The following is a 61,106-nucleotide window of genomic DNA, read 5'->3' on the forward strand; positions in this document are numbered from 1 at the left end:
GACTTATATTGTTGCAGAGGGAAAGGCACTCGGAAAATCTCTCTGTTGAGCTTGTTACTTCATGTAAAGCGGTAGCTGCAATAATAAGAAAAAAATCACATCTAATTTGCTGGAAAAGTGGGAAGTGGAGAGAACATATTTTAATAGCAGTCATATTATTAACTCTTTGAGATTCAAATATATTTCAGTGATCTCTAAACACAGCTGTACAGTACAAGTGCCAGTGCTGGCACGAGTAGCATCTGAGAAAGTTCCCCATTGTGCCAAGACTGTGACATTGCGTTCTGCTGGAGATCTCTTTGGCTCCATTTCGTGCATACCTAGCAAATTTAACAGATTGTGAAAATGAATGTTTTCCATTCTCATGGCTGATTTTTGCATGCATCTGTTCACTCATCTAAACCTTAGTTACATGCTGCTATGAGAATGAAAGGCTATAATTTTTTCCTTGGAAATTGAGATTGTTTCATGCACCACAATTTCTGCTTAAAGATCCTGCACAGAAATTGTGAAACACTTGTCTTACTAATGTCTTAGAAAAAATCGTAGCTACAGGGATGTATTATTCTCTCCTTCTGCATGCATATCTGGGCTTCATGTTTTAGGTATTATGTGCATAAATCAAGAGAAAAGTTTTCCCCCTAGAATGGAAAATACCTGTTGGCAGTTATCAAAAGATAAATATTTAAACATGTCATTTGCTTATGACATTAATAAACCCACACTGATTATGTCACAAATTCTATATTGTAATTCATGGTACTTGCTTCATACACCAGGTTGCAAGTTACTGTGAGTGCTCAGAGTTTGCTAAATTGTTTTAATATTGTAGCTGTGCTATATTACAGGGTTTACATAGGCATTCATATACTGAATATTCCTTCTCTTATTTTTTGGGAAAAAAAAAAATGGCCTGGCAATTAGCTCAATACAATGAGCTTGAATAGAGTCATGAAAGAAAACTGATGTATGTGACACTCCAGAATTAACAATGTTTACACTCTCACTTTTTAAAAATTGCATTTCTGGCATGTTAGCTTTTTATGCTGTAATTTCACTGTATGTCCTTTGATATTATTTTTTTCCACGAAGGAGGGGTTTAAATGGCTTAACCACATTCTCGTAAGAGATCTAGGTGAAGACAAAGGCTGAGATTCAGATGACTCTCAGCCCACCCAGTCCCTGTGATGTTTCTAGGAAATAGAACAAGTCTCTTGGTTTTTTTAAAATTATTTGTGCTCTGCAGATTTGTATTCCCTTTGTTGCAGCAATGCACTTTTCTGAGACTTGTCCCTGTGCCACCAAAATTAACATGCATCATCTAAAAGGTAAAGACAAGGATACAAAGGCAAAAAAGTCATCAGTAGAAGCACTGTGCTCCAGAGTACTCTTAAAATACTTGCTTCTTGTGCATCCAAAGTACCCATTAAACCTTTATATCACTCTTCGGAGACTGTCATTTGTTTTTCCACAGCATGAAGTTTACTAGTTCTTCTCTTTTCTAAGGCACCCTCTTTGCTGAGTGGTTACACAAAAGGAACAGAGCTAAAAACTGAGTCACATTAGTCATGCTGCGTAAGGTCCAGTGAAGTGGATTTCCAATTATTGCTAATTTATTCAAGGATAAATTGTTGCACTGCAAGGGAGCTAGCAGTAGGGGTGGGTGCAGAGCCACACCAGCCCAGCGGGCGCCCAGTGGGGCACATCATGCAAAGGCTGTCACGGTTGCTGCATCTCCTCAGGGCTGGCTTCAAAGCGCACGCACACACGTGCAGGGCTAGCTCTGCTGTCTTGCAGAAGGAAGAAAGAAATGGTGGGTTTCATTGTCCCCTTGCAACTCTGTGCGCTGTCCGGGGATCCTGGTTGAGGTAGACCTGAGTCTTGGTGGTCGGAGGAACGTCAGGTCTGCCCGTGTGGCTGGGTCCTACCAGGGCTGGAGCCTGATGCTTCTTATGTGAGGATGGGGCACTTCCCACCCCTCTGTTTCACCTGAACTGCATTACTCTTCTGGCTTGGGGGTATTTTGTGGAGGGGAAGGAGCGCACAGTGACTCAAGGCTACTACGTAGAAATGCTGACAGAAGCCTCCAGGGCCCCGAAGCTGATGCACGTGCTTGGCTGTACCCAGCCCCAGCGACAACAGAGACCACTTGGCCGTCTGTACCTACGTACTTTGACTGGCACTTTGTAGTCCAGGGAGCTCGTAGTGCAGCCCTTCCCTCCTGCTTTGTGCCCGTACACAGTGTTGCTCCTTTAGCTTTATCAGCAGCATGAGTTTCAAACTATTGTGCATCTGGCACTGCTCATCTCTCCGTTATCTTCTCTCCAACATCCATGGCTCCAGTAAGGACACATAGAAGAATTTGTATTTTGTTTTCAAGAACCGGTCCCGTGCAAGCTGGTACATATGCTAGCCGTGTTCTGGCAAGCCAGGGAAGGAAATGTGCCCCCTCACCTCATGGAGCAACTACTCAATGCTTTTTTAATGCAACTGGAAAGATTACATGTGTGGTCTTCTTAGCTAGCATGACTACAGCACTGGAAAAACACACTTTTGCAATTGAGAGATATATAACCTTGTGGCTGAGAACAGCTGGTTTAGTTTTAGTGGCAAGCGGCATGTTTCTGACTGGGTGGTGTAGTTGACCATGGGAGCCAAGTCCATCTGGGCCCTTCCCCAAAGGCCATTCTCCCTGCTATGACTGAAGGGTATTTCCCCATTCAGCTTGCCAGCCTTTCTCTGCAAAGGAGCTGGCTACTAATTTTTACGTGGCGTCTTAGTGAAACTTTGGGGATCCTCTAAAAAGCTGAGGATCTTTTCAATGGAGTTTAGACATACTGCTTTAAAAGTCTCATTTAGGCTATCCAAACCTCTAAGTCAGAGACACTGAAGGTATTGTTCTGTGGCAATTTCCTCTGCTCAGTGATCGCTGTGGTACTTGCAGAGCCAGAAGGGCTCTATTTTTCTTCTGGGATAGGAAGAAATACAGTAAAACAAGTGGGGTTTGGTGCTTCACAGGTTGAAACTAATCCTGCTGTCTCTTGCACTACTAATTTAAAATTTGCATTCTGTTGCATTCAAAGGAAAATCAGAACACAATATGTTTCTTCAAGGAAATTAAACTTTTAAGGCCCTGCACACTAGCTAATAAATATCTCCAGTAACAATGACCAGTCTTATTTTACCAATTCCTTTTTAACTTATGATGCTTTGCAGATTTTTCCTGCACTTTTCTAATATGTGTATGCAAAACTGTTGTGGAAATACAGGTGCTGCATTTGGGCAGAAGTGTTTACACCGGTGAATATTTTGTTAAACTGAAATGCTACTGTGTTCTCTGCTTATCTAATATTTTACATAATGGAGATGTAAGTTTTCTTGCCTTCCTCTTTTTTTTCCATTATAAAGTGTAAGACCTGGGAAGCAATTAGAAATGGTGGCTTTCTTTTGGCAACTAAAAACTGTTAATAGTTGGAAAGTTATGTTTGCAGCATAGATTGCTAATAAAATTCGCCTCTTCCTGCCAAAATCAGAGAGTCCAATTTTCGACATCTCCCCGGTCTCTCTCTCTCTGCACGAGCCATTCTCACAGAACTGGCTGCACTTCTGGCTGTTTTGCTCACGCACTCTGTCAAAAAATATTTTCTGCATCTCTAATTTCATCAAGATATGCTTGACTGCGAGCATCAGCATCGCTGAGCACTAGTGTTTAATTCAAAATTCTCTGTGTCTGTTGCCGCGGCAGACGAACAACTGAAATAGTGAGGAACCAGACCACCGAGGTGCCACAGTTTGTTGGCATGTTTGTACAATTAGATGGGAAACGTCATTGTTGTGTGACTGCCTGTGCTTCAGCAGTGCTCCATTGACCGTATAGTGTCCATTTTTAATACTCACATCAGCAAAGGGTTATATGTAACAACACTGCATTTATCTGTTGAATACCTTTTCTAGAGACGTGTGCCATATTTTGAGAAATAAAAAATACCCTTTTTTCTTCCCTTATTAGTCAGAGTAGCACAATTTTAAATAGCAGTCTGCAGTGATAGTTATCTCATCTGTGCAATTTCTGAGGTATTTCATACACTGAGATACAGTCAGCAGCGTTAAGGCTTTAGGAGTCCTCAAGTCGGATGTGGGTAGGATGGCAAAGGTTGTAAAGAGCTAAGACTTGAAGAAAATAGATGGAAAAAAATTGAGGTGTCTGCCTGCCTCTTAAAAATTGATTGTTTTTAGGAACATCAATTGTTTATGAAATGAAGCTCTATCATTCACATTTGATGTGCCCTCGCTTTCACTGTTGATCGTGATCTACCTTGGACGTAATGGTGTGATTATCTCCTGCCCTGGCTATTTTATTGTCCTTATTTCATTGTCGTGCACAGATAGTTTTTCTTGAGCACTGGTACGTCAGGAGAGGTACCTGCCCAGGATATCAAGTAAGTGACATTAAGACGCTGTACTTCTAACCAGGGTTGCCTTTGGATGCGGCTGTTCTACAGAGAGGGGGCACAAGTTGGGAGCGGGAAGCTGCCCAGACCTGCGGAGCTATGGGGTACCGCTGGGCTGGTGTGGCCCGGTGTAGAAAACACGCCAGTGAACTTGATTCACATCATGTGTAAATCCAGCCACTGCTGGTCTTCCTTTGACTATATTTAGTGAAGAAATGTGGTTTAGTGGGTGATTGTTTTGAATGATGAGTTGTTGATTACAGCTGTTTTTCTTGACTACTGATGTGAAATAATTGACAGATGAAATGTGAGAGGATAATTTCATGTTTCACACCAGTGACTCCATTTTATTTGGTACCCTTCTCACATGATTGGGAAAGACTCATGTCATATGAATCCTTTGCCCAACTGAATGGTGAATCAGCAGCTTAATGATAAGGTCATACCAAGACCTGTGTGCTCTGAAACCAAATGACTGATCTAAACCACAGCAGGTACTCACAGCAGAAATGAGACCTTAGTCACCAGGAGCGGCTCACCCGTGCACTCACCAGTGCTTGTGCACCGGCACCCAGGAGAGGAGTTTGCAAAACAAAGCAAAGACACAGGAGTCCTTCGCCTTTCTCCATTAAAAACTGAAAGTTAATGTTTGTGTTGTAATCCTAAAGCTGCATGGAGGTCTAGAAAATAGAGTCTGTCCCACATTTGTCCAGTTACACTTGACACCAAGAGGATAGCAGCATTTCCTTCTGCTGCCCCCACCATGGGAGAGGGTGGGGGGCTTGGAGGCAACAGCATCCTGGCATTCAGAGTGCTAATCCTTTCCAGATTTCTAAGGTACCTGTCAGTGGGGTTTTTTGATGGACTGATGCTCTGGGAATAGAGCCTACTTTTGACTTACGGAGGGCTCCGCACGATACCCCCCTCGGGAACTCCTAACACAAGATAAACAACTGTTTTGTGCTTCTGCTTCCTGTCAATGGTACTATTCTTGTGACCATTCCCAGCCCTGATGCTCGGTCTCCCAGCCAGCAGGTGTGGGAAGCTCAGCGAGGGTGGTCTGGGCTCGGCGCGCTCTGCAAGAGTGTATCCCGTGTTTCTCAATAACAGTCTCTCCAACCGGCGGATGAGCTCCAGAGGGAGTCCCAGACAGTCCTGTGTTGTGCAGAAGAAGTTGGCAGTGACACAGGGCCTCAAAGATGGAGTTTATAAAGCCGGGAAAAAGTCCCCTCCTGTGGCGCGATGCTCTGTGCCAAGGCCATCATCCTTCCAGCCAAGGCAGGCTGGATGGGTCTCCCATAAGAGCCTGTCAGCCCCTTTCATTAGGCAGCCAGAGGGGCTGCCACTGACTGATGCATGGCACCTCCTTCCACCCCACACTCACTTCCCCATGGCTGGGGAAACAAGAGGCCGGGATTAGAAATCAAACTCGGGGTTTTCTGCATGACTCTGCAGGACATATTAGCGTCAGACCTTTTTTTTTTTTTTTCCTAAATAAATATTATCTATTTGATTTTTCCCGGCATCGGTGGTGTTGTTCTCACTCCCCCATCCCTGTGCCCCACCTCCTTCAGAGTCTTGGGTACATGGGGGAGCGGAGGCCTGGATGTGGGTTTCAGAGGTTTGTCCGTCTCATTACAGCGAATGCATCACCTGCATGACTCAGTCATTCTTCGGCTGCCTGGGGAGAGAGGCCTTCAAGAGCAGTTGCAACAATAATCATGTCTCATTATGGCACATGGCACTGCTGCTGTGAAAGTAGGCAAGCTAGCAGATCTCCTTCTTAGAAAATACCAGTCTAGCCGTGCAGAAAAACTACCTGCTATTGCTGGGTAGTCAATGCTATATTGTGGACTTCTGTAGATGGGGTGATTTAAATCACAGTAATTAAAACGAAAAAGTGATGCCAGGACAGTACAATACCATTTTCCTTCATCAAATATCTATCGTGGAAAAGAAATTACAAAAATAACTGTTAATACAAAAATAAATAAATTCTGCAGCTTGGGGGAAAATTAAATATTTGTAAAAAGCATATGTGCAAACCCCTCATATTTCTCTGCATTTGTCTGATGATTTTTTTCCCCTGCATTTGGGGAAAGATGCTCAAACTGGATGCATTCAGTGGGTCCTGCTTTAAGTCACTAGCTTGGTTTGCCTTTGTTGTGGTCTGCCATGCTCTTCCAAACCACGGCCCATTCTCTGGAGTTTCCTTCATGCCTGCATTTCTTCTGGTTAATGTCCACTCTTCAAGTACAAGGGCTGGAATAGATTTAGGTGCAGGTTTAGTAAATCCCCTCTGTAAGGACGAGCTGCAAACTGTCACTGGAGGCTTTTCCTATAAATCCATCTCTTCCTTATCTAGGGCCACTGGGAGCTGTACCCCCCTGTTATAGCCTTTGTCCTGCTATAGCCACCATCATGGGGCAGCGTGAAGCTGCTCCCCTCTGCCCACCCTGCAGCCCTGGCTTCCCCAGAAGCTTTCCCCTTTGCCTGCTCCCCAGGGCTGTGTGGGGTCCTCTGTACGGGGGGCTCCTGGAGCCAGAGTTCAGCTCACTCCCACTCCCATGCAGTGGCCAGAACAGCACCACCGTATTTTAGCGGATTCACTGCAGGAACCTCCTCCTGAACAGCAGATGTCCTTGCCAAAGAAGGGTAGTCAAAGCTTATGTTTTCTGTAAGAAAGATGTTTCCTGATTTATTAGATTTTTTTCTCCGACTCTCTGTATTAAAATATTTTTTAAAAGGAGAAAGTATCACTTCGCGCATGTGGCTGTGTAGTTCAAATATAATTAAAGGGAAACTAGTCTTTTTTTCCTCCTGCTAAAGAGTTGCATTTATACATTTTAATACGAAGATATGCTCAGTAGGGAGCAGGAGCCTGTCATTGGATCCTACTGCAGGCAACACAAACTGCAAATCTAATAGAAGGGGCTACAGCACAGAAAGGAGGAAACAAATTTTAGATGCAGAGGGAGAATACAACTATTTAGACCATATCTGTAGCTATAAAGCTAGAGATAAAAGGCTTTTTCCTTTATATTTTCATTTTATTGTTTTTTTATAGTGCAGTACAATGCAAACATTACAACCTGGCTGACTCCTGCAGAGATGCCAGGCACTAGCATCGTGTCCAAAAATTAGCTTTATACATATGCTAAATTAAAGATTGGCAGCCGCAGCAGCACAAATCCCATATTGGCAGCAGTTTGCAAATCCCACGTTGGCAGTCTTCTCCACATGAAAGAAGAGAGGAAATACAAAGGGCAGAAAGCCCAAGAGACTTTCTCTAGCGAATAGCAGCAAGTGGAACACAGAAACTATCTGCAGCAGAAAAAATCTCCAAATTACTGAAGATGATAAAAGAATAAAGCTGAATCTGTGATGAGCTCAAACAAGGGCCCATTTACACCTTTTTGAGAAAGAGCCATTAGTAAGCAAATATTATTTGGTGGGAAGGGTGGGAGTCCAGTGCTGGGTAGAGGACAGCACTACCTCCCCTGGGGGCTGGAACCAAGGGGACTGGGTTCTCCTCTGACACTTGTGTAAAGGTCCATTTAAATCTCTTAAATTAGGCTATTACTAAATATATTGGACCTAAAGTGTATAGAGTTGCTTAGGTTCTATTTTACAGATTGTATATTTTGATCTATGTGCAGAAAATAACAATTTTAATTGTATTTTTATGAAACAATCAAAATTCTCATTGCTTTTAATTCATTAATCAGAACGTCCATATTTTCATGTTACTTCTGTTTAGAACTGCATTCAAGGTGCATTTTACAACAATGAGTAGTTTCTCTTCTGTGTATGGCTGGCAGCAGTTCCTTCTAGGTCTGCCCAGTCGTGATGGATTACTTAGCTCCCACCTATGTTGTTTTGGCTGGCGTTGCTTCCTTCTTGAGAAGTTACTGCATCTGGTAATTTACCATGAACAGTAAATCCTTCTAATGCTTTGACTTGCCTGGATTTTAGAAGTCAGACGTCCTGTTTTCAGGGTAGATACCTGGACTTGAACCAAGATAGGCAGTAGCAAGTTACTGTCTGAAGGTAAAAGAAAAGGAAGAGCCTCAAGTTAAGAAAAATAAACTAATATTTAGTTATAATGCTTGGCTGTATCAAAAGGTATGCCCCACAATGGATGTGCAGAGAAATAGTATTTGAATTTTTCCAGAGCTTTTGGGTTTGTTTAGTCTTTAAGTCCCTATAAGCACTGAAGTGTTTAATGATCTTCCAAGTCATTGGTCTAGCACAAGCCATGATGTTTTTTTCCTTCCCCAGAAAGGAATTTGCAGTGAATCAAAGAGCAGTGAGTGATAAAGGTTTAATTCCTTTCCATCTCCATGCTGCCTGTCAGGTCTCACCACTCCTGTAGCCAACTCCTTCCCAAGCCAATTGGTCCCACGCCAGTGCTGCAGGATCTAATGCACTGCTGAGTCAGTGGATGTGGCTCAGTGGTGCCGGATCAGGCACCTCCGCTGAGCACAGCAAGACACATGGGACAGTGTTTTTGCCATCGTGGGACATGGGTGTGGTGCACGGCATCCCCTGCCCCATAGTATTTGGCTTGCCCACTCCCTGCAGTATGGGGCACTAGCCACCATGCCAGATAACTTGCCAGAGAAGCCCTGTGCCATTTTCAGGGTGCTGTTTGCTTTTCAGCGACTCACAAACTGCAGAAGCTTGTGGCAGGGGACAGCAAAGACCCTACAAGTGGGATCAGGGATGTGCTTGGAGTCCCCAGCCTCAAGTACCATCTCCTGTGCTGTCCAGACATGCACAGGCAGAGGCTGCAGGTGGAGCTGGGCTTACAGAGCACTCAGGTGTCTGTCCTGTGGGAGGACACAAGGACAGGAGGTCCAGCAGCAGCACAGTGAGGGCTCAGCAGCAGAGCAAGAGCTGCAGGATGAGATGGGCTACATTCCTAGCTGATGAATGCCCTTGCAAAAGGGGAACAGAAACACTGCCACCTGGAAGCTGGTGCTTGCTCAACTTTCTCTGCTACGCTACCAGACATTCAGGGCTGCAAAACAAAAGCCAGCAAAGCTCTTGGCCCTCACTTCCCGCAGGTGATGGACACATGGGTTGTCAAAGCAGTCTTTGATTGCACTGGGCTTTCCAGCCACATCAAGAGGCAGAATCTAAAGGCTGGACATGGGATTTTGAGGACGAGAAAGTGTTACTTCTGTATTGTTCATTAGCTGACCTCTGCTAATCATGTTTTGGACAAAGGCCCTTACATTTTCCACTGGGGCACCCACTGAAGTCTGGCTGTTCTCCACGCTCATGGTGGCTTTCTCTGCCAAGTCTGATTTTGCACGTTCGCTCCGTTGAGTCTTCTCTCACCACTGCAGCCCTGGTTTTGTTCCCAGGCTTTCTCTAGAGCCTGTAGAACCAGCTGTGCCCTTGAGTTGTCTGGCTTTGGCTGAAGATGCCAAGATGCTTCAAACAAGAAAAATTATCTAGTGGCACGTTCCAAACAAATCAAAAAGCAGCTCTGTTTCACACAGTGCATAGTTAGGCTATTTTCCCTCTTGATAGTGTGGAAATTAGCATCAGTCCAAAAAGCAACAGAGCATGTTTGTGAAACAATCCAATCAAGGACTATTAAACACAAAGACACTGTCTCTTGTTCCAGTGTCCCTGATCCCTGATCCAGTGTAGGTAGAAGGGGAAAGTTTCTTTCTTCATACTCCTGGAAACAGAGCTTTTTTGACAACTCCAGTGGAAGATGAATGGATCAAGATCAGCTTCCATAATACAAGGGAGTGAGGAGAGGGAGCTTAGATTGACTTTTTGGTGATCACTGTGACAATTTGAAGGCACCACACAGATAGGAGGATGTGACTTGGATCCTTGCTCTTCTAGGCTGATGAATCCGCATCTTCACTCGTGCCAAGCATACCCTTATTCTGTGATCGCATACTGTTGCCTGTAGTGCATTAAGCCATAAGAGCACAGGTTTCTCTGGGAAAGCTTGCTGTGCTGGGAGTCCCTTTTGTTATCTCAAGTTCAGGTTTGTTTTTTATAAATCCTGATGCATTAGATGAAGTTCAGAGAATGATCTGTAATTATGGATGGGCTTTGCTGTATGAAGTTTTTGTCTCTCACAAAATCAATAGTGTGATTCATGACCATTAACCCTAGGGAGGGCAAACCAGTAAGGAGAAAGGCTGTAGACTCTGGAAAGTTTAGACCCCATGCCAGGGCCAGGGCTATTTGGGAGTATGCCAGGCTGAGACAGCTATGTGTGTGTGAGAGGACAGAGCTGCGTAGTTACCTTTTTGCCCAGTACTACTCAGCATGCCCAGAAAAAATGTGAGTCAAAGGTCCTCCAAACATTGCGTTCACACTGAGGGGCATGGAAGTCAAGCCAATCTCTAGATATCTTGGGAAGCCGATGCTTCAAAGAGATTCCCTCCAGTCATCTCTTCTCCATCTATGGTGTGGTCATCAACCTGAGTTGTCCTCAGTAAAAGGATGACTGCTTTTCCAGGGAACCTCCTGTTGCCTTTGCAGTTGTGTCTGTGTCCTTGTTTGGATGCAGGCAAGTTCCTTGTAGCCCTGACCTTGAATTTCTGTCATTGCGTTTGACCATTTCATAGGCTTAGCTCAGAGCTTTCCCTTGACTATCTACTGCACCAGTGTGCTGAAGTATCCATGTGGCACATGCATGGCCGTGTCCGGAGCTCTCCTGGTTGCCCCTGCATGGCTGCTGACTTCACAACCCAAGCACATTCAGTGCCCTGACCAAGTGCTGGTGTTCCCCAGGAGCACCGCTACCGGCATGCAGTCTCCGTCGTGTTTGACTGGGGCCACCAGCTCAGCTCCAGCAGTGGTGGTTGGCAGCACTGTGCTACTGTTTGGTGTGGTTGACTTGGGCTGTGGTGTCTTGTGAGCAATTGAGGCACTTCAGGTGTTTTGCAGTGGGCAAAAAAAGGTCAAAGTTAAACCAGCTTCCTCATGAATCATCATGGCTCTGCACATAAGGGCAGGCAACCACATCCAAGGGACAACCAGGTAGCTTTGGAAGAGACCCGTGAGAAGCCCATGGTTAGCTGAGAGATGTCCAGTCATTTTTATTCATGTCCACATCCTCTGATCTGAGCTCCAGTTACCCTTCCAGAAAGTTTGAACAACCTTCACCTGCCAGAGGGACCTTATGCTGTTTCAGCGCTTTGCATCATGTGGTCAAAAATGATTTTAAAATCTTGGATTCAGTGCTTTAACCATGAGACACACTTTCCCACGGACAACAACTTTATTTTTTGTAACTTCTTCATGTTACTTATCCCAAATGCTAGTAGTACTTTTATTTAATACTTTCAGTGGAGTATTAACATGCTTAAATTATTTGCACATGCCTTGTGTCTATATCACAGTTAAGCCAAACAGCACGTATTTATCTCCTTTCAGTTCTCTTTTCTACCTTGTCCCGTCTTGCTTCCATGCAAATTTATTTCTATTTATTATGGTCTTTCTGATGACAAAGTGCCTAGAATTAAAAATAACTGAAGACTGGCAGTACTGTTGTTACCGAGCTGTACAGAGATGGAGATGACACGATACAGCTCCATTGGCTGTTTTTTCTCTACTGCAGTGACACGCAGCACATCCCTTTCTTGTTTGCTGTCCCTGGTTAGCCACACTGCTGCTTCTGCTTTGTCTTTCTCACTGAGAATCCGTGACTTTGAATTTTGTTTTTGTCCTTAGCTCTTTTGTATTTAGTTCTCACCCTCTTGTGCTGCTTTTGATTTTTTCATGTTAGGGTTGCTAGCAAATTTTTATTGGGGTAATGTTCGCATTTTCTTCAAGATGATCAGCACAGATGCAAATTAGGACAAAAAAAAATTCCAACAGAAATACCCTAGACACTTCTCTTAGCTCAATTTTATTATTTTACTGTTTATTTCAGGTTGTGATCTGCTTAACAATCTTTTCCAACAATGGATCTTTTCCCCCTTGGACATTAATTTTGAGCACTCAAGTCTCAGAGGAAAAAAGATGCTGTTGTAATGCATAATCGTTTGAATTGTCCTCCTGACTCCACTGCATTATTTTCCTTCTATTATATCACAATGGCATGAGCACAAATGTCAAAAAGCTGAAACAAGTCAGAATCGTGACCGTCTACTCCTCCCCCATGTCCTGTCAGTTTCTTCATCCCAGATTAGTGTCTGTTGGCTTGGGAAGCAAAGAGGGAGCAGATGGACCACAAAATGAGATTCTGTAACCTTCTTACCCAATAGATCTGCTTTCTGCATATATTCAGACATATTTACTTACTGTAGTGACAATTATCAGTTTTATTTCTTTTAAGAAAACCAAACAACTTCAGTTCAGTATGAAAGAGAGCAAACTAAATTGTCTTCTGGCACCGTTACCATCCATATAATTTTAAATCAATTAGGAGTTGTGTGGCTGGATTCCGATCTGTGTTATACCTGAATATGCCCATTAAATCCATAGACATGCTTAGGTATAAGGGGACAGATGCGATACATACTGTCTGTGGAATCTAGATAACTTTTTATTGCTCATAATGCAGGTCAAAAGAGCACAGTTGTTTATTTCCTGGGATATTTTGTTTGAATATACTGTTTTCATGGTCAGATGAAGCATCTTTTTGCTTGCAAATGAAGCGAGTTGGATACACAAGTAACCAAATAATAATAACTACAAAGCTTCAAAATGCATTAAATGAAGAATTCGGTTTATTCAGAAACTTGCATGTTTCCTACACCTCATTTGAGACACACCATTCAGAGCATTGGATGCATTTTAAATGAGAGGAGATAAATGTAGTTGGCTAGCACTTGTTAAGATATAGCTGTGAATGAAAGCTTCTCCCTGCTCTCAGCCAGGCAATGTGTTGGTGTAACCATACGTTCAGCTCGTCCTGAAGATCCACTGGTTGTGTGACATCCTTACAGCAGCAAAGGTCTACAGTTAGACCTTTCATATTAGCAAAACATTGTGTGTCTCATCTGGGCTAGCAGCCACCAGCCCCAAAAACACTGAGGTGAGACTGATCTTGCCTGTTGCATCTCTCTAGGAAGAAGGTGCTTCGTCTCAGCTAGCTGACAAGGCTGCCTGCGTATTCAGCCGAGGGAGCTGGGTGCCTCCAAAGAACAAATTATCTCTATGCCTTAGGCAGCTATTCTAGGAGAAGATAAATCTCCTTCCAGATATATCGGCCTCTCACTACTGACTGTAAAAAAACTCTAGAGAAAAACTTAGACACCTAACTTTTCAATTACTCAGGCTGGATGCAAAGCATCCAAATATATTGTGACGATATATTTGGCCAACTGTATTGTGACAAGCTCCTGTACTAAAACAAGTGCCTTCACTCTCATGCTGAGCAAATGGGGCTTGTCCAACAAGTATATGGCATACATATGGCCACGCACTGGAAACACTGGGTATCTTCCTTAGGAGGAGAAAGAAACATGTCAAACCCAGTGATTAGGACCTGGAGTTTTAGGAGTTTTAGGTAACGGGGAAAATAAAACCAGGAGGTAGAGACTTTGTGTACAAGAATTGCCTGGCTGCCTAATATGCGTGAGTGCATTGCCAAGAGCTGCAGGTGTTCAATCAGACTGCTTTTATTTGAGGTGCCTAACGTGAATTTTGAAACCACCACATAGGCAACCCGGCTTGAAAATTGACCTTAATTTCTTCTAATTGCATGTCTTATTCTTCATTATTTTTCTTGTTAGAGACAGAATTTTGAAAGGCGATTCACTAGTGCAGCTATTTTTGACTCATCGCTGACTTTGTCTTACTTCATGTTATTTAATGGGTTCCAGTGGCCATATGCTGCAGAGAATCCTGGAACAAAGTGAGTAAACTGGGAGGCATCGCTCGGAAGGATAAATTTCACAGTTGGAAACACACTTAGTACTAAGCCTTCTAACCAGTTTTTCCAGAAATCACAAGCTTGATTGCCATGATATCTGAACATGGCATTAGCTACCCTAATGAGGAAAATAATTGATATGCTATGGAAATTAGGCCTAATTAGATCTTGTTAAGATAAATATCTCAGTTCAGCTTAAAACTTGAAGAAATACATTTTGCAGCATTCCAGATTATAAATATGACCCTTTTTCTTCACCTCCTTCTGCATCTTGGGTTACGACTGGTAGAAGTGAATGTGATAAGCCTCCTTATCAGAATCACTGTAGTCTATACCCACTTGACATGGAGTTAAGTGGCAAAGATGTTAGATAGTTTAAATCCTACATAGCTTAAACCCCATTTATTTTTTACATCAGCTTTAAACAAAGATCCTAATTTCAGAACTGTGCAGCAAAATGTTTCCTGCCTATTAATTTTCTTCAATTAAATAAATGCGTTAATGTTTATAAATTTTCAGATTCACAGCAAATAATGGTCTTCAATGCTCTTTAACGCTGTTTTCAGTGACTTTAGAACAACATGTATTAATGTCATTTTGATGGAGGACAAATATCGAATGCAAACTACAACAAAATCAAAGTTCCTTTTAAATTTTAAAGGAAAAAGAAGAAAAAAATCCCAAAAATGTATAAGGTGGGTCATCCAGAAGGTGACTAGACTTAGTATGTAGACTAGGCAGACGACTTATACCTAGATGTATACCTTGCAAGGTGCTGCCAAGCAGTGGGCCAAACTCATCTTCGCGCTTCACTGGTGGAGTTGCCATGGGACTCAAAGCAAGATAAAACCTTATTGGCAGCTGCCTCATTTTCTTCCAGCTTGCACGAAACACAGATCCAAAATCTTTACTGTCCTGATAGGCTTGAGTTTCCAGCTTGCACACTGGCACTCCTTCTGTAGTGCAAAAGAGAGGGCTATCAATGTTCTTTAATAATTTTAGTTTGATATTTTCTCATTTTCGCAGAATAAGCTTTTTAAAGTGAACTCCTTAAAAGTCTGCATTAAGATGTTTATTTTTTCAGTGCCCCTGAGCTAATGACTTACAAGCCCTAAAACCACTGCATGTGTCCTGTAACATCACAGGCCATTTTAAAAACATAACACATTAAGGAGCCGATTTCCATTATTTGCTGCAATTCCTTTGCCGTCAGCCTGGCAGAGCTGGCAGCTTTAGCCAGCTGCTCCCTTTCCCTGCAGCCGCCAGCTTACGTTCTGGGGAGTGGGGTATACTGGGGGGTGACTCTGCAGCGTGGTGGGGACAACTCCTTCACTCATCAGTGCCTCTGGGAGCCTAAAAACATGAGGATAACGTACGGGACCAGCCTGGGCTGGGGGAATTTGTCCATGAGGAGCACTGCTCCACAGGGCCAGTTCACCAAGTGGTCCCTGCAAGGATGAGCATCTGATTGCAGAAGGCACAAAAGCTGCTTCTAAGCAAATCCACTCCCGCTGCAAAAATAAATAATAATCTCTCTATATGTCCTATTCTGGTCAAGTCTTGAGCATGGGAAAAGGGGAATGATCTGATGCTTGCAGTCGTGGTTCCTGACAGCTTTTCAATGTTTCTGTGTCTTGATAAATACATACGTCTGTCCACTGACATTTTTTCTTGCAAAATGAGTGTGGGGGAAACTGTGGCAAGCTAGTGTATAATTTCCATGGATGAAGGTGAATAATAAGTGAGACAAACAAGATGATTCTTCCTATGACCTTTAAATATTAATAAATTAAATATCCATTTGCATTACTCATTTTCTATTATTAATGTATTTCTCTTCTTTTATTCTTGGTCTGTCTGGTCATTACCACTATTCTGCATCTTATGTTTCAGAAAATACTTCCAAGCATTGTAAAGCTTCCCAAACCCGCTATGTATAGATGTACATACACAGTCACTGGATGAGATGCCATGCAGACCAGCAGCAAATGTGTGTAGATTTCTTCAGTGGGAGTCTCTTGCAATGATTTCGCTATTTAAGTCACACAGCACCAAGGCAGCAGTTGGTTTTTAAAAAAAAAAAAACAAAAAAAAAAAACCACGCTATTTACTCTTTTTGTGACAAACCTAATGATTGTAGAAATGAGAAATCAGCCTACAAACAGTCCAAATTTAAATAAAATCACCCCCACACTAGACTGTAACAGTGGCAGATGGACAGAGGAAGAAAGTGTATATAGTCATATTTTTTGCCATTATAGTATAGACCCTTTCAGATTGCAGCAAGCAACTTGCCATCTGTAAACCTGAGTCTTTCCTTTTCTGCTGAGGCACTGATTCAAGAATCATGATTTCTGAAGTATGAGATAAGTACTAAATGGTTTATCTCTCATTTTAAAGGCATACTGATCTCATCATTTTACTTCAAACACATGGGAAAGGCATCCTGAAAATTTCCCTCAGATTTCTCCTTAAGACAAAACCCAAAGCCAATGGCTCGCTCTTAGGTATGCAGTGAGGTAATGAGTTGCACACATGAATAGCTTTTTGTCAAAGAGTCTCTTATTGCTGTTGTTCTCTCGGCTTTTGTTTGATTTACTCTATGGGCAAATGATTTGCTCTATGCCTATATGGTATGTAGATCACACTGAGCACCTTCCTGACTACAGTGCACATACTCAACAGCAGCAATGGGGGTTTGGTTTTAATGTTGCCCCTCTGAAGAGACAAGTATCTGATCACTACATACATGTCATTGATTTTTAAGGGCCAGATCTTCATGTAAATGGCTGCTGTTTTAGTGGGAGTGTCAATTTAATATAGATTTGCAAGCAAAATCTGGGCACATTTTAAAAACCCCTCAATGTGTCAGCCCACTGTTGTGTTCTGCAGGTTTATCTGACCGTAAGTTTGCGAAGTGATGCTGAGGTCAGACAAACATATGCAAGTTGCAGCCCACCAGGGTGTTTGATGCTTTCATGTTATGGGCAGGGAGTTACTTAATCTAAGGGTCAGAACTCTCATACAAGTTTAACATTTTTTTTCCTCTGTGTAGCCATCAGTAACTAAAAAAATCTCCTTTAGAGATGAAAGCCTATTCTGAACTTTTCTAAGAAGAGGATGCAATTCGATTCTGGCAATTGCCTTTCAAGAGGTGCTGCAGCATGCATTGCATCACACCATTTCTAATTTTCACCAAACCAGGGTCTCTCTCTGCAAGGCAAAAAGAGGAAAGGTTTCTTTTGTTAATCATACATGCAAGATCCATGTACAAAATAAAGTATTATATACAGTAATTACAGTAATTTTTGCTAAAATATTTCTACACAATAAACCTGTGGCTTTGAAAACTCTACCAGAAGCAAAAGAAAAACAATCTCTAATGAAAAAATTGAAATCAGAAGCCACTAATAACACTAAAGGGAGCCCAGAAGCCAAATTAATGTTTCTACAAAGAAATACTTTCCTACACCAGGCAAATTCCTAGTAAGACTCTTACCTGGGTCTTTATATAGAGGATTCAGATTTCATTTTGAAGCATGCTTTTTACAAACTGTTTAGTGTTCATATGTCATTACCACTGTTGGGCCAGATTGCACCTGGCATCGATATAAACAAAGCTTTGGCAAGAATTTTTTCCTTTGGGATGGAGACATCTGATTTTCAAGCTGAAAACATGTCAGTGTTGCAAGACACTCCAAATAGCCTGTTTTACCAGTGCAGTAAATTAACCCGCCTGGTGTAGTGTTAAATGCTTTACAAACATCGACTGAAGGCGAGGGAGGGAAACAGAAAAAAAAAACAAACAAAAACATTTCAATAACTTGTTTGACTAGGAGCAATGAAAATTTAGTACAAGCAAAGCTTGAAGTGAAGGGGTGATCCTTGGGAGACGGAACAGCAGAAAAACAGATTTTCTTAATTTTGTCCCGTATTCAACCCAGAGAGCATGCCACAGCATGGGAAGACACAGAAGGAGCACAACGAGCTATATAGATGATAGAAAAGGCATTTTTATTTGAAAAACAGATTAGGATAACAGCAAACAGTGACTCTGGCTCATCATCTCCTTGTCTACAGGAGGAAGGCTTTTTGAAAACTATTGCTTGCAAGAGGTTTGCCTTTAATGCTGCAAACCACTGGTGGACAAAAACTACGTAGGCAAAACAGAGGATGAATTATTAGGCTATCCTCCTTGCTTCCCCATTGTTCAGGATGAAAAAGCTGAGCTGAACTTCTGGGCACGCAGAATTGGCTGAGTGAAAGCTCTCATCACTAGATCGTGCATTTGTGCTAAGCCTGAATGGTCTAGATGACAATGGGGTTCAACCTGCCTGTGGCTCTACAGCGATTGTGAAACATAGATGTGAAATCAGAATAGCCGGAAGGTAGGTTCCTGTGCATATGGAGTTGAACAGCAACCTGTCCTGAGAAACACAGGCAGAAGTGGTGTTCTTAAATATATATCTTTATGTAGTTGTTAGGCTGAAACCATTTTGCTACTCTTGTCTTGCTATTTAATTATCTTGATAGCCATCTATTTACAAACATGCATGCTAGTGGGCTAGAATAATTAATTAATATTCATAAGCATTCCTAAAATGTGACAAAGTTTATGTTAGGGTGGATGATAATTCCCAAGAGTATTACATTTGTGGTAAGGGTAGATTTATATTGGTAAGATTCAGCATGACTGATTGTTGCTTGGCCAGCAATAGAGGACTTAGCTTCCATGCTGGCAGAGATTATATCTGGTCAACAGGAAAGGAAAACTGGCCAAGAAACTGCCAACACAGAATCTGAAGCTGTGAAACCTGGTCAAGAAGAAATAAAGCCAAATAAGCAACAGATGAAAAACTATCTTAAAGCAAAGATCAAATCACTCAGTTGGAAACAAGAATTGTATTGGAAAAGGTGATGCCAAGAGCATGAAGGGACATGGGATTTTTTTAAAAAATAATATTAATAAATAAAATTTAGTGATGAACATCAGCAATTTTTTTTTAAATGGACCTTAACATTTTTTGAGACAATGAAAAAGAAGTAGTTTTAGTATGCTCAAAGACTTCTGACAAGTAGCAGAGAGGACTTTTAATCCTTGTGAATCATTTGGAAGAAAATGCCACAGGTCCCAGTGCAAGAGAGGCATGGGCATACTGGAGAGGGTCCGGCAAGGAGACACAAAAATTACAAAGTTTACTGGAGCACCCTCCTATGAGGAAAGGCTGTGAGAGCTGGGACTGTTCAGCTTGGAGCAGAGAAGGCTCAGGGGGATCTCATCAATGTTTGTAAGTATCTGCAGGGAAGGTGCAAAGAGGAGGGAGCCAGGCTCTGCTCAGGGCTGCCCAGTGACAGGACCAGAGGTGATGGGCACAAACTGAAACACAGGAGGTTCCCTCTGAATGTCAGGAAACATTTTTTCACTGTGAGGAAGTGAAATTTCACAATTTTGTTTGCAAATCTATATTAAATCGACACTCCCACTGCCCAGGGAGGTTGCAGAGTCTCCATCCTCAGACATATTCAAAAGCTGCCTGGACATGGTCCTGGGCAACCAACTCTAGCAGAGGGTTTGGACCTCCAGAGGCCACTTCCAACCCCAGCCATTCTGTTATTCTGCAATTCTGTCTGAATCCCACTGGGGAAGATGAATGATGAACCAGAGAAGAAAGACACTTTGGTAAAATACACTCTTTACAATGCTTTTCCGGTACTGTGGTACCCAGTACAGCACCCTCAGATGTGGGAGTAGTCCAGTGGTCTCAAGAGGGACAACAGACTTGTTCCTGCACCCATCCTGCAGAAACCTGCTGCCTCTGAAGAGGAGACTTCCTGGGAAGTTTGTTGACCATTGCATGCCAAATGAAAGAGCGGGGAGAGAAATGGGTAAGGAACTCACTGACAGATAAAGCAGAACAGCACCAAAGTTACCCTCAGAAAATAAGTGAAGTTCTCTAGATGTAGAGCAAACCCCAGACACGTGGTGTGAGGACTACCTTGGGCTGTACTGACCACAGGCCCATCCCAGGAAAAAGCAAAGACACCATAACCAGCAGAGGACCTGAACATCCTGCCACATCCAGCAGCATAACCACACACCAGCATAAGTGCCACAAACACGCTGGCAGGGACAGTGCCTCAGTGCCCAGCCGGAATGAGCAAAAGGAGCCGGCAAGCTTCCAGAGGTTGCAGGGGCAGCTGCCAAAGGGACACAATGCTCAGTGGCAGGGGGGGGGGGGGGGGGGGGGGCCCCCGCCCAGGTTGGCGGGGGGGCGCCCAGCCACTGCCAAGGAAAGGGAAGGGAACATCACCCGACTCCCACCAAGGTTAACCTGCACCTGATGCAGGTGATGGGAGTGGGGATTCTGGCTGGAGAAGAAATCTCTGAGCACTTTGGGGGGAAAACTACCTTCTGGTCTCAATAAGAAACACATTATTACTGGGGGAATCATAAAGTGTAAATAGGTTTAGCAAGTAAAGCAGAACAGTTTCCCTTAAGAGTTTGTTAGGTAAGTAGGAAATGTTTTCATGATTCTCTTTAGGCACTCCTTCAATCAGATCAAGAAGGAGATTCGTGTCAAGTCAAAGGGACAAAAAAATTGCTAAATACGTATTTAACCCAGACAGTTACCCAACAATAAAGCAAGTTGGGATATTGTGAGAAAAAATAAATGCTCTTTTAATAGGTATCAAACTTGTGAATACTGGATTCCATTTTATCACTGTTGGTTTAAAATTAATATAATAAAAACAAAGCAGCAGTACTATCTGAATGCAATGATACTGCTATAAAATCCAGATTGTCCATGTAGTTCATTCACACAAGAAAATAAACTATACTGCTAGTAGCACTTTGGATGCATGACAAAGCTTTGCATCAGCTTAATGTTTTTGCTGTTAACTAAATTCAAAGTAGTTAAATCAGTACAAAGTCAGGGTCCAGCCTGGCCCCAGCATTTATTATTCGTGTTAAGAAATGGTCCAAAGCTGAACCCATCTTATTAGTCTTTTATTGACATTGCATTTGGCACGGTCACTGTCCAACAAGTGAGAGAAAATACCTGATAAGCCAGATGTGAAGAATTTGAGCTTAAAGCCTGACAGACTGCTTGAAGTGGATGAAATCCATGTCGGATTTGGACTTGAACAGATCTAACAGTAGGTCACAGAAACATGGGTGAAGGAGCCTGCATGTTCAGGTGTGGAAAACTGTTGTGAAGGGAGCAACATAAGTGAAGGCAAAAGTTGTGTTAGTCAAGTAACTGATGCTTTAATAGGGTGTCCTGCTTACAGGTTACCTAGTCAGTTATGCTGAGGTAACATTACGGGTAAGCAGGTATGGATGTAAGAATGGGGGCTTGTAGTGATGGTTGTTTTGGGATACAGGCACTTGCTTGAATCCTACCTGCTACTCTCCTCATTAACACAAAACAAGTGAAATGATGGGTGCTTAGCTGCTTGGCTCTGGTGGAAGAAATAAAAATAGCTGAAGAAGTTCCCCTTTCCATGTTGCCCTTCCTAGCTGCTTGCTGTCATCCTGTGCAACCCCTTGCTTGCAGTGATGCAATTGTTTGTATGGTCATGCTGTAAACAGGACTGCTGAAATGGTCTGGGTTTAAAAAAAATCCTACTCTCCCACCCAGAAATAAAATAAACGTGAGTTTTTCTGATGTGATTGCTTTGGTGATCCAGTTTGCATCTTGGCTTGAGAAACAGTTGCATTGGAAATGCTTGCACAGGGAAAAAATGTGGCATTCACGGGGAATAAGCAGAAGAGGGTAGGAACTGCTTAGATCTTGTAGAAATAAACGTGTGTTGATTTATCTTATCCTTTTATTGGGGAATATGCACTAAAATTGCTTTTGACTGTACAGATATAGCAGAAGCCCCACTAAGGAGCTCCTTCTCAGTCAGCCTAGCATTAAAAACAGTTGATTTCTTCAGGAAAGAAATACTGTTGAAGGAAAGCTTAGAGAAAAAATGTTCCAGTAATTTGTTCCACTGTAATCAGGAATATCTAAATAAGGGACTTATAAAGGTTTTGAAGAACACCAATAAACAATTAAGATTTATTTTCTACTTGTCTAGAAAGATGTGCATTATATTTTACCAGTACAATACATTTATCAATGATGTACAAATACCACACTACAACCATAGGATTGACAGAGGGGAGATTTGACCTAGAAAATAACCACTTCCTCAGGTCCTGCTTTCAAACTGGAGAAAAATATCTGTTTCTTTGACACCGATCACAGGTCTAGGCAGAGAAAAATTCACATAGTCAGGTTTGGTTTAGACCATGGAAAATGAGTGAAGTCATTTCTAAAAAATCCTTACTCCTTGCCATGAATACATGAGTCATGGAGCTAATCTTATTTTATATGAGGGCTCAGTCTCTGCCTCAGCTAGTCACTGCTGATGCAGGGACATGCGGGACATGGCATTCTGGTGCTGTTTCCCCTCTCCCACTTCGGGGGTGTGGGGGTGGAAAGAAGGGGGTGCAGTTGCTTTTGTACTGCTGCCCATTCTTCAGGGACTCTGCCAAGAGTGAACAGCTAGCTGTAACGGGCTTCGTCACATCATTAGGAGCATCTGAGAAAATGTTGCCTACAGGAGGTGCTAAAACCTGCATTTGGGATGGAGTGGGATGTTTGGGTTCCTTGACTCAGCCCAGGCACCCATCCAAGTGGGAACTCTGTCAGAAGGAAGCCCTTCTGGTAGAGAAAGAAGGAGGATTTCAAGGAAAATCCAGCGTAGCGAGGTGGGTCTTTGTTAAGGTAAGCACTGGCTGAGAAATACATGTACAAAACAAGTTTGCTTTGCAGGAAGGCAAGAGTTGTGTCAATTTAGTGCAAAGCTTGTTAGATCAAAGTTTCCTGTGTTGAACATCCCTGTGGAGAGCTATCCATTCAGTGCTCCTGGCATGTACTTCTTTCAAGCTTCTAAACTTAAAAACATCTGAAATTACGTTCATGCTCTCCTAACATTATTCTCCCATGGAAGTAATTACTGCAATTACAGGCTACTTCTACAATGGTAAATGCATCTGATGCAAGGAGAGATCCCTGCTGCCCTTGCCTGGTGAGGCAGAGGGGCTTACGTCCACATTGCATAGGGGCAAACCTCTAGAGCAGACTGACTGCAGCAATGGATACATGGCACATGGGTCTGGGTCTGCCCGTGATACAGTGGGGCTTTGATGGACCTACAGTATGGTTGTTTTTCTGGGTGTTTTTTCTTCAGTTCCAGCAGCTGAAACTGTGAGCAGCATGCCATATCAACATGGGGGTTTTTAGCCTTTAGCAGAGAATATGTGCTGCATGCCCTGGGTCATGGGAAGATGGTACATGTGAGTGCTGGAAGGTACATAGGCATTGCTGGAGCAGCATCACCGGACTGAGCAGGGTGGAGGCAGCTGAACTTGGTGCAGTCCTGCCCATACTGCTCTTTGGGTGTGATGCCTGGAGAGATCCATCTCTAAAACCACACCTGTGTTTTGGTTTGGAAGAAATAGATGATTCACTCCCACACAGGAGAGTCTGGATGTAAATAAGCAGTTGTCCTGTGTGGGCAATTGGGGCCCAAGATCTTCAGGTGAAGTTGGGAGCTAAGTTGTCTGATGGTATAGATTTTCTCAGAGGATCTATAAACAGAAGTGGATACTAACGACATGATATCACAACGGCACGCAGGACTACACAAGATGACCTCTGCTTTAAAAAACTGCCTGTGAGATGAGAAGGTTTAAGAAGTTCTCTTATAGATGGCACAAGAACCCACCTGGTGGGAGGACTTCCTGGGGGTGCCTTGCTCAGCATCAGACACCTGAGTGACCAGTTAGTGTCATAAATCCCATGCTAAACCTGTTGCGTGGAAATGCATTGACAAGGTGACACAACTTAACTTAAAACATAAGTTGAAAAGGATGAGATGAGAACTTTTTTGCACAAGTATGATTTTACTGTGGACATGACCTGTAAACACTTGCTCTTAGGGAATTCTGTGTGATTTTGATCACATTATGGAATATTAATTTGCTAATTTACCAATGCAGATAAAGGACTTCATGAAAACTGACATAAGAGCTATTAATCAGTCTTTGCACAATACCAAAAACACGCACAGTTGCTCCAAGTTTTCTCTTTAAAACATCTAGTTTTATTGAGATTGCAGGTAGACTGGGAAAAGTTTCTTCCAGAAAAGAGGAAGGATGAAGGAAGCCATGGCACAGCTGACCTGATTTTCCTTAATGCCTTCTTCGCTCCTAGGGGCTTCTGAGCAGCTTGGGGCAGATGCCGGCTCCTTCAATACAAGGAGGCGTAAGCCTCTGGACGGTTGTTTTCTTTATGATAAACTTTTATTTGCCTTTAACTTCACACACTGTTTAACATTTACCTTGCTTGGTTTTAATTTTTTTTCAAGTAATTTTTTAAATAATTGCAGTAATTAAACAGCATTTGTGATCTTCAAAATGTTTGATCCATATCTCACTGAGGATCACCACACCTGAAATCAGCTGTTGAACAGGGACTGATAATTTACTGAAGCAGATGTACTTTTGACCGACAGCAATGTATTTCATTATCAGCATTAAAAAAAGATAAATTTATAAAAATAAAAAATTAATGTTTAAATCTACACATTTTCCATATTAATTTATTACATAATGCCAAGAAAATATACCTTAAGCTAGAATATTTTTAAATCAAAAATAACCGTAACATACAGTTAAGTTCATGTACCGGATGAAAGACATGTATAGCCTTTTTTTTTTAATTGATACATCAGATTGAATATTTTGTGGTCTCACTCCATCGTGCAGCAGCCCATTTGGACTGTCCAGGAAGACTAATTAACACTAATGCTTCTAAAGAATTTTCATTTGTGATGCTAATCTGTCACAAAACCAAAAGCATCCTTAGAAAGCCAGGGAAAAAAGTAAAGAGACTACATCTTGCAGCCAGCTTAAATTAGTGTTAGCTTGATTTGTCTTAATTGAAAGGTTGTTTACATCTCTTTTGTAAGTGTTTATATAAGTTGGCAGACCAAAGAATAGCTGCCTACGTACATGAACAAAATTTTATTGAAGCTGTTGTATATCGTACTGTCATTAAAAAACCTTTTGATATATTTCTGTACACATAGTCTTAAAGTATAAGCCTGTCTCTGTGTTTATGTATACACACACACACACACACCCTGTGCTGTATTGTTTTTGCTACAGAGATATTTATGCTAAGTCCTCACATTATGTGAATATTCTGTGTGCCAATTCGTTCTAGAAACCTACTGGCCTCTATTTAAATTTCTATGAAAGACATGCAAGTCAGAAAAATATCTGAAATACAACTTGTGAAAATGTGTTGCTCTTGCACTAATATACACGTCTCAGGTACCCTGGCTCAGCAGAGACATAGTGCTTACGTAGCTGAGCACCCATAAAGCTTTGTGGGGATTCTTGATCCTTAGGCTCTGGGCTGCCAGCTGTGTGGACCTCAGGTTCTTCTTCTCTGGTTCCTCACGTTCACAGCATCTCAAGCCAGGCCATTACTCGATCATTATATGTGGAAATTGTCCAACTCTGACGAGGCTGGACAGACCCCACCTAATATCTTCAGGATCCACACTGGCCACACTGGTAGAGGGAGGGAGAGGCTTGCTAAGCTTACATGGCAGCAAGCAGCTCCCAGCTATTCATAAACAGCTTAAAGAGATCTTGTCCTTTAAAAATACAGGATAAATATTGTCGATAGGTGCACTGATGCTTTCCTAGACCTTAAATAAAACCTGTAGGAAAATGGCAAAGAAATTAAGGTTCCTCAGCAGAGCATAATTAAATTGCAGCTTAGTTCACAATGCTGGCCACTGAAGTTTGCTTCATTTTAGTGTTGCTAGACCACGTACTGCATGGAAAGACAATTAGCAGAGCAGAGAGAAAAGCAGCAGATGCTAGAGATACACAGAGTTAGATGACTCATTATGTCATGAAGAATCTCTCTTTCAGAAAAGTGAAAAGGTTGGTATAAAAAAAGAAAAGGCTTCACTAGACCAAATCATTATTAAGGAAAGAATTCAACAGTTTCAGGAAGGAGTAGTGGAAAAATCAGAATCTTGTAGTGCTCTAAAATGTGTTTGCCTGAACTGCAGAGGTGAAACACTGACATACACGATGGAGGCCCTGTTCGCTCTCTTCCTCCTCACTCCTGCCTCTTCTTTCCTCTAGGATTACAGGGTGGGTTTGGTGTGTTCCCCATTGAACCAAAAGGTGTTTTAAAACTTCGTAAGTCTTTAAAAACTCCTCAACTGATTATCTGCTCAAAGGTAACTAAAATAAATTATTTAGTAACAGCTTCCTGAAGGCTTTGCAGTGTATGCATGTTTTACATCAGTTTTTCAGTCTAACAAGATTAACTAGAAATAAATATGTGCCATTTCAAAGATTTATTCTCACAAGTACCTGATGCATGCAAGGTAGAAGGCAAGTCTCATGAACTAGGCACCTCCTGTTCTCAGAAACACGCTGCTCTGTGGTTACCGTTCTCTTTGTTTCCTTAAAAACAAATGTAATTTGTCTTTTCTCTTGCCAATCCCATTTGTGAATTTGAAACTAAATGAAGTAGCATTCTGTATGACATCAGTAACAGAGACAAAGTATGTAAAAAATGTGAAGATTTCCCTCTGCAGAAACTCAATTTTGCCCCAAAAAATCACTGGGAGTGTATAATGTATGTGTGCGCTTTCACAGAATCTTATTTGAGAGATGCATTCATAGGGTATGCACTAATACGAGTGCCAAAAGGTTCAAGTCAAGTCCTGTAAACAAACGACTCAAGGGAAGTAACATTAACACATAATTGTATGTTTTTACCATGTCAGACCTGTCACAAAAAATAACTTGAATTGTAATTAATTTTCCTCTGCCAGTTGAAACATGCAAACTCATTATGGCAATGCGGATGATAGATTCTGGCCTGCCATTTTAGCACATCATATATTTACATTTCCATATGAAGAATTATTACCAAAATGCGTTAACAGGATGAGAGATATACATAAACATATCTTTAAGTATACGCACTATCTTTACATTAAGACCTGAAGGTCTTGAGAGGGGAAAAAAAAAAGGGGAGGTAAGACTAGGCTAGAAAGATAAAGCAAAATAAAGATTTTGTCCACAAAACCAGGCAGGTCTAGAAATCACAGTGCTGGAAAACTAGTTTGTGGGGTGTCGTACCAGTTTGAAAAGAAAGACAAAAATGTCATTTTTCCGTCTGCTGTTGCAGTCCCCAAAATTCTGTTAATCTTTGCTTCATTATTGCTGTATTAACACTGTATCCAGGGTGAGTGGGCAGCTGAGCTTCCAGCTCTGTGGCATCCTTCTGTTTCAAAGCGGATATTTCTATGTCTTGACATATAACTTAAAGAAAAAAAGGGGAAAAAAAAAAAAAAGAAGGAAAGAAGGAAAGGTACTGATTCAGCTCATAGGAGACTATGATAATACTGTTACCAAAGGCACCTATTTGGGTGCGCTTATACTCTGTAGTTTTATAAATAAGCCCAAGGGTCTCCTTTTTTGCCGCCACCCCCTTCCCTGAGTCTCGCGCTCTGCCTGCCTGATCCCATCCGACAGTAGAGCTGATACCGCACTAATCCCCGCAAATTTGGGACTAATGAACTAACTGCTGGGCTGCCGCCACGGAGCTTGGTCCCAAACTATACTGTACTTCACACTCGATTTATTCTCCAGATGGCGAGACTGCACAGCCCCGCCGCAAGGGACCACCTCTTCCACTGGAGTGTAAAAGTGGATGGATGTTGTTTTCTTTGCAGATTTGATAATTCAGAGCTAGGAACTCATGAGGATGGTTAGTTATTAGGTTTAATGGGTGCCAATCGAGCCGGCAACACGCGTATTACCGTCTTTTATTTCAGTGTCTGTGTGTCTGGGTGGCGGTGGATTTGTTGGTGATGCTGCATCACTGAAACCTTTATCTTCTCCAGTTGGCTTAGCTGTGCGTGGTAATGAACATCATTCCGTGTCCTCCTCAGAGTCAAACAGAAGGGATGCTAAAGTGGCCACCCTGACCAAGTTTTTTTCCAGTGGGTTTTCCAGCACAAGTTGCACATTTAATGTATTTTAATAATATCACTGTTTACCATTAAGCTCTGTGTTGTCTTTCTCTCTTGTTCAGTTTGATGAAGAATCCAGCCCATGTGGGACCCAATGGGGATACCACCATCCAAAGCTACCTCGGGGTGGAATCATTTACTTAACAATCAGGTTTATTTCTTTATCAGCTATTAATTCATGACAGAGTGTTATTCAATGTTGTAATTCTCATGGGAGAATTAAAGAACAGGGTAAATAGGGTCTTTCACTCGTCTTTAAAAATTCTAGTTGGACCATTCTTGGCAGGGACTTTACATAGTGTTTGGAAAATGGGTTTATTCTTGCGTCTACTGCTATAAAGGTGTTATTCTGTCAAGGACTGCTTTTTTCTTTACTGTTACAATGTTGAAGTAGTTTACCCAGCTTAAAATTTTGGCTTTTGCATGGATCCCACTGTAAGAATAGCATCTACAGTTCCTTGTGTCATAAGGCAGAAAGGGCTCTTCCTTTCCTCCATGTTTTTAGTACATTTAGTCAGAGCTTTTAGTACGTTTTTTTTATTTACCCATGAAATGTTTTATTGGAAGATGTGGTGGGGACCTGATATACCCCACTAACTCTGTGGGACTTTCGCTGTTGAAGGAAGGGTAGGCACACCCTCACAAGGTCTGGCTTTGGCAACCAGCTCCTCTCAGTTTGTCCCACCATTAAAAAAGTAAATTAAATCCTGATGTGGAAACTACAGTGAGTAGAAGTATTTTATCATGAAAAGGAAACATTTCCATTCCTGGAGTATCTAGGCAGACAGATCTAAAACGTAGTGATTCTAAGCAAATGCATCAATCCTCAACCCAACAGATGGCATGGGTGTGTTAACTAACATAGCAACATATTTTCTATTAAAATATGGGAAAAAACAACAACTCCCTCCCCATGTTTGTTGGTTGGTATAAATTCAGTGAAGTTGTTGGTTATTTTTGGGATACATACCAGAGGGCTGCATATTTAGTTTATGTAAATTGATAACAGCAACAGCCTGTTAATAAGTGTTTTGTATGGAAATATACCTAGAAAGACACGATCTGTCTTTTTTGGGGAAGGGAGTTTGCAGCCTGAGGAGAAAAATAGCTAATGAGACGGTCTACCACTCATTATTATAATCTGAAAAAAATCATCATGAATTAGGCTGTAAGTTTGCTAGAGATGTGCCTTCGGTTGGAATTGGATGCTGCTTTAGTGCATAATTTGGGGAGATCTTTCTTTTGCAAATTGGATCAGTGTGTGCTGAAACGGTGATAATCTGAGTTTAATTAAAAGCATAAATTGGTTTGGAGCATGTTTTTAAGCTACCCTTCTGCATCATATCCAGAAACTTTCGGCCCAGCCCTAGAAACCCATTACCTCTAGTCAGACAAGGAAAATGTAGGGGATTTGTATTACCCGGTAATGGCATCATATGGTTTGGTTTACCTAATTCGGAAGGACTATTTCAGATGGCTGTGTGCTGGAGCTGTGTTCCAGCTGGACGTGTTTGTAGTAAATTACATGCATCTTTGTGTGGCTTTCCTAATGGCCCCAGTCAGAGTCCATTCACAGCAGTTTGGACGTTTCGGGTTGTATTTTCCAGAGATTACCTCCGAACGCGCCCCTTGATCGCAGCACAGGGATGCATACATGTGAGCCTTGTTCCCGTCTGTCCGATGAACGGGCATATGCTCCCAGCCTTCAGAGAGGCACAGCGAGTAGCCCCAAGCCAAAGGCTGCTTGCTTCAGATTTCATTAACTTTCTGCTTCATTATTCCTTCCTTTTAACGAGTTAGAGCCATCAGTTGCTTTTCTCTAAACTTACCCTAATTATCGGGGGTCCCAGCCCTGTAAATCAGTACACTGCAGAGCTGTCTTAAACTGGCCTGGGAGCCCCTGTTCTGATCGGACCTGACAACTGTAAGCTACTGTTCCCTCACACTGTTTAACTCAGACCACATTGGGAAACCGCCTCTGCCCCTCTCTCTGGCAAAGATTTGCATCCGTCTGGTTTAAATCTACTGTCATGTGCTGTCTCGCTGATTGGTATTAGCCTGGATATTAACTTTGGTGATTTCTTTTTTCCCCCTTGAGTGTGCCTGTTTTCTTGAAAAGCATCTCTATTCAACGACTGCATGTTGTTAAAGCCGTTCCTGAACCTCCGTGAGTCAGGAGCTTTAAAGTTTTATTAGCCCCATAAAAACTCTTTACAAATGAAATGACTTTTGATAAGTGTGCATTTTGACAATGCAAATTTGTTAGGGGCTGTTGGCGAGTGGAAGGAATTTGGGGTTGAAACTGCCGTTGGCAGGAACAGGGAGCCCAGTGCTCTCCTTCCACCTCTCCTCTTCTTCTCTGGGCCAAGAAATGCATTTCATTTCAGAAAAGCGTACGAGTATTCTTCATGCAAATAAAATATTAACCAAATTTGTAAATTCACATTCACAAAAATAGCAAACGGCCACAGGAAGCGTGTGTCTTTGGAGATTTATTTTGTGCTGGCGAGAGAATAGCTGTTTACATGGTTTGAGAAAAATCTACAAGTTATTTTGGCGTTGTTTTCACTTGTGAGTTGTGAACTCTACTACAGGATTTAATAAACTTTGGATATATGGAGAAAAGGAAGGTTGATATAGCAAATCAGCAAAGTATATATACATCTGTGCTCACTGACATCCATGCTGCTTTAGCGCAGGCAATGTACACATGAATTACAAAAATTAATTGTTTTATACAAATTGATTAACATGCCTTTTTTGTGAGTGCAGACGATTAGTTCAACACATTGTGGTTAGTATAAAGATTAGTGTTTGTTAGACATATGCAGCAATAATGGATACAAAAGTCATGTTTTCTACAAGTGGTAGTGTAGAAATACTTAGACGTGAAAACCAAGCATTTTATTTGCTAGTTATAAAAAAACAAGGAAAGTAAAATTGCGAGGTGCTGGTGATGACTGCTTCAATAAAAGTCCAGGAATGACAGGCATTTTGGGAACACCAATATACTGGCTGTCTAGCTTTTTCCCCACTTCGTTTCAACAAGTTTTTTGCTCAGTGTGCTTTTCTGCTGCTAGAAAATAAGCTTTCTTTTTCTTTTCTTGTGCCTTTAAATGCATATATATCACAGAAAGAAGCAAGACTGACAGTTGTGAAAACCCTTGAAGAATTTGACTTTGGCCATGCCGAAAAGTGCGTTAGGATAAACTCTGTGTCCAGCGGTCTTGCAGAAGAAGATCTAGAGGTGCTTTTGCAGTCTAGGACCCTTCCTTCAAGCATGATGCTGCCAAAGGTTGAAAATGTTGAAGAAATAAGATGGGTGAGTACCAACAACACAGTAGCTTTTGACTGAAGCTATTAGGCCAAGCTCATAGTCATAGCGATGAATTACTCTTGAGCTATGAGGAAGGCTGCAAATACTATATAATGTTCTTGCTTGGCTAAGGTAATTGGGAAATGCATCCGTTTAAATGTGTGTAAGATGTGATATACAAAAATCATAAGTGGAACACCTTGCATTTATAAAGAAAAACATTTATTTCTCTTACAGTCCAATATTGATGTCAGAGTATATTATCAAAAGTAGAAGCATAATTATCTGACTCCTCTTTAACTATTCTAACAAGCAAAATGACTGTCTCTGTCCGTGAGTCTTAGTTACATGCACGGTAAGCAGGAGATGGGGAAACCATGTTAGCGACATATGAAAAAATGGGTTGGGGGGAAGGTCACTCCTTAGGGCAACTGGAGGAACAAACAGGAAGCTTTTAACTAATGTTTTTAATTAGCACAGATATTATTTCCTGAACAGTTCTCTATTTCTTCCTTTTTAATTGCTGACAGGTGTGTTTGTGTTTCACGACTGACTTTTCAGCCAATAAAAACCTGAAATGTAAATGGTTGGCATGTCAAATTACTTAAGAAAACTTTGAAATAGGCCTAATTATGCTATAATTGTTTTAATTGTCAAGAAAAGGGGGACATTTCTTTAGATATACCATTATTTCTGAAACATGCCAGTAAAGGAATAGTACTTAATTATTCACTTACATATTTTTGCAAACTGCTAGCCGAGCAACTAGCATGCGTACAAGCTGTGATGAAAGGCAGGCAGACGTATTAGGATCTATTTTATTCTCAGCATCTAACCTTGACCAAACCCTTAAGATCAGGCGTGAGCATACAATGAGCAAATACGTTGAGTAAGTGATGAGCCCCGTCCATTCCCTGACACTGCCCCTTCGGCCTCCACCACTCATGATGGAAAGTACACTGTCCGCTTCCACCAACATTTAATTAAATTAACTGGAGTATACCTCTCAGGGTTTACAGCCATGGAAGTGTTAGACGTAACTTGTCAGTGATAAATATTCATGCTTCCAAAATGGCAGAACCCTTGCTGCCACCAAGTAGGTTTTGCGGGAAGGTGGGATGTGGGGGCTCTTTGTCCCTTCATCCTGCTCCACCTTCCCTCTCACTAACTTTGATTTCCGTCATGGAAAACAAGCAAGTCTTCTTGCCGACAACTTCTGCCTCATGGTCCTCCTTTTGCTTCCCCCTCACTTTGCCCAACCTTTGCACACAAAGAGCACACTCCACTTAACGCCGCTGCCTTCTTTTCCCAGTCCTCCCAAAATTCACTGTTGTGATTTTTCAGCCTCCCAGAAGCTGTTTATTTCCCCCCACACCCCACACACCCACACCCCCCCCCTTCATTTTTATTTATGTGCAGCAGAAACCTGGAGGCTGATGCACAACTAAAAGATGGGCTTACTTGTTTTCTTTTGTGTGAGAATCTCTTGCTTTCCTTTTGTCCCTAGTGTGGGTACTTGTTTGACTGGCATGGCTTATTGGACTATAACAAGCGTAACTCTCCCTCCTTTGTGGCGGGACAATTCTCCCACAAATCCCAACCAGTGTGCATTCTTCCCGACACACTATTGGGTGTGCACTGGAATTGAAAGAATTGCTGAGGCCTTGCTACTTCATCCCCTCCCCAAGCTTTGTGGGGTTTTTTTTCCCTCCGCCTTCTTTTTTTTTTCTCCCCCTTTCTGCCTGAAATGAACACTTTACCAGGCCGGAAACATTTAATCGTCTCCTTTTGAAAAAAAAAAATTAATTGAAACTTCTCCACTCATTACCTTCTGTATTGGTGCTTATCACAATTTTTTTTAAAGGGAGAGGAAGGGAGACAATATTTAATTAAACATGCTTTTTTGTTTGTTTACCTTCAAAACAAAAGATAGCAAAAGTCCCAGCAGTGTGACTTTTTAAATATTTTAAAATAAAAGAAGAGCTCTGCTGCTCTAACTAGCACCTAAAATATAAACACGTTAGCACTTTTTACTTTTCTTTTCACTTAAAAAATAAAGATGAGATAGGAGTCTTAAGAATATTTGCTGATACCATTGTATTACCTCATTTTTTGCATTTGCCTGTATGAAGTTTACTGTTTTCTGCTGCTGTGGTACATGCCATACCATACACTTGCATGTGTGAATTGCATTGATTATTATTTTTTTTCCCCTTGCACATTTTTGGGTGGAATTCTCTTCTTCAAATAAAAGTTATGAAGAGGGCCATGGTGACGATGCAAAGCAGGGATGGGAAGGGCAGAATTCTTCATCGACGAAAGCTGTGATTTATTTTGGCCTAATTGTAAAGTTACTGCAAATTGCTGGAAAGCTTTTTTTCAAGATCTGGGTGATTAGATTTTCCTTCTTTTGGGGAGGGGCGGTTGGGGGGAAGCTAAAAAGGGGAAATAACACCTCTAATCCAGCTTCTGGTAAATAGGCTGCCAGCTTTTAAAATGAGTTTCCTTTCTATTAGTCAGAATATTATGCTAAGCCTTAAGCATTAGTTTTTTATGTTGCCATAGCAGCCTTATTCCTGCAGGGTTGTGACCTGTGATGATTACAGTACAAAGCTTATAGGGTCTTGAAACCCCCTTTGAAGATGAAAAGTCTTTGATGGTTTATATTTATGCAAATCTCTTAGATATGATTTACCCAACTGAGACTGAATGGAGAGATGATTAAAATTCCCTTTCCTTTGATATCCATTAATAGTCGAATATTCCTTAAACTTAAAATATATGCATATGTTATTTTTGTCTTTATTTACAAACATATTTTTGCCATACCTGAGATATGTTCATCTCTGCACAAATTACTCTGATCTGGACAGACATAATAGATTTACAATATAGGGCCGACGGTTTTTTCCCCTTTTTTTTTTTTTTTTTTTTTCCCTTTTGAAAGGGGAGAAATCTGTGCAAGAGCTTTTGTATGTTTCCAGATGATAGATTTTGGAATTTGGGCTACCCCACTGGCAGCTCAGAGCTAGCTGTGAACTGGTCTCATGGAAAAAATTGGCAAGCTTTGGTCTTCAAAGAATTAAACTTCCTTTTTAAGGCCTTCCTAGGTAAGCTAAAAAATTATGAAGAAAAGCCTATTGAACAAAAGGGTAACAGTGCCGTAATGAATAATACGGATGCCACTTAGAAGTCTGGGGAGCATTTCCAGGGATGGCAATGCTGGACCTGAAACAAAACCGGACCTCAGGTACAGCAGCACTTCATTGTTTTCCAGGGCCCGCGGATTTGCATTTCACTAAGCCAGGGTGAGAGGTGCTAAGCCTGGATTTTTTTTTTTTTTTTTTTTTTTGCAAACCAGCCTGGAAACTTAGAAATGTATGGGAATGCTGCAGTTTCAAATCACAGGCCTTCTTAAAAGCTGGTTTAAATTTTTTAATTATAAGTTTTTGGGGTGGGGAGGGGCGTTGTTACAGCCAGGTGAAAATTTAATGTGTTGTATATACATGTAGATTGTTCTTTTTTTTCCCTCTCTGATAGCTCATACTGTCTAGTTTTAGTTTTCAGACAAATTCTTACATCATCTAAAAGGCCGAACACTTGTAGAACCAATGAATTTTATCCCTTTTGTGGAAACTGCAGTGGGCTTGCTCAATTTTAAGGTAAGCAGGTCTTGAAGTGTTCATATTTTGCTGTCTCAGCAAACTAGGAAAAGCAGAATACTTCCCAGTCTTCCCCTAATTTCATCAACGAGGAGAGGTTAAAAAATACTAAATGTATTGTCCAATCACCTAAAACTTTTGTACATTTAACTCTCATGTCTGGATTGTAAAGGCCTTCATAAATTCAAGATATTTCAGTGCCAGAACAGTTCCAGATACTCCATGCCAAATAACAAAATCTCTCTGCAGTACTGTTTCCGTTTTTAACACACTTGGAGTGGAAACTTGCTTCTCCAAAGATTTGAGATACTCACAGTGTTGCAATACACTTGGCTGTTTAGTAGCTATCAGACTCGACTTTTGTACAACATTTAATTGGAAAAAATAATTAGTCATCATTTCACTAATGCTAAACTGGCATCTTTATAATGGTTTCTGCTGATAACATTACAACCAAATTTCATGTTACAGTTTTTGTTGTGTGTATGATGGGGTGTTTAAATGCTGAGATTAGAAGTATAATTGACTAAAAATGGCAAATATCTGAAGAGCATGCTCCTTTTTTAGGGTAATTTCAGCTCAAATCTTATTTTTAAAGTGCATTTTAATATAAATTACTCCCCAGCCTTTACTATCAAGTTCAGGTTTTTCAGAAAGGCAAGGCAGCATGGTAATGAAACAGAAGATCTTGTGCATGCACCAGGAATTCAGCGTTCCCCTCCCAAGCTCTAAGGGAAAATTTTCGGACCAGCTGAGGACACACACATCAGAAGTACCTCCAGAAGTACCGGCAGGCCTCACAGGAAGCCTGCTCGTTTGATACAACCACTTATCTTGCAACACATGCTAACATATCTGGGAACACAATACAGCAGTAACCAAGTAGACACGCTCCTGTCCAGTGTGCATATACAGAATTAAAACATATTTTAAACCAGATGAGGTTTTTCTTCACCTACAGTATTTTAGAGTGGAATTTTTAATATTGCAGTTCCTGATGTTGGCAGGAGAGTTGCCTTTTAAAGCACTCTGTTAAAGAATAATTTCTTGTCTTGCCAGCTGCCATAGAAGAACACCCATTAGTAGAGCTGTCTCTCTCCATGTACCTTACTTAGCCTTAAAAAAATACTAACATTATCCAAACATCAATATAAAATAGTAATATTTTGGAAGTGCACTTCTTTATAGAATAGCTACAGCAGCAAAATTTTGCTTGCTTTTATTTTGATACTTTTATGCAGCACTTGTTGCATTTTTAACATCCTTAACTACTTTTTAGTTATATGTAGCAGAAGACTTTGAGAATCCCATAAGGGATGCATCCTATAAGGAATCCACAACCATTTCAAACCATTCATATTATTTATTTAATAGAAGATATTCTGATCTTTATTTCTGTTTCTCATGCAGATATATTACATGTCAAACTAATCAAATTTAATACTTTTTGTTTGCTTTTAAGCAGCATTTGACAAATGTTTCGTTTCACATTGTTACCTAAATATCTGAAGTACTGATCACAGTAATACCCAGAGCATTATGTCGACCAAAAGGTAGGGAATCTGCTATGATGTCCTGTATTTACACAGTCTAGGCATATAGGTGACTAGGGAAATATAATATTTTCTCTTTTGCCGAGTCATTTTAAAGCACTGCGCATAGTTAAGCCCCTACAATGGCTTTTCTTAATAGGAGCAATTTTAGCTGAAGGATTTCGGTAGCACTGAGTTGCTATAATATTCTCTTAGTTTCGCTGCATCCCACGTTTCTGTAGAAATTAATACTCTGTTCTCATTTGAAGGCTGTCTGTGAAGAAGCACTGAGAACAGGATCCCAGGTTGGCTTTCATTTGGATGCAGTCGTCTTTGGAGGAGAGGATTTCCGTGCCAGCATAGGTTGTTACCTGTCTGTTTACTATAAATGTTAACGTATGGCATTTGCATTGGAGAAGCCTGATCTGATTCATAACCATTGTGTTTCCAACAACAATAATTAATGGCAACACCTGATTCTGCATTTTACATTTTCATTTTTCTCCTTAATTTTTTTCAATGCAGAATGTATCACTGGGGAGTTAAAACATGGTCCCTGTGTGTTACAGGGCACTGACACTTTCTTGTGCTTCTTGCCATGCAGTACCAAAAATTAATGTAAAAAAAAAAAAAAAAAAAAAAAACACAAAACCTGTTGAATCACTGAAATTATTTTAAAATATTATATCCATAAGAAACATGCACATGCTTTTAAGAACTACATTTAAAGTCCTAAAATTCCAGTGTCTGCTTCATCACGGCTTTACAGACAATTACCTGTCAGGCCTTTGACATCATGCACAAATACTCTCCTGCTATATTTTGCTTTCATAAATTTACTTTAAATATGTCCCATGTCAATACAGCCATGTATTCCTATGAAAGCACTATTAGTCTTCCTCAAAAATAAAAAGTATTTCAAAATATCTTGTATGAGAGGCCACTTAGCTTCTTGTTAATCTGATTCAGTTTAAAGATAGCAGTTCAGAGCTATCAACATTTTAATTAAAAATAAGTGTGTTCATGTAAAAATTAGCATTGCTTTACTAAAATATTCCTTACAAGTTGGAAATCTGTGTCTAAATAGTGACTCTAAGGAAAAGGAATATATTATTATTATTATTTTTTCACACCAGCCTTCATGTGAGCACATTGCTTAGCTGGTGCCCTGAGAGCACATGAAGTCTTGTGAATACTTTTCTTCTTCTCAGAAGTCATCTACCTTCATTTTTCATCCAAATACTAAAGCTTAAATATTCAGCTTAGGACATCAGTTGTGACAAGAATCACAACCAAGGAAAGTGCAATTCTACTCTCAGTGTGAATTTTTAACCATTTAGTTGTAGCCAGTATATAAATTTGAATAAAACTTCTCTTGCTGTAATGCTTCTCACTGTACGTACAGTAGATAATATAATCAAAGATAGTGTTTAAAAAGAGATTTTTTTTTTGCTAAAGCAGTTTTTTGTTTTCCTCATGAGAGTATTATTTTGACAATATAGCCTTGCACCCCTCTTTTTTTTTTTTTTTAATTGGTTAAATGAAATCTCAAACTTTCCTTTTTTTTTACAGAGGAAATATTTAAAATAGAAAGATTTCAAACACTCTTGTCACCTTTTATTTATTTTCATTGTTTCCGTAGGTGCAACAAGCAGTAAGGAAACCCATGATATTCTGTATGCCAGGCAGAAAATAATAGTCACAGCAAAGGCATTTGGCCTTCAAGCAGTAGACCTTGTTTACATCGATTTCCGAGATGAAGATGGGCTCCGCAGGCAATCAAGAGAAGGTGCCTCAATGGGATTCACTGGTATGGCTTTCTTTCTGCCGATGTCTCAAAATAATGCATAGCTTCTTCAATTTAAATATATTGCTACATGTACTGTCACTTAGACAAATAACTTGGTTTTTATTGCAGGTCTTTTATTGAAAAACTCAGTAATACCAAGCTCTTCTATGCGTATTAGCACCTTTAAAATTGGGGCTGGAAATTTTGCCTGAAAAGTCACAGGCTGCTTTTTAAAACCACGTCAAGCGTGTGACTGTTTTTGAAGAGAAGTTGGGGTAGAGGCTGTGCAGTGATTCCTCCCATCACAGAGCACGGGAGGGGCGATACTGTACTCTGCAATGACCACTCTACAATTGCTTCTTAGCATACGTGATTCCCTTTCTCCTGATTTTTTTAAACAACAGTTGTTGAAAAATACTTTTTAGGTGAAGGAGTTGCGAAGCAAATCTATGTGCTAGGGGAAAGTTATTTTCTTATTGTTTTCTTTGATTTGTTTTTCGTCTCCTGGCGCCCCTCCCAGCAAGTGCTGGTGACACCTACGGGTATTGGCAGACAGCAAGAGCAGCAGGCTCCTTGCCCCAGCCTCCTCTAAGGCAGCCTGTTACCCTCTGATTGGTGTACCAGATCACTCAGACACCCTGGTGGGACAGTGCAGCCACCAAAGATTGGGGTTTTGCAATAGAAATCAGCCATTTGACACATGCATTAGATAATTCTAGCATATAGGACAAATATTTTACATTATTTGTCTCTGACCATCAGTCAGGATATACATACGATAACAAGTTCTCTCTCAGGTTTTTGTTACCAAAGGGATGGGTCCTGGTGATGCCATCTAGTAGCAAACTGTACTTTTACAGTTGGCGGTATATGATATCTTAAAGCACCAAGCAAAATAATCTGATAAACCAAGCATTCTCTTAAGTGATCTTGATGTGCCAGTAAAAGAACAGAGATTGATGCTCTTCAGCACAAACTCTGCCTTACTGTCTGCTGAGCTTCGACATTTGCAAAACCAGATCTTGTTTCAGAGGCAAACCTGTTAGCTCCTCGCAGCTACATTATCCATGCCCATGCGGACTTCCACCCTTCAGTCGTCTGTGATTGAAGTTGGGAAAATAATGGAGCTCCTGAATAGTAGCACCTGCTGATGACTGCCTAATCTGGACCAGTATTTCCTAGCTTAAGGAAAGGCTTGATTTTGGAAAAAAATTAAGCATCTGAACCTCCTGTTGACAGAAGATGGAGTTGCAGATGCTTAGCATCTTTGAGAGCACTCTTTCAATGCTTAACGTGTATTTAAACACTTAACTCCGGCTGCAAATTTAGGAAATTTAGAAATACTCGGTATAAACAATGTTGATAGTAGTTTGGACTCCACTGACTTTATGGAGAAAATTTTCTGACATCAGGACAGGGTCAAGATAGGAGACAAATAAAAGGTCATGCATAACAATTTAGTGTGTAAAGTGAATTTCGAACTCAGCCATAGAGGTATCTTGCCTTTCCATGCCAGGACTAAAGGTCTGTAAAAAGTACAGAATTCCTGAAGGTGAACTCACAGATCCTGCTCTTTGCCTTCTGCTTTCCTGCAACTATCATCAACGCATTTCCAAAAACAGCAAACAGCTTGACAACCAGTCTAACCATAATTACAGATGGGTCAGTACTGACTTTTCAGATTTGATGGACAAAACGGGGAAAAAAAAAAAAAGCACTAAAAAAATCTGTTCAAGTCAAAACATCATTTTATCGTTTTTAATATTTTTTGTAAAAAAGAAAACAAAATTGAGGCTGATCCAAAATGTTTAACTTTTTCTTTTGTTTCTTTTGCTTTAAGTTTATTTAATGTTTTTAGATTCGTTTTTGCTTGTTTTGATTAAAATAAAATGTCACTTCAAAACTGAAAGCCAAACCATTTCATTCCAAAGCTATATAAATGAAACAATTTACCATTTCCAATTTAGTATTCATCACAGAAAATTACAAATGGGTCTTAGCTTAATCCATGACCTTGTATAAAGCAGAAGTCTGCAGATCGTATTTGCCACTGACAGTCCTCTGACAACATGAGAGTAAAATACTGAAATGTTGCCTTAATAACAAGTTCAAAACATGCGATTCTTGTTATTTTAAATAACAAGATAAAGATCCCTTCCTGCTACTTTTTCATGAAGAATCAAAATCATTGAAACAAACAGGTCTAAAATTAGCTGAGGTTTCCAAATTGCTCTCGCAGCTGGTGAAGTGCACATATATTTGCATGCGTAGGGCCAAATTCACCACCCTCAAAACTAATGTAAACCCAAAATATTCAGCAAAGTTATATGTCCGTAGATTTTCCCATATTCAGATTTAGACTGGTAGAATTTGCCTTAATTTTATCAAATATGTTCACTCAAGATTAAACAAGCGAAATAATAGAACAAAAAATTTACCAGCTATTTAGTTACTATTGTGACCCTCATTCCTTATTGCAGCCAAGTTTTCTTTCCCAGTTATCTTAAAAGCAGCCTGTTTTTCCTTCAGTGAGTGTGTTTACATAAAATCAAATGTTTTCAAATGTACTTTAGCCAAATTAATAGATCTTTTATATGTATATTTATAGGGTTTTTTTACATGTATACATTTTATAGGGGGAGGTGGTATATATATACACCCCCACACACACACATACAGACTCAGCAAGATGTTTTACAATACCAGAACCCATGGTCTTAAAGTCAGTATGTTGCCTATATAAATGGTCGTCAGTTTTAGGAATGTTTATGTAAAAAATTAAGTAAACCTTGCCATAAGCTTTAACAGCTGACTTAGTCATTACAGAAGGTCCTGTGCTACATGCTGAGAAGCCAGATATAAATACGAACCACTATAGGTTTCCTCTCTCTTTGCAGTCTTTTGACTGAAACGACACCATCATACAGTTACCTAAAGACTTGACAGGTATTGATTTAAAGCACGATATATCAAGTGGTACTGTAAAAAGGATTTCATGGTCATAAATTTTAATGTCTTCCAATTTTGCAGTCTCTCAGTAACTTGTCAATAACAACAATTCCATTTAAAATATTTGCTTCATTCCTGCATGGCATTACGTCTATTATACAGCTATTTGGATACATAATCTGTGACAAAAAATCAACTGAGTGCTATAAATCAAAAGTTGTATGTTATTCTCTGTAAATTGTTGAGTAGTGTTTTAATAATTAAAAGTATAGCTTACTGCTATAGACATCTTTATCAAAAGCAAATATTTTTAAAAAATGTTTTACACTTTAAAAAACTACGTATAAATATTTTAATTTTTTTTATAATCATAGACTGACTTTAAGTATAGTTTAAAATATATTCTACATTTTTGCCAGAAAGTTAAGCTCCTTAGGATTTTGGAGGAATTATTTGTACATCCTTCAATTTTAGAATTAGTAGTTTAGCTAGAGAGAATTTGTTGTATTACAAATAAGGAACATCATAATCTTATTAATGGTGACATTTGATTAAATCGACTTAAAAGCTTTGATAAGACCTCATGTAAAACACATTAGTTAAGGAAATTTGTTTCCATATAATTTCTTTCAAAAAATATAGTTTTCACTGAGTTTTAAACTTTTTATTATTTTTAAGCTATTTTTAAAATAGCTACGGTATTGAAATTTCAAACTGAATATTTGGATGCCCTTCAGATCGTAAACTAAAGGTTGTTTGATGTGAAATAAAATAAAATTGACTTACTTATGGCTTTTTTAGCAAAGAAATGTAGCAACACTAAAAAGTTACTATTTCTTTGCCCATTAAATTAAGTAGATTGTGCAGCTGCATCCCCAGATTTTGTTCCTACTCCAGGTATCACTCAGACCCACTGCAGTCTGATAAAAGTAATTCCAGGAATTTTTTGCTGTGGTAATTTCCTTTAAAATAGGTGTGTATCTCTGCAGCCACACGTGAGACTTCTTATACTGGGTGAGGGGCTGATTGCTGATGCAGGTCTGGCTTCATGTCAGTAAGAACATGGGAGCAGAGCCCCTTGTGCACAGGAAACCTCCGGACGCTTCCAACTTTTCCTTGAGTGCAAAAATCTCACTCCCGCAAGAGGCTGCAGCCTGCAGCGGGACGGCACGGACATGGGATCCTCTGTGTGTGCAGGAGACTGCTCACTTGATGGCAGGTTTGCAGGATCGGGCTCATCCCCCTAACTGGTTTTGTTATCTGGCACAGAGGAGAGTCATTTATTCCGCAAGAAGCAGGGAATTACGGTAGCCTCTCTTTATTAAAACACTTCGAAACCCAAGTGCAGAAATCACATCGGTCTGTGAAATTCCCTTAGAAATGAACTAATAACATCCAATGTTACACTTTTAAAACTGTCAAACAAATTAGATATGTATTTGTTTTAAGGTAGCTAAATATAATAACAGATTAAAATGGATTATGTGGCTGTCTATTCATGTTTGAAAATCTCTAGTAAAAAAAAGCAACATCTATTTTTATTTTCTTAATGTATGTTTGTACAAGAAAGAATAAAAAAAAGTGCTTCATAAAACTTCAGGGCACTGCTGGTAGTTGTTTAATATCCCGGTGAGTAAATAAATATTGCAGCCTACCTGCAACTGCTAACTATTGCAACAACAACAATTTAAACAACATTGAGGATTTTATGATGCTAAGCCAATACCGAGAATTTAGGGCATGATCCTTACATGACTGGTAACTTTTCAGTCCTACAAATCTCTTGCCACCTTCTTCAGAGCTCATTTTCTGAATGCATTTTAATATAATGTATTTATATGTGGCTGGAGCTGTTATTTATATAGTTAAATTCAGCGATGCATTATACTTAAGTGTTATTGACTGCCCCAGACAAACAATTGCACCTGAAACGACTGAGAGAAGATGTATGGATCGAAATGGGGAGCAAGAAGAATCGTGAGTTCTGTCAAACACTACTGAATGCAAGCATAGCTCAGGATATTTTTATTCTTTAAAAAATGTGGCAAATGGCTATCTGCCTGTTGACCAGCTTAAAAAAATAGAAGAAAACAAGTAAAATAATTAGTTAAAGAGCATGAAAGTCTGTGAGGCATATGAGAGCCTCAAGTGGTTGGAACATTTTGCTTGAACATCTGTTTGTCGATGCATGATTCTGGTGTTATTAATCTTCTTTGTAGGTAAGCAGGTGATTCACCCCAACCAAATTGCTGTTGTCCAGGAACAGTTCTCTCCCAGCCCTGAAAAAATAAAGTGGGCACAAGAACTGATTTCTGCTTTTGAAGAACATCAGCGATTAGGCAAGGTAAATATTTTGTTAATATGCCATAGTGGAAAAGAAATTTGAATATTATTTAAGATTTAGAAAGATTGGTGATGGCTCTTTGCTTTTGTCTTATGAAGTGTGCGGTAACTGAGGGTATTGCTCATGAAATCTGTGCCTGGATAGACTATAGAGTGTATTTATTATAACTGTGTCACTGCCCAATATGTTTACAAATAGATCAGCTATCTTTTTCTCCCCCCCATTTTAACTTTAATTATTTGATTACACAGCCTTTGAGTACCTGCATAGATCTACTGCCTCAGTGAATTAAAACCGCTTCTCCATTACGCCGCAGAATAACGGTGCTATTGTCATAGGAAAATATTTGCAATCAAAAGGCAGGTAGCTTGGCAGACGACTCAGACCGCTTGTACAGACATCATTTATGGAAAAAAATAAACAGATTAGGAAGCCTTGGTTTTCAAGAAAAATCTCTGTGTTGGTAAACCTGTTTCACTTTTGGGGCTTTGATCCTGCAAACATCCCTAGTAATGAGTGAATACTTTTGAGCAGAACTGCTTGCAGAATGTGGTTCTTAATCATTAAAAATGGGAATGTTTTATGTGCATTTGTACCAATTGCTGGACCTGAAATTTGGATAGAGGAGAAAGCAAATTAACACTAGAATATGATTGTTCCTAATTTAGTGCATCATTGAGTCTCACGTTTCCTGCTCTGTGGGTTTCTGCTATGTAAATATTGCGGTGGTGATGCACAATCTGTCTCCACTTTGTGCCAGTAATACTTAAATTAGGGGTCGCCTGAAGGAAGATTTTATGCTAGTTGCGACATTGTCAGTTAATTATCTTAAAGGTTATTTGCTATAATCCAGTTTGCCTCTTTTTGAAAGAAAAAAAAGTTGCAGCTAAATATGTTTATCTTAGTTGCAGCCAAGCCCAGGCTAGTTAAAAAGCAAAGTCCCAATGCCAGAGCAGGGAGTGCAGATGAGCGGGAATGGTTTGTGTGTGCTTGTGTGGCATTCAAGTGGGAGAAAAATCTCTTCCATAGTGAAGTTCATATGTAAGACTGTCCATAGGGTCTCACTTTCTTCAGTGCCATATAAAGGTTTTCTGTACATTTGTTTGTTTTCTGGTGTGTAGAAAAAAATTGGAGTGTGTGCCTTCACCGTTCCCCTGAATTTCTCATACCACAGATGTTGTGCATTAGAAATGCTAAAAGACTCAAAGCAGAAATGATGCTTTCATTTCAGGGTAAGAGTGTGGCAAGGTGTTTACTATTGCTCTGCCCTTCTCTTTGCTAGGCTCTCTCATCCCATCCGCGGTATCTAGGTGTTTCTTATACAATATTTGGGTGCTGTCCTGAGCAGTTATTTCAGGGTCACTATTATTATGATATATGCCTGTATCTCTTTGTTCTGTTCCCTCAATTTTGAAATGTAGCTGTCTTCATGCAAATGATTTAGAAATAGAAAATATATGACTGGTTTTACCTGTTATTCCGATTGACAAAGCTTGGCTCTCTTACAAAAGGCACCGTTATAAACATACTGCCAGTTCAAATGTGTAGGCAGGTAGATGCAGAAAGAAAAAAGTCAGAGGACATACTCAGCCAAATATAGTTTATGTTTATGATGTGCATAAACATTCATTCAGCTGAATTTAGTGTCAGAAACTCATCTAAGGAATACCCTTCATTCATCTAATGAACAATCGATGAGGAGACTGGACTAAATTTAACTGTAGTCCCACTATCACTCAATAATTAAGCCAAACATGTTTAATATTTAAGAATTCCATATTAGGCAAGCATTGGTCTTTGGATTTGTTTTGAAGCTGTTATGCTAATGACATAATGCTAGTTTCTTGCTTATATCAGCCATTCAGGGGGGTTTTGTTTGGGTTTGGGGGATACTTTTTTTTTAATAAATGCTTTTAAAATAGGTTATAAATGTCTATAGTCAACTACAAGAACAGATTTGCTGAGGGTTTGTGGTTTGGGCTATTTTTTTAACCAGACAGGTTGCATGCTTCATATATTTTTGCATGTAGCCGTCTATCAATAAAAAAGGACTGGCAGGTTAATATGTGAACTTCTGCATCTTGTATCACTGCTGCATTGCCGAGCTTCATAACGAAATTGGAAAAATAGTTTTCCATGTAGCGCTACAAACTTCTTAACCGAGTTTGCAATTTGGTATTATAAATGTGTCAGTAAGAAGAGCTTGGACAGTCTGACTATTTTTTTTTTCAAAAGCAAACATATCTTACTGAGGGAGCCTCTTGCTCTGCGTCCTAGCGACATGCTAAAATGTAAGTAATAACTCTTCCCCTACCACCTCCTGACAAATACTCCACACAGCGGTTTTAGTAATCCTCGTGTCCTAATGAAACACCTCTTCTGTTTTCCTTTTCCTTTTATTATATTAAAGTGTTCACGTCAGTAAGACTGAAAATATAGCTGTGGTTAATATGGTTGAGACTTGCATGGTTTTGCCATGTTATTAATCAAAGTTGAAAGCCTGGAAAAAATATGTGAGGGATTTGTGTGGCTGTTTGTGTGGTAGATAAGTTACTGGTCTGCAGTCTCTGGGATCATTGTTATTAATTGAGTTTAAATTTGATGCCCTTAGTCAACAACATTTTATATTAAAATATAGTAATAAGATTTTATAATCTACTTCAGTTTGACAGCTTCAATTGCCGTAATAATCTTTCTTTGAGAGAAGGCTGAATCAGGCTATTTCATCCCAAAGGCTGAAATGCTTTGACATAGTAGCCTCCAAAAGTGAGTACTGAGGTCAGGAAAAATTAGGATCTCAGATGAGCACTGCAGCATTGGCGATGCCGTGGCAGTGTACAAACAGAAGGAAATTAGGGAGCTAACCAGCTAGCCAAAAGTATTTGGGCTTACCTTACAGAGGTAGTCCTCTTTGAGGGGTTTTTTGGTTTGGCTTCTAGGTTGTTTTGGTTGTAGGTGGGGTGTTTTTTTTCTACATTTCTAATCTGACTGAAAAATAGCATATCTAGGAGATAAATGGAAATGTATTTTGGTCAATTAGAAGACAAATGTTAAAAAAGTACATTTTGTATTTTATGCAACTGTTTATTAAGTGCTCTCTTTTGTCTAGAAGTTTGAGATCTAAAAATGAGAAGTGCTTAAGAAGTATTATTTCAGTATCATTTCGATATTTTTCCAGTAGAATTGCATCACTAGCAGATATGATTTTCAAAGTTTAAAAATTCATCCTAAAGAAAGCAGGTACAGCTGTTGGGAAAGTCTAAATATAAGATAAATGTCAGACTGTGTTCAAAAAGAAAGGTAATAAACATTGTTCTGGTAGTCCAAAGAACATTTTCTGTTCTAAATTTCTGAAGTATTTGTACTGCATTAAACAGGGAAGTGATCTTATAAATCCCGATTAACTGAGTCCAAGTGGGTAGAGTTAGTGGGAGAAGTTACTAGCTTATTCAAGAAAAATATGTGTTCTGTCAATAAAGATGCAATAGTCTTTACTATGTAAGTAGCTCCTGGGTTTACATTACCAATACACTGCATACAGGAATATAATCTCTTCTATATGTAGTTAGTGTTTATATATGACAAGAAAGTAAGACATTGAAAATGGAGTTTTGAGCCTTTCAACTTGTAAATACATCAGGCACAAGATCATTATCATAATGGAATCTTCTGAAATCATCTGGTTTTTAAATAAAATTCAGACAGAAAAAAAAAAGCAGAAGAGCGAAGTAAGAGGTTGCTTACACATTTATCTCATGTACTAATTTATAAATGCTTTCAAAGCACCCGCACATTAAACCAGGGAATAACTAAATGCTGCCACTGTAGTTACCTGTCAGGTAAGGATTATTTAGAGTTAAGGTAAGGAATTCACAAACCCAATCTGTAACATGAGTTGAATATTTTAAATCCCACGGGGCAAAACAGAAGAAATATCTGTACATGCCACATACAAATGCACAGAGTGGTTCTAAGAAGACTTTGAGCGTTACTGAATGATTAATGTTTCTGTATGTTTCTTGCATTATATTCTGTGCCATTGTATATCATGTTCCCAGCGGCTGAGAAATAATATATATGAACTCCAGCAATTTGACAAACTATACAGTTTCTTTTCCAGACCTTTCCAGCATTATGAAAAATCTTAGGAATGTATTTATTTACACAGCATCTACCCAACAAAGGAATGGAAATTTCCAGCAGTAGCTCCCTTATAATGCTCTTTGTTTAGGAAAAGCTACCCCCAAGCCACTGTATCTTGGAGACGATGTGCCCTCATGCTTGGGCCAGATCCAGCTCCCACCGCTCCCCGGGGAGGTCTCCCCCCGCTGCCCTCCCTCTCCCTGCAGTGCTGCGGCCCCCGGGAGGGCTCTCCATGTATGGCCCCAGTCACAAGGGATCCATCCCATCCCAATCCAGCCCATGGGTGCTGGGAGAGGAGGACCATGCCCTGGAGGTGGCAGGCTCCTCTGGGCTGCCTCCTGGGAGGGATGCGCTGGAGCATCCCTCTGGCATGGGGTGATGTTAAACCCCATCAACCCGCAGGGATTATATCACACTTTATAGGGCAATATATCTCAGGGCTTTACACGGAGCTGGGGGTGAGGGAGCAGCCCGGCTCCCCGAGCCCAGGACAGAATGCACACAGAGCTTTGAGGTGCCACCAGCTAAGCTGGATCCCATCCCGGCACGACACCAGCAGCACAGGGTACCTCTGTGCATGCTGGGCTGCAGCACTGTCAGCCCTTGCTCTGAGGACTCAGGGCATTTGCTGTTGTTTATGTTAATTAGGCACTGTGTATTCCTCACGCTGCAGAGTGGAGGATTCAGGGATTTGTGATAAATTGCCACCTTTTATGAGCTTCAGCCTTAAGAAGTATAGGCTCAGTGCATCTGCATCTCTATGCAAGGATGGAGGTCACGGGTGGGATTTAAGCATGGGCCACTGTTATGTTGTTTATCTTTTTTAAAAGTGGCCAAGTGAAATTTTAATGTGAAAATTGACCAATAAATGGAGATTGAGAGAGTTCATATTAGTACTTAAAGTTGCTATATATGATTTTATCATCTGAAAAATACTTTTGAAATGCTGTTTGTATCACAGTTGAAGGCTTTTCTCTTAGAAAGATCCATCTGGGGGCAAATTTTGAACCTTTACAATAGAGCAGAAGGGGCTGTATTAGCTAATTGCTTGTGCTATACTGGTTCCTACACTGGTGCAATCAGTCCTGAGGGAGTTATGCCAGGTGGGGAGAGAAGGAGACAGATTTTACTATGCGGGGCTGCAAAAGCTCCTAAGCAGGGCAGAAACTCATACAAAACATTTTCTTGCCAACTCCCCCCCACACACACACACTCCCCAGCGGGCATTCAGTGGCTCTTAATCTGTTTCCTCCACTCATTAAAGACCTGTGTCCAAAATGTGGGGGGAGAGGGACTCGGATGGCACTTTGACATTTCCTACGGGGAGAAGTTTCTCCATGAGCCGGGAGCAGAAGGGAGGATGCTGTGCCCCTCTGTAGCCTTTCCACCCGAAGGCAGCTCCTGGAGGAGGCAGCTCATGTCCCAGGGGACATGAGCCTTGCAGAGGGCACAGGATGGCATCCCTCTGGGTACCTCCTCAGCAAGGCACGACCTCTCTGTCCTTGCCAGCTCAAGGAGGTGTATGCAGGGTCTCACTGAGACAGGGTGAGTGCCTTTGCTTTTGGAAAGGCCGTGCCATGCCACGCTGGTGTGTTCACAATGCAGGTGATGCTCTTTGCAGGCATGGAGTAGGAAGACATCCATCGCTGCAGACTCCTGCCCACTGTCGTGCCAAAACCTGCTCTGCACCAAGCAACCCACTGAGGCAACTACCCACCTCCCAAATCCCTCTTTAAAAAGCATTAACAAGTGCTCACAAGCCTCGTTTCAATTTCCAAAGCAGGATCCAACCAGAGATGTAATGTTCTGACCAGATGGCTCTTTTTAAGGCTTACTGAGGGAATTCAGAAGCCTATACAGCCAAAATATTGTTTCAGTTAATTTAAGTAGCAGCAGTCTTGGTGCCTCTTCACTCCTCTCCATGCTAACCGGCTTTTTCAGGGACCTGGAGAAGCTCTCTGCAAAAGCTCTGTCAGCTGAAATGGAGAATGGCAGTAAAAAATGGCTGTTCAAGCCTATTCAGAAAATGAATCTGAAATTAGAAAAAATATAGGCTACAAAAATAATGGTGATTCCATTCTTGTTTGACAGAACAAGCTTCACTGTTATTACTTTTCTCATCTGTGTTGCGTTTTATAGCTACCTTCCCCTTCGGTATCAAATGCATTTTTCTGTGTCCTGTAATAATTTACATCCAGATTAAATTTTCTAGTCTATATTTAACAAATTGCTTTCATGACTATAAACCTCAAGTTAATTCTAAAAATTAAGGGCATCTGAGAATACTGAAGTCTTTATATTGGTTACTTTTCATTTTTCCATATAATAACCATGACGCTTACTAGGGGGAAAAAAATGCATGGCTGGATAGGATGTTTGTCCAGGAAGGGGCTTGTGTGCTATAAAACAAAGATTGGCTTGGCAGCAGCAACTGTTCTCTCTAGGATTCTTCCATTCCTGATACATTATAAGATGGAGAATGTAAACCAGTGGAGAATATTCCTGATTTGTAGGACTCTCTTCTCTTTCTCTGTATTCTTTCCTACTCTACAGGAGCACACAGGAAGGCAAAAACCACAGTGAGAGGGAAACTAAAGAAAACTTAAGGACAGCAATAAGAAAAACCTGGCTGCCTTTCATTCAGGGATCTTAAGCAAGACGTTTGCTCGGTGAGAGGTAGAGACTTTGGTGGCTTGAAGAGTTTATGGAGCTGGACTAAGCAGGATCCCCTGGCCCATCCCAGCCTAAATTGCTGTCCCCAGTGGTTCAGGCAGTTTGGGGGGGCTGCTCACACAACAGTGCAAGACCCTTATCCATGGGCTGAGAACAATAATGTCAGGTAGAGGAGAAGTGAAGGACCTTGTAGGTCCCTGTTCTTCATCTTTCCTGCCCCACTGCAGACTTGAGGGATCACAAAGTCCTCCTACCTGTTGAGCTTTAAAAAGGGTTTTTCTATCAGAGTTCTTGTACTGATCCTAGGGAGTTACCTGAGGTAAAAAATAATCTCTATTTTATGTTGCTGTTGCTCTTTCTTTCTCAACATTTTGTGTCCTTCCATCTGCTCCTAGAGGTAGAAGCCTATCTCATACAAACAGGCCTGCTTCTGGCATTGCAAACTGATTTATCCTCTGAACTAACTACTCTGGTGGAAGTTTAGATTGGTGAAAAGAAACAAAAGCTAGCAAAATTTAATGTTTTCTTCATATAAGCAAAATGTCTACAGAAGCTTGCTGGTGCCGATATTTTGCAGGATTCCCTCCCCATCCATCCCTTATTTCAACAGATCACAGACACCCACTGAGCACCTCCTCTTGCCAAAAACACATTTTTTACAAACCTTTGCAGGGATTATTTATTTTCCCCAAAGATTTTATGTATAAGTGCCTTTCTTCCCATGATGTTGCTACAAAAAAGGGGCAAATGTCAAAGGGTTCAAAGGAGAGGATATGGAAATACATAACCCAAAAAGCTGTTTGTATAGCTCGCTCTGCATGGAGTCTTCAGTTCATCTTATGTGACTACACTAGTTATTCAGGTGTTTCCTACCTACTGTAAAGATGCTGAAAGAAGGCCAAGAGTTGTATGTCAGCCTGATCTGGAGGCAGGACAGGCCTGAGCAGAGAGGAGGGCGAAACATTATCTTGTCATAGCCTGAAAAACATGCTCAGTTGACCCAGATATTATTGAACACCTCCTGGAAGCTCACTAACCTTTGGAAGTTCATCACTAAAAGGTGGAATCATGACCCAGCTCTTTATGATGGCTCTTTGGCTACAACTTGCAGAAGAAAAAAAATAATTAAACCTGCATTCAGCACTGTCACAGCTGTTAGCTTATTTCCTACACTTGACTTCCCCAAAAAATATGGTTTCAACCTTCTGTTTCAAGGGAAAGTCATTCCTTTGTAGTCAGGATAATCACTCCTCCCCCAGGCACAGACCCAACGCCATTTGCTGCGACCAGGACTCTCTTCCCTTTTGTTCATTACCTGTAAGCAAATCCAAGCATTCTATTTAAGCCCCAAAGCAAAGATTTCCAAATTTCCTCTGCAGGGGGTTACTTAACAATGTGTGTTTTCATTTAATCCCAGGGGAATTATCTTCCTGAATGACAGGCTTTTTAGGGGGACTCTTTGCCATCCACCTGCTTCCCTGCCTCCTCAGAAGAGCAAATATGCCCTTCCTCCAGAACACAACACTCTTATTTGCTTATAACAGTTAATATTGTGCAGGTTTAGAGATAATGTTCTCACACCCAAACAGATTTTAGTGGGTTTATTCCCTGTATTTCTGTCATCTCCAAAAAGTCATAACTAGACCCTTGGGATTTAGAAGTGGGTGAGCCACTGAATTACTGTGGAAAGAACTCATCTTTCTCAGATAACTGTAGACTAAAGATTTCTTGCGTCTGTGGACTTGAGGATGCTTGTCTATGCACGTTCTCCATTTCCCTTGTGGGAAGTACACAAAGTTTGCACTGGCGAGCTGGCATCACGCGTTCTGCTTGTTTCCATTTGTCCTGGCATCTGCCCGCAAGTGCTGATACAGGTCACAGGGGTTGGAAGGGGACTTACGTAATTACTTATGTGGACAATGGCTGTATTCACACACAGCCTCTGGCCCGCGTTACCAGGGTGGCGTGGGAGCTGTTTGATTCACAACATCTCCTAATGATGAAGGGGGTGGAGGAGAGAAAGGTGGCTGGCTCACCCGTCTCCCTGTGCGTATTTCCTCTAGGTCCTGGATGCATGTCCTCTGAGAAGGCAGCCAAGTAGGGTGAAGAGATAACCCAACTGCTACACACTCATTGCAGGGATTTGGGCTGCCAAGGAAAGTATTGCTAGCTGAACTGTTGAGAAAAGTAATTGAAGAAAACCACATCTTCATCAGCAGGGCAGTATTTCTAACCCTGTGACAGCAGAGAGCCATCAAAGGCCTCTCTTCACTCATTAGTTCATTTGTCTTCTGATCAAGTCACAGAAGCAGTGATAGAGATTTCTTTGGCAATTCCATAAGCATTAGATAACACCTATCTTAGACCTATACTTAATTTAAAGTTCAGCAGCAGGTGCTTTCTTGTCCATATTGCAATTTAATGGAACATGACTTTGGCTTGCTTTTCCTTTTCTTCCACTGGGCCAGGTACCCAGAGCTCCCCCCATGCTGGAGCCTTACCTACTCACCAGGATCCCCTGGCACCTCCAAGCCTGCCATCTAAATCGCCTGACTAGATCCCCAAAGTAAGCTGCTTTTGAAAAAGTTGGCTCTTTCTACATAGTGGCCCAGGGCAGCCCATACATTGACAAACACCACAAATGAATCTAGCCCTATTGGCTATATTCTTTCATGTGACGCAAGGCAGTTGATTTTTTTCTACTATAGACAAGCCGCACACTTAATGTAGTTGTTATAAATATCTTTAGGAGAGGCCTGGCCACTGTGACATGGGAGTTTAAGTTGTTGGCTACATATATGATGAGACCTGGTAGACCAAGGCATCAGATCAAAGGTTTATTAGAAAAGGTTTGCAAATGGTCAAGGTAATTAATAACAACAGCAGTGGTTCCCAAAATGGAGCACATAGCTCTCACAACCAGTGCTCACATTTGGAGTCCCATCTGCAGTCAAATCAGGAAGCCAGTAGACTTTTTTGAACTTACAGGACTTACTTAGTATTTTGAAATCTATACACTTGCCACACCTTAGGAAAGCCGATCCTCACATTCACTACTGATGCAGGTTATTAATAGTTGCCAGTGTCCAAAAACTGAGGGTCTGCAGTAACCCTCTTAGTGAGTTCATTCCAGTCATCCAGGTGGACGTGGACAGAGGCACAGATAACCACAGACAAAGCAAATGCTGAGAAAAAGCCACAGGCATTCCCAGGTGCAGGAGTGCCTCTAATTCTTCCATCTTGCCAACCAAAGGGGACTAGCTCATCTCATGACTGTCCCACATGTCCCAGAACAATTATTATTTTACTTTAATTAACTCATGTATATTAATCCACAGCTCAGAGAGAAGCGTGTCACATAACTGTGAGGTCCCCTAAGCATTCTGTGTTCTGATAGTTTAGCCAGTTTGTTTCTCTCATTAATGTAGTGGTACACAAGGAAACAAAAGATGGTGAGAGTAAAGCCCCACATAACATTGCATACTGTATAAAAAGGTTTCAGGAGAGATGAAGAATTCTGAAACTTTACTTTCCCTGATCTTCTCGAAAAACATGAAAGGTGCCTCATTTGGGATCCCGTCCATCCTCTGTCAAAGTCAACACAATTCTACCATGTGAATTGAAAACATGATAAACACTACCAAGAGTTGGCTGTATCATTTCTTTGCCTTTCTTGGTTCACCCGGAAGATTCTGATCCCCAGCCAATACAGACATCATAGACTCCGAATCCCATCCATTTACCTTCTAGAAAGGTAAAATGCTTCCTCCCATTAAAAAAAACTTGCATATATTCTGCTTATGAGATGGTTGTATAGCTTTACCAAGCTCTTAACTACTCCCAAAAGTTTCACAGAGCAAATGTTCCTAGAGGCTGCCACACATACATACACATAAAAAGAGGTCTTCATGTTCCAAGAAACACTGCATTCATGTGTTCATCTTTTGGCTGTGGCAAGTAACAGACCAATGCTGAGACTCTTTCTGCAACTTGGTATATGTCATTTCTTATAGGTAAAGGGAATCTCTAAGGATGATATATAGATATGACAAGAGCCATCTCCAAGATCCATAGCCACATATTGCTAGAGTTGTCTCCTAAGTTGTCAAAGAAGAGCCCTCAATTCCATGTTGAACTTGGCTAGATTTGAGTTGGTTTTGGTAGTGGCTGCATTTGCCCAAAAGGAGGTTCACAAGTGAGAAGCGTAAGTTCTGTCAAACTGATGTATTACAAAGTTCTGCATCTCTTTGGTCTCTCCACAGCCACCTGGAAACTTACTGCATTAGTTATTCCTAATGCATAACTTGATTTACCCCCTTTTTTCATAAGCCTATATCTTCAGCTCCTGACCTGTGAAAATGGCTGTTCTCTGCCAAGCCTGCCTTATCACTTCCCTTGTCTGTAGGCTGGATCTTATTATTACTTGGGGCTGACCATGCTCAATTCTCTTTTTTCCAAGACTATAATTTTTTGCTATTCCCTTCTGAAAAAAAAAAACCTAGCAGTTTTCTGTCATTTTAATTCCCTTCTAGCTGTCTTCTGTATTTGCTAAAGCCCTCTCCATTCCATTTGCAAGGGACTTTAGGACATATTGAAATTCAAAGTGGAGCTGCTGAGACCTTACTCAGCATGGCCTGCATCTTGCATAAATAGCTGTTATATTTTTAAAAATGTTACTATTCTTTTAACAGAGCATTAAATGTCATTGTGTGTTTCTTGTATTTAAATGCTACATGGTTCCTGGGGGATACAGGAAATTGCACAGTACTGGTCCTGCATCATTCAGCCTGGAGAAGGCGGCCTGATGCAAGAGGTGAATATGGGGGAATGGTGACTTGGGCAGCTTCAGTGACCAGGTGGAGAGAAGAGGAGCTTGATGGGTCTGCCACCTTCTTGTTGCTCTGCTCTCACAGAGCTATCCAGAAGGAAACACCTTTCAGTCTTTCCTCACTTCTCAGTCGACTGGGAAGGACTTTTAGCTAGTCTGCACGATGACAAAGGGGAAAAGTTGTCTGTTCGCCTTTCTTCCTTGCCTCCTCCCTGATAGTCTGCCCTGGCAGAGGTGTACAGTGAGCAGGCTGGGGGAAGCCAAAGATTATGAAACACAAACCCCTCTGGTTGTGCAAACACAAACCCCTCTGCTGTGTTGTGCTGCCTTCACAGATGTACAGTGCAGGCCAGCCAAAGCCCTCTTACAGCTTCCATTCCCTATGGGCTGGTCACCCTATTTCTCCCAGGGCTTCACCCTTAGCACCTTCACTGTGTTGCTGCGTGAAGGATGCCACTGGGTAAGGACAGCAGAATGTGTGCTGCATCACTTCAGACAGGGGTGGTGTCTTTGGCCCACAGAGCCACCCATTCCTCAGAAGGGCTGCAATTCCAGTCTACTCTCTGGTGAGTGCCACGGTTGTCCTACATTCCTCCCACTTCTCATCCCACCTGAGTTAACTGCACCCCTGCATCGTCACCTGAAGGCTGCACCCACTGGCTGCAGCTCTGCCTCCCGCCTGCTCCATCTCCCAGCTCCTTCGTCAGCCTTTACCTGGGGGGCCTGTCTCTTCCCAGGGCAAGTCTGGCACATTTGACTCACATGATGGCAGGATCCTTTTACAGGTTTCTGAAAAGGCTGCCACTGAATGATTTATGTGGTTACATGGCAAGCAAGAACCACAGCCACCGAACGCAACGGATGCAAACCCCAGCCTCACACCATGCACCCGCTGTCACTCCCATTCACACTGCAAGCTTCTTTAAGAACAGACCTTAGGTCCCACAGTTGAACTACTGGAAGTCTAAGTGCAGGCTGGAAGCATGAGATTATTGAGAAAATTAGCCAAAAATAAAATTTAGATCTATGGCTAAATTAATCCCCAGATTAACGCTATCAAAGCAAATGGTGTTTATAGAAAGTCTTGTTTTCTTTATATTCATGTGAGAGAAAATCAAAAGAATGCTAAAGGCAAATTTCATCTAGCAGAATTGGAAAAGAGAGCATGGGAACAAAGCTATAATTACTGGTATTTCGTATCTGTTGAAACCTGTGGGTGAAAAGAGAGGCAGTGAATAGAGTATATTCAAGGGCATTAAAATCGGTTTATTTTTCTGGACTTTAGCTCAACGCTGCAAATTAGCAGGGAGAAAATAAGCCTTGGAGTGAACAGACACAGAAGCCAACTTCTTCATGTTACTCTTTGCTGTTAGAAAAAAAAAAATAAAAGCATTTTTTTCCTTCAAGAATTCAAATTCCTAGCAACCCAAACTACAGCCGCACGCTGACAAGAAGAGAACTTACTGCAGATCTCAAGTGGTTTAGTGTTCATGTGTCCACACACACACTATTATCCTCATTTCCTTTCTAACGTGTTATTTTAATGAAGAGAGGGCGGGCATGCTGTTTAATTAATTCCTACTTTCAAAAAATACATTCTGACCCAGATTGATCATGCTCCAGCATAGGCACCTACAGAGGTACCCAACTTAAGAGCATCCTGTGTCCGGTCAATGGAAGGGATAAGACCTTCCTGATCATGATTCAGACCACCAGAGATCAGAACTGCCATTCGTAGGCACCTATCTCTTTCTGTAAACTATTGCAAGTACTTGGGATAACTGTGCTCCTAAGTCAGCCATTTCACAGAACTAGAAAGGGTCATTCCAGACCTTAACACATCTCTACTTATCACTGTCATCCCACATGCAAATTTCTCTTTTAAGCAACACATATTTGACTGAAAGGTTGCAGAAAAATAGGCAAAATTAAAGCATGTATTTCTTACAGGGGAAAAAAAAAATGTATCTTGCACTAACCAGGAGTTTTAGATCACTGCATAGACCTGAATTATTCTGAAAAAGTCCTATACCATAAAATGTTTACTTAATTCCTGATTTCTGTACAACAGTTATTAAATGGAATAGTTTGAGGCTGCATTTTCTGTAATGGTTTAAAAGTTTAAGTGAAAATGTCTGAAATGTTGTTAAGATAAAAAGTGGTGTGTTATTAATAATAATAAAAATAAAAGTAATAATAGTAATATTAATGTTGGTTAATTTAAAGGTTTATTAATGTTAATAACAATAATGTTGTTGTTTTGGGGGTAATGTAGGGTTGATTGCAGACAAGAAATTCGATCTGAAGCATCTACCCTTGAATATCTGTCAGTCTGATTATTCTCCAAACCCACCTAAAATACTGCAAGCTATAGTAGGAAATCCTACTTAGAATAAAATAATAGTTTTAACTGTTAGGCTTTTAATGGCTTCAATACAGCCTGTTCTTACATGCAATGATATTGATTTGTATTAGATTACTGTTCAAGGTGTATTTTTGTCTTAGTTGTTCTAGAATGTGATTTACTATTTAATTAATACTGCCTCAGTCAAGATAGATGTGTCACACGTTTCCAAAACATTTTTGTAAACAGGTTATATTTTCACTCCACTTTAATTAGAGTCCTCTGTTTAGTTATTATCAAGCCTTAAATGAAAAACAGAAAACAATAAATAGCTTGCTCTCCTCTGCATTTCCCTCCCTATGCATGCACAGCCACACATGCTGCTATCCCTCTTTCCCCGTTCTAAAAAAAAATGTCAAACCTAAGGCCAGCCTGTGATCCCGTATCGATTGCGGCAGGACATTAAAAGGGTGTGCAGTGCTTCACAGAGACGCCCTGTGCAACGCTGGGGCCAGGCCTTCAGTTCTGAATTCTTCAGGGAAGGGATTGCATCTTTGTATTTGTATTTTTCAAGAATGTGTCAAAGTACTGTCAGAATTACAAATAAGATTTTTTTTTTTCCTACTGAACTTTGGCATGTCTTGATGCACTTTTTTTATCTTCAAAATTCTATTTGGTCAACACGTGGATTAAAGCATCGAAAGGAACAAGTGAGGTTTGTCCCTATTTAAAACATGTGTCTTCTGTTTAAGATTTAACTGTAATTCACAGTTAATGATTTTAAACTTGTCACCATGGTACCACCACAAAATCCCTTGAAATACAAAGCGGCTTCTGAAATGTGCCCTGGCTCTCAGATGGCCACCACTAAGGTACACTGGCCAGTTCTGCATCCGCAGTGCTCAGGTGGCCTTTACCTTGGCCCCAGAGCAGATTTGGGCAATATGACCATGCCAGCCACTTGTTTTTCCAGCTTTCATCTCAGCCCCTTGCTCTAAGCACAGGCCCAACCTATCTTTAGCACTGGACACCCGACGGAGAAGCACAGCAGCACAACCTCAACACACCCCTAAGTCAGCAGAAGTTCCCTCCGCTCCCCACCCCCCCAGAGCCCCTGTTGCTATTTTCTGATGAAGATAAGGCTTGTGGCTTTGCCCTCCATCTGCAGACAGTTTCCCGCCGGCCCTACAGCACAGCCTGGGCGCTGGAGGGTGATGCTGGGCATGGGGAGCAGAGCTGCCCCCCCAGATGCAGTGCCCGCCAGGCCCCCCAGCCGATGCGCATGGCCTCCTGCTCTTGGCCTTCGATGTTTGCCAGCTAGAGAGGCTGAAACAGGCAGGCTGCACACTGGGCTTCTATCTTCTCCCTCTTTTTGGCTCCTGTTTGGAGCACTCGGCACCCACCGCATTTCTTTAAATGCATTTGCCCCCTCTTTGTTAGTTTGTCTTCTAAAACTCCTTCCAGATTCCTGTGGGAGCTGATGTTCCTTAATGAATGGATGTGTTTTAAAATAAAAAGACAAGCCAACTACAGTTTCCAGAGGTCCTCTCAGGAAGTTTATATTCTCTCTTTTCCAGGGAGCGTTTACTTTCCGCGGGAGCATGATCGACATGCCATTACTGAAGCAGGCACAGAACATTGTTACGCTTGCCACAGCCATCAAGAAAAAATGAGCTGTTAAATGAAGCTCTCGCCATGGGGCCCCCGTAGCTGTTTTAAAAGATGACTATAATACTTGGAAGGGGGAAAAAAATTAAAGATGTCAAGCTTAAGCAGAAATTCATTTCCATTCTGCAGATCTGTCATAATTTGCTTGCCAGAATTGCTAATTACTAAAATTATTCCCAACTCAAACCACTGCTCGCTCCTACATGGCCCATGTACTACTCGTAGCCTGCAACAAAGTTACATCACCAATTGTGTGACATCACGATAATTACTACAAATGCAGGATTATGACCTAACTGAAGGAGAAAGGCAAAACATAAACCATGAGCTCTGTTAAACGAGCAGATGAAAACTGAGTCAATCACTTCTATTTGTATCTACACTTCTTCCTGCTCCGGTGCAGAACTCTTGTCCAAAAGGGCAAAGCCTCAAATAATTACACACCGGTGGAAATCATGAAAATTATTACCCTGTGCAGCTTCGCATGTCCCTGTCCCCCTCCTTTCTGAAAATGTGTAACAGCCATTAAAAATACTGCTCTGACAATACAGGACTCTTGACTTTTTTATCTTTTTTGAAGCAGTGGCTATTCAGAGCGTTTCCTCCTGGAAGCGTCCAGCCTGGGAAGGGTTGGACGGCAATAAAATTGTAGTTTTCGGAGACACAATGCGGTAGAATTTGTGCATATGGTCTCGAGTCAGATTTACATCACATTAGGGATACGGCTACAGGTCATGTGGGCCGTGTGGTTAACGGGCTTAGTAAAGCTGTTTTGAAGAGGTTAACCCAGCTTGTAGTAAGGGTAAATAAACATAACAACCAGGCATTGTCCTCTATTCAGCATGTACTCTTATATGGAGGGCTAAAGGGTATTGAAGCTGCAGAGGATCAACTTGTGGTTGCCAGAGGACTCCAATGAAGTTTGAAACACCAACAATCAGAGATTTTGTTTCTGTTCCTCATTAAATCATGAGCTTTTGTGCTTAGACTATGAACGACTGTTCTTTAAGAAATTAACAGAATGGGAAGTTTTAAACTATGCACCAACCTTTTCATGACCTACACAGCAGCAATGCTGCTGCACTTAGACAAACACCGCAGGGAAGGCTGTTCTGTTTATTTAAATTTGTAAATAGAAAACAGTTGTTTTTTAGTTTCATTTTTCACCGCCTCCATGGCCATTTTACTTATGGAGTCACAGTGGCTTATTCCTCCCATCTGCTCGCTTAGTATGTTTCCCCTCCATCTCCCGGCAGCAATTTTAAACATTTTGGGTTATTTTTGGTTTAATTAAGGGGAGAGGAAAGGAAAGGGAAAAAAAAATCAAACAATACCGACCAACCCGCAGCAGGGAAAGGCAGCGCGGGGGCGGCGGGACCGGCGGGGACACGGCTGGGCTCGGCCCGGGGAGC

General features: G+C 40.9%; 1 protein-coding gene across 1 annotated transcript; it reads left to right on the plus strand.

The window, feature by feature from the left end:
• Window positions 1-31,579: 31,579 nt before the first annotated feature.
• CLYBL (citrate lyase beta like) lies at window positions 31,580-59,699 on the plus strand (the record flags this gene model as incomplete). Its single annotated transcript, XM_010083908.1, has 6 exons — window positions 31,580-31,768; window positions 35,323-35,424; window positions 37,226-37,319; window positions 38,599-38,766; window positions 43,914-44,038; window positions 59,604-59,699. Coding segments are annotated over 6 exons (774 nt in total), but the record flags the coding sequence as incomplete, so codon positions are not given.
• Between the last annotated feature and the right edge of the window lie 1,407 nt (window positions 59,700-61,106).

This window comes from Pterocles gutturalis, unplaced genomic scaffold, assembly GCF_000699245.1.
Source record: "Pterocles gutturalis isolate BGI_N339 unplaced genomic scaffold, ASM69924v1 scaffold15865, whole genome shotgun sequence".
NCBI lineage: Eukaryota > Metazoa > Chordata > Aves > Pterocliformes > Pteroclidae > Pterocles > Pterocles gutturalis.